We start from the raw sequence: 72,089 nt of genomic DNA on the forward strand, positions 1-72,089 counted from the left end.
TACAGTATTGATCAGCTATTAGGGGGATGAAGGGATGTCTTATACAGTATTGATCAGCTGTTAGGGGGATGAAGGGATGTCTTTATACAGTATTGATCAGCTGTTAGGGGGATGAAGTTGTTTCTTATACAGTATTGATCTGCTGTTAGGGGGATGAAGGGGTGTCTTATACAGTATTGATCAGCTGTTAGGGGGATGAAGGGATGTCTTTATACAGTATTGATCAGCTGTTAGGGGGATGAAGGGGTTTCTTATACAGTATTGATCAGCTGTTAGGGGGATGGAGGGGTGTCTTATACAGTATTGATCAGCTGTTCAAGGGCCCACAGGAGTTCACTGGTGGTGAGCGAAGGATTGAAATGTAAATAAATTACAGTTAAATGAAACATTAAAGATACAAGACTCCAATATCGGACCCTTCTGAGTGAACAGGTCGGGAAAGTTTCCAAGTACCTGAATCACGTTTTTTTTAAAAAACCTCTGTTTCCTCCTGAATTCTGGAAAGTTGAAGTCAGCATTAAATGGAGCGACTGTGAGCCGGTGAGCGGTGACAGAGTGAGCGGGTAACCGGGTAACAGTGAGCGGGCAACCAGGTAACTGTGAGCGGGTAACCAGGTAACTGTGAGCCGGTGAGCGGTGACACAGTGAGCGGGTAACCAGGTAACAGTGAGCGGGTAACCAGGTAACTGTGAGCCGGGGGCGGTGACACAGTGAGCGGGTAACCAGGTAACAGTGAGCCGGGGACGGTGACACAGTGAGCGGATAACCAGGTAACTGTGAGCCGGGGGCGGTGACACTGTGAGCGGGTAACCAGGTAACTGTGAGCCGGTGAGCGGTGACACAGTGGGCGGGTAACCAGGTAACAGTGAGCTGGTAACCAGGTAACTGTGAGCCGGGGGCGGTGACACAGTGAGCGGGTAACCAGGTAACAGTGAGCGGGTAACCAGGTAACTGTGAGCCGGGGGCGGTGACACAGTGAGCGGGTAACCAGGTAACAGTGAGCCGGGGACGGTGACACAGTGAGCGGATAACCAGGTAACAGTGAGCCGGGGGCGGTGACACAGTGGGCGGGTAACCAGGTAACAGTGAGCTGGTAACCAGGTAACTGTGAGCCGGGGGCGGTGACACAGTGAGCGGGTAACCAGGTAACTGTGAGCCGGGGGCGGTGACACAGTGAGCGGGTAACCAGGTAACTGTGAGCCGGTGAGCGGTGACACAGTGGGCGGGTAACCAGGTAACAGTGAGCGGGTAACCAGGTAACTGTGAGCCGGGGGCGGTGACACAGTGAGCGGGTAACCAGGTAACAGTGAGCGGGTAACCAGGTAACTGTGAGCCGGGGGCGGTGACACAGTGAGCGGGTAACCAGGTAACAGTGAGTCGGGGACGGTGACACAGTGAGCGGATAACCAGGTAACAGTGAGCCGGGGGCGGTGACACAGTGAGCGGATAACCAGGTAACAGTGAGCTGGTAACCAGGTAACAGTGAGTCGGGGGCGGTGACACAGTGAGCTGGTAACCAGGTAACAGTGAGCCGGGGGCGGTGACACAGTGGGCGGGTAACCAGGTAACAGTGAGCTGGTAACCAGGTAACTGTGAGCCGGGGGCGGTGACACAGTGAGCGGGTAACCAGGTAACTGTGAGCCGGGGGCGGTGACACAGTGAGCGGGTAACCAGGTAACTGTGAGCCGGGGGCGGTGACACAGTGAGCGGGTAACCAGGTAACTGTGAGCCGGTGAGCGGTGACACAGTGGGCGGGTAACCAGGTAACAGTGAGCCGGTGAGCGGTGACACAGTGAGCGGGTAACCAGGTAACTGTGAGCCGGTGAGCGGTGACACAGTGAGCGGGTAACCAGGTAACTGTGAGCCGGGGGCGGTGACACAGTGAGCGGGTAACCAGGTAACTGTGAGCCGGGGGCGGTGACACAGTGAGCGGGTAACCAGGTAACTGTGAGCCGGTGAGCGGTGACACAGTGAGCGGGTAACCAGGTAACTGTGAGCCGGTGAGCGGTGACACAGTGAGCTGGTAACCAGGTAACAGTGAGCGCTACTTGGTTGCCTAGTAACTGTTGCGCTCTCTGGGGGATACAGTGAGCCGGGGGCGGGCGGCGTTGTGATCCCGGGAGAGAGCCGGGCAGTCCTCGCCGCACACTGATGCAGAACACAAACGTGGCAAACGACAGCAGAGGGGGAAGGGGGAGAGCGCCCATCAAGACCAAATCGATCGGGGAGTTAGTCTTGCCCGGGGGCCCCGTGGGTCAACTGACAAAGGTAAATCAAGCCAAGCACAAAGAGCAGGAGGGGCTCAAGCGGACCAGCGTGGCGGTGCTCAAATATAACCCCGGCTTGGCCAAAGTGCACCACACCGACAAACGCAAGAGCTTCTTCAAGAGAGGCCGCAATAAAGACGTTGAGGAGTCTCGGCTATGGACCAACGTAGCCGGTGGCACAGGTAACAGGGACTGGAGGGGAGGGAGAGAGGGGCAACAGGCACCCATTGTTAAATATATAACCCTTGGGGAGGGGGGGAACCTATGTCTGTGTGTGAGACAGAGAAATATTCACTGTTAAATATTATCCCGAGGGAAAGGACCTCTGAGAAAGGGAAAGAAACATTCACTGTTAAATATAACCCTGAGGGAGGTTCTCTGTGTGTGTGGATTATAGTCTGCTGCATAAACCTACAGGAGAGAGAAAGATCCTTGAATAGAGACAGAGGGAGGAACCACATCGCTCACTGAAAGGTGTGTGCATGAACGTATTTGCACACACACACACACACACTCAGGAGAGACCAGGCTCGTACACTCTCCCAGGAGATTACATGACTGCCGGTGGGTGGGGTGGGTTGTGGCCCAATCGCACCGTGACTGTGTGGGACAAGCTCATGGACCAGCCCATCTTTTCCTATATGTGTCATCTCATAGACCAGGGCTCACAAGGAGTTCTAAATCCTGGTGTTTGTATCTGTTGTAGAGCGTGGTGAGGTCTACTCTTTATTTTTGAAAAGTATGCTCTAGTAACTCACTAGAAGGCCTGAGAAAAGCTAAAGATGTAAGAGGTTTGATTAGAGAATTGGGCATTTGCAGATCAAACCTGAAGAAAGGGAGAATGTTTGAAGGACAGAAAACGGCACCAACAAAAAAGTATAAATTCGTTCAGTTGACATGCATCGCATGGTTCTTATTTTTTGTTCCAATCTTTTCACCCCGGCCCCACGTCCGCGCCCTCCCCCTGAAAGCACTGGTACCATTCCACCGATGTGGGCACCTTCTGGTACCTCGCCCAAGTAGTCAATGATGTGTGAGCATTACCAGTGAGTGCGCACAGGCAATTCAACAATAGCTTCCATTTATATAGTGCCTTTAAGATAAAAAAGAAATCCCAAGGCACCGGATAGATAGGCATATGGAAAACGGACACCAAATCAGGAAAGGAGAAATTAGGAGAGGTGACCAAAAACCTCTGTAACCTCCTCCAGCCCTACAACCCTCCGAGATCACTGCGCTCCTCCAATTCTGGCCTCTTGTGCATCCTTGATTTTCATCGCTCCATCATTGGCGGCTGTTCCTTCAGCTGCCTAGGCCCTAAGCTCTGGAATTTCCTCCCTTCACCTCTCTTCCTCTGCACTGCTCCCACCTTTAATACATTCCTTAAAGCCTACCTCTTTGTCCAAGCTTTAAGTCGCCTGTCCTAATAATCTCCTTATGTGGCTTGGTGTCAAATTTTGTTTGATAACCCTCCTATGAAGCGCCTTGGGATGTTTTACAATGTTAAAGACGCTACGTAAATGCAAGTTGTTGTTGTCAAAGAGATGAGTTCAACTGTAGGATGCATCGCAGCAGTGCCAGATTGGGTCCTCATCTAATACCCACTCGAGCACACTTCCACCATGGATCATTGGATAGCAGTTAGGAATGGGAACCCAAGACAACTCATTTCCCCTCCCTGACCTAGGGCACTGAGGCTAATTGTCAATTGGTGTGGCCCACGCTATTGCTCTGGCTGCGATCAGCTAACATAGCACAGGCCAGGGGTTGAACATGGTATGTTCTGGTCTGTGCGATTCCGCCATTCACTGGATAAACTCACTGAGCCATTGAAGGAGCGTTAATGGAAAAGGTTATGCAGCCCTTGATTCTGTAGCAAGTGCAGGAGCAGCACTGAGTAAAAGTACAAATGAAAAAGTACAGTATCAAAAGTGATAAATGTTGAGATAGAATTAACAAACAGATATACAGCGGTGCACAGTGCAGCTGTTGAACTCGTTGACATTTTTAATGCATGTCTGTTTTATTAATGATGTGGAGATGCCGGTGATGGACTGGGGTTGACAATTGTAAACAATTTTACAACACCAAGTTATAGTCCAACAATTTTTATTTGAAATCTACAAGCTTTCGGAGGCTTCCTCCTTCGTCAGGTAAATGTTTTTACCTGACGAAGGAGGAAGCCTCCGAAAGCTTGTAGATTTCAAATAAAAATTGTTGGACTATAACTTGGTGTTGTAAAATTGTTTACAATTGTTTTATTAATGTCACTAGCTCTTATCCTGTTAGTTGAAGAAATTTATATATTTCCTGTTGCATAAACTTGGCTTGTGTTCCCTTGAGGAGTGATCTGATTGAGGTTTTTAAAATCTTAAAAGGATTCAATAGGGTCGATAAGGAGAAACTATTTCTTTTGGTGGGGGAATCAAGAACGAGGGGGACATAATCTTAAAATTAGAGCTAGGCCATTTAGGGGGGAAATCAGGCAACACTTCTTCACACAAAGGGTAGTGGAAATCTGGAACTCTCTCCCCCCAAAAGGCTGTGGATGCTGGGACAATTGGAGCTTTAGAAGCTGAGAACGATAGATTTTTGTTAGGAATGGGTATCAAGGGATTATGGGGCTAAGGCGTGTAAAAGGAGTTGAGGAAAGATCAGCCATGATCTAACTGAGTGGTGGAACAGGCTCGAGAGGCTGAATGGCCTCCTCCTGTTCCTATGTGTAATTACTGGGACTCAGGTTAGGAAGAAAAGGGAAATGTAATCAGACTGTGACTCAGTGTTATCTCATTCAAATTGTTCAGTGCCATACCATAACCTAGACTCTTGCAATTTCTTTAAAAGTTGTAAAAATATTGATCAGAGATTTTTGATCTTTTTTTCTTCACAGAAAGGATTTTTGGTTTAAGATATGTTTAAGTGTTGTGCTTAAGTGAATTCACACAGGTTTTTTTTAAAAAAGCCACAGGCAGCAGGCATTGTTGGTGAGTCTTGAAGCCAGATGGACCATTTTGTGAAATGTCACAGCTCACAGTCTACTCCAGACTCATTCAATGAGGGCCTGTTGCCTGCTCCCAGCTACTTTAACCAGGATGACTCCAATTTATTTTGAGAACGATGTGATACATTGGATTGGATTTCCACCCCCCCTCCGAATGGACTTTGGGTGGCTGGCCGGCTGCCCCATAGTCCTGACGGGAGGCCTGGTCCATTTTGAGGGACTCCAGGGTCTTGCCAATCTCCATGCCAGAAGAAGGTAGGTCCGTGGTGTGGGGGGGGGGGGGGGGGGGTCCGGACTCGGTGGGGGAGTGGGAGAGCCGGAGTGGCATAACCTATTCGACATAACTCCATTATTTAATTGTAAACAATTTTACAACACCAAGTTATAGTCCAACGATTTTATTTTTAATCCCACAAGCTTTCGGGGGCTTTCCCCTTCCTCAGGCGGTGTGGTTTTTCCACACCGCCTGAGGAAGGGGAAAGCCCCCGAAAGCTTGTGGGATTAAAAATAAAATCGTTGGACTATAACTTGGTGTTGTAAAATTGTTTACAATTGTTAACCCCAGTCCATCACCGGCATCTCCACATCATGGCTTCCATTATTTAAAAGAAGGATCCGGGTCAGCAGACATACATAGAACTTATGGACCAGAAAGTTTAATGTAAGTTGTCGGGAGAACCTTTTGAAGTGACATTGAGAGATCTAGTGGGTGAAACGTAAGAAAGCTATGACTTGTTAAAAAGAGTCAGTATGATCCAGGAAAGGGAGGTCACGTTCAGCTGGCCAGTTGGAGCTTTTCAAACCATTATTGAAATAGTGGATAGGGAAAATATGGTTTATATTATGTACTTGGATTTTCAGACAGCTTTTTGCAAGGCTCCACATTAGGCAATCAATGACTAAGTTAGGAGTCCTAAAATAATCAGGACATGGGATCTGAAACTAGCTTAAAAACAGCTACAAAATGGGAACTTTTCAGGCTTGAAGGAAGTCAGAAGGGGGTACCACAGGGACCGTTCTCGACCCCTTGCTATTATCAACATATAACCAGTGGACCTCTCATGGCATTGCTCGCAGTGAGTAGGATGGACGTTTGTGCAAAATAAGGGGATGGTGGTAAAGTGATTGTTCATTGGCTCAAATTTCCCACAAACCAAGCAGGATCCATGGAGATCAAATGTGTTTTGATCAGCTCCTGGGAAAATTTGAGTCAATCAAAAAGTGAAATATTTTGTGCCCGGACACATTTAACGTGTGATTTGCAGCACGCACAGGACCTTTTAATGTATTATTGATCAATCTCCCAGGACATTGCTGGCGGGAAGCTTGAGAATATGTTGTTTTTTTAGGGATAGGAGGATTAGACGGTATAATAGGGAATGTGTAATGTTAGAGCCAAATAGAAATAATGATCAAACAAATCTAAACAGTTGAAAATTGAGATAAAAATGTATATTGTAAGGTTTTATACAATTGCAACGGTTTGGAAAAAGAGAAATTAACAGTCAAGATGAATTAATGTATAAGATATAAAAGTAAATAGCAAAATGTATTTATATATGAATGTGTATATTTGGTGTGTGTGTATATACACTATTTTTGTACATTGTATATGAAGTATTGAGCATAATTGAATGAAGTATCTTGTATATAAATCATACAATAAAAGTATTTTGAGAATTTTATATTTGTGTGAGTGTCAGTTTCTTTGCTGATCGAAGTGATGATGTGACATTGAAGGAGTAACAGTCAGAGCAGGTGGTGTGAGGAGTCATGTTTCAGGATTGAGGAGGTACGAAATATAAGAGAAGGAAAGAGGAGCAACAAATTGGACTTTGTGGAGGTTGGTGAAGGCGAGTGCAGAAGAGCTTGTAGTGGCAGCGGTGGGGGGGTTGAAGTTGAGTGACGGGAAGTGCTGCAAGGTTCGAGAAGGAAAGTCAGTGGTTCAAGAGAAATTTGGTGGTGAGTGGAGAATAGGATAGTGGGATAAGGTCAGAGCAAGAAAGAGGGACCCAGGGTCTCTCGCTGAAGTTATGGCAGAGGACCAGGAGAATCCTCCCTCCTCCCCTCCCCTCTTCCCTCTTCCCTCCCTCCCCTCTCCTTCCCCCCCTCCCCCCATCCTGCTGGGGAATTTCATGGCCAGTATACCTGTAATCACTGAGGAGGGAGGTTTCACAGCATGGAGACTTTCAAAGACTTGCATTTATATAGTGCCTTTCATGACCTCAGGATATCTCATGTAAGGAATCTTACAACACCAGGTTATAGTCCAACAGTTGTCCAACAACCTGGTGTTGTAAGATTCCTTACATTTGTCCACCCCAGTCCATCACCGGCATCTCCACATCAGGATATCTCAAAGCACTTTACAGCCAAGTGTAGTCACTGTTGTAATGTAGGAAATGCGGCAGCCAATTTGCGCACAGCAAGGTCCCACAAACAGCAATATGATAATGAACAGATAAGCTGTCTTAGGTGTTGGTTGAGGGATGAATATTGGTCAGGACACTGGGGAGAACTCGCCTGCTCTTGTTTAAAATAGTGCCACGGGCACCTCCACATCCATCTGAGAGGGCAGAGGGGGGGCCTCATCCAAAAGACGCACCTCCAACAGTGCAGCACTCACTCAGCGCTGCACTGGAGTGTCACCCTTGATTTTGGGCTCAAGTCTCTCGAGTGGGACTTTGAATCCACGACCTTCTGACTCAGAGGTGAGAGTTCTACCCACTGAGCCACAGCTGACACCTAAAGTCAAATAAAAAGAGAAGCAGAAAACACGGAGAAGGACTAAAAGGGAGAGTGGGAAATACAAACACCTTGAGTGGGAGTTTAAAAAAATACATCAGAGTGGGAGCAGAACTAAAAGGAGAAATATTGGAAACTACTTAAAAGGAAACAGTACAGCTACAGTTAAAAATACAAATAATGGAAACGGCACAAATAACACACACAAATACCTTAATTGACTTTTAAAAAATGACAAATGCTGAGAGTGGGACTGAAAACGAACAGCAGAGCCATATTCTAATCAAGACAGAGGGGAGGTGGGAGTTAAAAGGAAACAGCAAAGTTATACGTAAAAGTAACACTAAAGATAAGATATATAACATTTATGGGGCTTTAAAGAAAATACAAAGATCAGAAATGGGTTGTACAAAAACAGAAATACCAGGAGTAAGACTGAAAAAAATCAGAAATAGTAGGAGTGGGGTTAAAAATAAAATAGAAAGACCAGGAGCAGAAGTTAAAACAAAGCACAAACAGAAGGACCAAGACTAAAGAAAACCCACAAATGTAAGGAGCAGCACTAAAAAAGAACAGAAACATTGGAGTGAGACTTTTTCGTAAAAAAAAGAGAAACACCAGGAACAGCAGTAGAAAAAAAACTAGAAATATGACTCAGAAAAAGTACAAACAGGAACGGGAACTAAAAGTGAAATAAACACAAACAGTCAGAGTGGGCTTGAAAAATGTAATGTGATGTGATGTGGAGTGACCTATTCCTCATCTACATGCTGCCCCTTGAAGACATCATCCAAAAACACGACGTCAGATTCCACATGTACTGACGACACCCAGCTCTATCTCACCACCACCTCTCTCGCTCCCTCCACTGTCTCTGATTTGGCACGCTGCTTGTCCAGTATTGGATGAGCAGAAATTTCCTCCAATTAAATATTGGGACGAGTGTAGCCATTGTGCTCGGTCCCTATCACTAACTCTGTTCCCTAGACACTAACTCCATCCTCCTCCCTGGCCACTGTCTGAGGCTGAACCAGACTGTTCACAACCTTGGCGTCCTATTTGACCCTGAGCTGAGCTTCCGACCCCATATCCTCGCCATCACCAAGACCGCCGACTTCTACCTCCGTAACATTACCCGTCTCCGCCCCTGCCTCAGCCCATCTGCTGCTGAAACCCTTATCCATGCTCCTGTTATCTCCAGACTCAACTATTCCAATGTTCTCCTGGCTGGCCTCTCACCTTCCACCCTCCATAAACTTCAGCTCATCCAAAACTCTGCTGCCCGTATCCCAACTCACACCAAGTCCCGTTCATCCATCCATCTGTGCTCAGTGACCCCCGGTCCGGCAACGCCGGAGGAGGGGACCGAGTGTAACATATCAAAGTTTGCAGATGATACAAAGATGGGAGGGAAAGTGGAGAGTGAGGAGGACATAAAAAACCTACAGGGGGATATAGACAGGCTGGGTGAGTGGGCGGAGATTTGGCAGATGCAATACAATATTGGAAAATGTGAGGTTATGCACTTTGGCAGGAAAAATCGGAGAGCAAGTTATTATCTTAATGGCGAGAAACTGGAAAGTACTGCAGTACAAAGGGATCTGGGGGTCCTAGTGCAAGAAAATCAAAAAGTTAGTATGCAGGTGCAGCAGGTGATCAAGAAGGCCAACGGAATGTTGGCTTTTATTGCTCGGAGGATAGAATATAAAAACAGGGAGGTATTGCTGCAGTTATATAAGGTATTGGTGAGACCATACCTGGAATACTGCATACAGTTTTGGTCTCCATACTTAAGAAAAGACATACTTGCTCTCGAGGCAGTACAAAGAAGGTTCACTCGGTTAATCCCAGGGATGAGGGGGCGGACATATGAGGAGAGGTTGAGTAGATTGGGACTCTACTCATTGGAGTTCAGAAGAATGAGAGGCGATCTTATTGAAACATATAAGATTGTGAAGGGGCTTGATCGGGTGGATGCGGTAAGGATGTTCCCAAGGATGGGTGAAACTAGAACGAGGGGGCATAATCTTAGAATAAGGGGCTGCTCCTTCAAAACTGAGATGAGGAGAAACTTCTTCACTCAGAGGGTAGTAGGTCTGTGGAATTTGCTGCCCCAGGAAGCTGTGGAAGCTACACCATTGAATAAATTTAAAACAGAAATCGACAGTTTCCTAGAAGTAAAGGGAATTAGGGGTTACGGGGAGCGGGCAGGAAATTGGACATGAATTTAGATTTGAGGTTAGGATCAGATCAGCCATGATCTTATTGAATGGCGGAGCAGGCTCAAGGGGCCGATTGGCCTACTCCTGCTCCTATTTCTTATGTTATTATGTTCTTAAATTTAAATTCCTCATTCCTGTGTTCAAAACCCTCCATGGCCTCGCCCTTCCCTATCTCTCTAACCTCCTCCAGCCCTATATCCCTCCAAGAACTCTGCGCTCCTCCAATTCTCACCTCTTATGCATCCCCGATTTTCAACACCCCACAATTGGTGGTCAGCCTTCAGCTGCCTCGGCCCTGAGTTCTGGAATTCCTCCCCCTAAACCTCTCTACCTCTCTCTCCTCCTTTAAGATGCTCCTTAAATCCTAACTCTTTGACCAAGCTTTTGGTCACCTCTTATTATCTCTTCATGTGGCTTGGTGTCAAAATTTGTTTGATAACGTTGCTGTGAAGCGCCTTAGGATGTTAAAGAAGCTATATAAATGCAAGGTGACGTGATGTGGCGTAACATGGCGTGACGGGTGTGTGGCGTGACGGGTGTGTGGCGTGACGAGGTGTGGCGTGACGAGGTGTGTCGTGACGTGGTATGGCATGGTGTGACTTGGTGTGGCGTGACATGGCAGATCCAGACAGGACCAGAGGGCAGAATGTGACTCGTGGATTGGGAGAGGCATCGACCAGTGCTTAAGAGTGGTTTCAGGTCATCGAAGGGGGAGTGTGGTCAGACGGCACTCATCTCCACCATCCCTACAGAATATAGCCACAACCATTCTGAACCATACATTCACATCATAGATCCTAAACATAGCCTCTCGCAGCTACGTTGCTGTTCCTCCCCCAACTCCCCATCTCCTACTTCATGGTTCCTGTGTAGTGCTCCTTCCCTTGCACCCCTCAATCTTTCTCCAGTTTCTATACCATTGCCTCATTCCCATCATCTTCCCATCTCATATCTGTTGTCACTAACTCCTCTTCTTCCCAGCATAGCTTTGTTCTTATCACGTGCCCTTTGTAGTACTCTCTCAGCCCTCTATCCTGCACTCCAACTCATTCCCATCTCCCTCACCCCAGTATCATCCCACTTAACAATAACAACAACAACTTGCATTTATATAGTGCCTTTAACGTAGTAAAATGTCCCAAGGCACTTCATGGGATCGTTATCAAACAAAATTTGACATCAGCCACATAAGGAGATATTAGGACAGGTGACCAAAAGCTTGGTCAAAGAGGTAGGTTTTAAGGAGCATCTTAAAGGAGGAGAGGTAGAAAGGTGGAGAGGTTTAGGGAGGGAATTCAATTTATAAATAACCCATTTATAATCCCTACCTGAGCCCCTATTTCCTCTCCCCCCGTCTGCTTGACAACGCTCACAGGCTTGTGCTTCCTGTTTCCTCTCTTCCCCCTGCTGTAACTGCCCCCATTCCACACTGCGGCTATCCTTGGTTCATATTTTTTAAAATAAAATTAAAACACACTGCTCCTATTGCAGCTACTTACATTCAGGTTTTGGACTAACCTCAGTGTTGGGCAACAGGCCAACCAGGCCAGGAGTTTTCTTAACCCCTGAGCTGACCTGTGCTTTCACTCGCTCCCTGATGGCTCCACTCCACTTCCTGCTATCTGGCTGTGCCTTTTCCTCGATCATCATGGGCCATGCTCAGTACCACTTTCATCCGTTAGATAAAAGGCAGCTCTGTTCAGAATCTTATTGATTTGCAGCTTCACAGTTTGGAGTTTGTTTGAGAAGTGTTTATGGTGCTTAATTCTGTGAATATTTAGTTACGCTTCAAAGCAGCATGTAAACCCGTTCTTGTGAAGGTTATTTTGCTTCTTAAAAAAAAAGTAGAAGTAAGAAAGGGCAGACAACATATGCAGTAAAATTAATTTTATTCTTTCAAACTTTAATATTATCTCTTTGAAAATTGTAGCTCTAACTCTATGCAAATTAACTATAACTTAAGAAAGCCCATCACTTAAACAATGTTTTTTCCTCTGTGTCTCTTTCCCGCGGCTCCCTCTCTAGACCCTTCTCCCTCCGATACGCTCTTCTCTGCTTTTGAAGACACTTGGCCTTGCTCTTTTCTGTTGTGGTCTCCTTGCCCCCTACTCTTCACTGTTGTAGGGTCCCAGCCACAGTCTATACGCTAGTTATTGTCCAGCCTCTGACTGCCAACTCCTGCTTCCTACCCCACTGGTTGGTCATTTCTCCAGGATTACATTTAGATATATATCTTCACATAGAAAGGGGCTGCAGACCTGCCAACCAGTAGGACTGGGAGCCCATGGGCTGGGAAGCAGGAGTGCCAATCAAAGGCAAGATGCCAATGAGTCTGTGGAGTAGGGCTGGCAGCCAACGATAGTGAAGAATGAGCTCAAGAACTGATGATGGTGAAGAGGGGGAGCGGAAGCCAGATTGATACCGAGGCTAAAAGGGTTAAATCATGGGGACAGGTTGCATAAACGTGTGTATAGAAGATTGAGGGGTTGATCTAATTGAGGTGTTTAAAATGAGAAAAGGATTCAATAGAGTAGATAAAGAGAAATTATTTCCTCTGGTGGAGGAATCCAGAACAAGGGGACATCATTTTAAAATTAGAGCCAGGCCATTCAGGAGTGAAATCAGGAAGCACTTTTTCACACAAAGGGTACTAGAAATCTGGAACTCTCTCCAAATGGCTGTGGATGCTGGGACAATTGGAGCTTTCAAGACTGAGATCGCTAGATTTTTGTTAAGTAAGGGTATCAAGGGATACGGAGCAAAGGCAGATAAAAGGAGTTAAGGTACAGATCAGCCATGATCTGATTGAATGGAGGAGCAAGCCCGAGGGGCTGAATGGCCTACTGCTGTTCCTATGTAAACAAAGTTTGAATAAATAAGAGTTTTTTGGGATGAATGTTCGAATTGACCACAAGATTCAGTCATGCTAGCAGTAATTTTTTCTTCAGGTTGCATTATGGCAGTCACACTAAATAAAAAACCTGTAAATGGTTGATTTCTCCTCTAATGGTGTTTCTTGTGTTCTTTTTGTAGAGGTGCATTTCTCCGGCCATGCAGTGAGACATTTGAAACCACAATCTCAGAGGTTAGGCTTGAAATTTGATTCCCTTTTCCTCTTCTATTTAATTTGATTTTTTGCCTATTACACCCCAAGCAGGAAGTTGTTCTTAAAACTTATCAGTTTTAAACTCATTCGATTTCAGTTCTCCTGGGGTTCCAGGTAGAAAACGTATGGAGCCCAAATCCTCAGCAGCAAAGAAATCTTCAGCGACCAAAACGGATCAATTAATGACAACTCCAAAGAAGAAAACATCTGCCAGGCAACCTCTTTCAAAATCCACTCCACAACCTTGGACCCTAAAAAATAAAACAGGTAATATTCCATTAGACCGTGCAGTCAAATTGTTGCCAATTTTTCCCTGGTATCTTATTTAATAAGATTTTTCTTTTAATAGGCCGCAATTCTGATTCAGAGTCAGGTGAGTACATCTTTCCCTTACAGCATATGCTTCTTCAATAATTGTTAGTTACGACATAAAGCTAACACTTTTAAAACTTATAGGACATAATCTTTGTAGACAAGTTACCACTGCAGTGTTGCTCCCTTCGGTCTGCGTATTCCGCATTGAATTTACCCCAGCTGGAATGGATTAGCACGTAATGACTGGAAGGCTGGACTCTAAGGAGCTCTGAGTGGTAACTCCCCTGTGGCTGGAGGAAAATCAGTTTAGTCCTCCCATCCCATTGATGAGGGGAGTCAATCTACTTTGTAACTGTGCACAGCCAACTTGCATACTACGGTGCAGGGCTGTTACTTCACTATGTAGATGATGTAAGGTGAGACTGGACAGCATCTGTGACATTATCTGTACCCTAGGTGTTAGGGCACTCCACATTTACTGTTGTTTCAAAGAGTGGGTAGGGGGGAATTTGAGGAGGCTTATCCTGTGGCTGATGTGTCCCTTCATGTTTTATAGGTGCCTCAACAGATGTCCTCAACCTTCTGTGAGGTGGCCCTGTGAAGGATCCTGGAGAAGGGTGATATCATCCCTCCTTTCTTCTTAGTTAGCTGTACACCCCATAGATGTTGGAGGTCCAATATCAGAAGAGTCTACCTCTTCCTCTTCGTTTATCATCCTCCTCCTCAGATTCAGTGATTGGGGTCTTCAACCAAAGATGCAGCCACGGGCAGTGATGTGAATGAATCTGTATCTATATTAATACGTCTATATCTATAGCAATTATGAACATTTAATTTCAAACTCCACATCTTTTAATGGACTGCTACATAAGATGGCAAATTATGTTTTTACTTGTAAAGTTTCTCTGGAATACAGATTAAAAAAATGATGAATGTTATACATGTTTTTGTCTACTATGCAATGTGATAATGTAATCAATAACGTGTTAGCCAATTATGTGTGGTTGATTTATGTATTCAGTGGATGACATGGTATAATTTAAACCGTTAAAAATAAATTAATCCATGGACTCCAGGTGCGGTTTTTGTTATGGTTTTGGGTTATTTTACCTTTTTTTTACTCTAGATATTTTTGGCTTCAGTGTTTCAGACTACATTTGTAGGTGCTCCCTATATTCTCAACAGTGTCTTCACTTGCCCTGATATCTAGGTAGAATATCATAGTGCACCCAGGATAATGAACAGAAAACCCTTTTTAGAGTACTTTAACTATTAGTTCTGTCCCTTGTCTTCATGAGATCCTCCCTGAAAGACCTTGAAAGTTGGTAGAATGACACTAGAGTTTTAGGCTTTAACTGCCAAACAAATTTATTAAACGGTAATACAACCAGTGAATAATGGCAGTAACAAAACATGTATTATCACTGTCTTGGTTAAGTTTGGCTCATTCCTTGTATAGTAGAAAATAATAGATAGTTTGCAACTCTTTGCTAAACTGTGCTGTAATTTTTCTCTGTTGGCCGGGAAATTCCTCGGAACTGCTCCCACTCAGCCACCGTAACTCCGCTGGAAATGTGGCGGAAACGGGTGAAAATGGAGTTTTCGCCATACTTCCGGCAAGTTACAGTGGCAGAGTGAGATCAGCTCTGAGGAAACTCCGGACCTAGTCATTCATTTCCCCTTTTTTTAAAACCAACTACTGAAGTTATCTGTCTCAACTAACTCTCTTCAAAAGTTGCTTCTAAGGTTGCAGATATAGCTTGGTGATTTGAAAAAGGCAAGCTCATAAATACCTCCAAAATGGTGACCAGAGCCTTGTTAGTTTAAATAACTGTCAGTAAAATTCAAAAGGAGCTGCCAATCAAACACATGTTTGAACAAACCACAGACAGTGTTTGTATTTGAATTGAGTGGCTTGGCCTCTACCACAGACACTGTTTCTTCAGACACACTGACTGATTATTCCAACAAAATGAGCTGGAACATTCTTCTATGAGTGAAGTTGGTTTTGAACCTCGTATGTGCTATAACAAAATTGAAGAAGCCAATACAAAGCTAAGGCTTCATTCTGGCCAGTCTTCTCCTCCCAAACCAGATTAGGACGTACAGTCATTTACATCTCAGCAGCAATCAGTTTTTATTTCAAATGGTGGAACACTCTTGCCTGTACCCATTCTTCTGAGATGTTTATTATGTGACACTATTAAATGTTTGATCCTTTTAGACCATTCATGCATCTCGATCAACTCATAAAAGTAATTGATTTGGCTCTGTTTATGTAAGGGGAATTTTCTGACATCTTGTAACTGGCAGCAGAATGAGGAGGGAGCTGGAATTTAACAGAAACCCAATTTGGGTGGGATGTGCTTTCCAGACGGCAGCTAGGACTCCTCATTCCCTGGCTGCAACAATGGCACAGGATGGTGGGCAGTTCTTTCAGATTTGGGGTAATACCCGGGTGATTCCAATTCTGCTTCACAGCTGCTAATCAGAAATTGCTAAACTGGACTTAAACTTAGAGAAGCTGGGATTGTTCTCCTTAGAGCAAATCAGTTTAAGGGGAGATTTAATCGAGGTGTTCGCAATTATGAGGGGTTTTGGTAGAGTAGAAAGGAAGAAACTTTTTCCACTGGCAAGAGGGTCAGTAACCAGAGGACACAGATTTAAGATAATTGGCAAAAAATCCAGAGGGGAGATGAGGAAACATTTTTTTTACGCAGCGAGTTGTAATGATCTGGATTGCACTGCCCTGAAAGAGTGGTGGAAGCAGATTCAGTAGTAACTTTCAAAAAGGAATTGGGCATATACTTGAAAGGGAGAAATTTGCAGAGCTATGGGGAAAGAGCAAGAGAATGGGATTAATTGGATAGCTCTTTAAAAGAACCAGCACGGGCACGATGGGCCGAATGGCCTCCTTCTGTGCTGTATGATTCTATGGCTTCTGCGATTTGACCCAGCAACTGCCAGTGAGAGCAGCAGCTAAAAGAAGTAGTGGGTGGGTCTTCCAGCGTATGGTCCCACGGGCACCCATAGAACACCACTAATTGGAGGGGGCAGCGCGCTGGGCTTCTGGTTCAAGGTCAACGTCGGGGATGCTGGGGGTGGGGGTTTCAAGCCATGCCTCTGAGCCCAAATAGAGCACTAGCAGGAGGAGAACATTGAATCAATGATGGAGCTCAGTAGAAACGGCCTGGTTCCTAGGAAGGGAGACGGGCAAATCAGAGGACCCAGGGGGGTGGGGAGGTGGAAGAGGCCAGAGAGGAACTACAGCTGAAATAAACAATAGCACGTACAATAATTAGGTAAAATAACTCACTTGGAGGGACTTTGTAACCTAACAGTCAAACAGGTGAAACTATAGATTGAAACAGAAGGAACTGTGGCAGTTTTCCACTGTAAGAATAAGGAAAATAAAGCCCGAAGCAATTGGAGTTCTGTTTAAGACAATGTTTAAAGGAAGAAGGAATAATAGAGTCTTATAAGATACAATTATCAAGAATCTCTTTGTGGAAAAGGTTACAAACTACAGGGTGGAGGGAAGAAAATTATTTTTATTGTTGAATCAAGAAGGTCAAAGAAAGGTTATGTAAAAGGAATCCATTTGAGGATCTCTGAAAAAAAGAAAAGAAAGACTTGAATTTATATAGTGCTTTTCACAATCTCAGGACATCACAAAGCACTTTACAGCCAATGAAGTATTTTTGAAGTGTAGTCACTGTTGTAATGTAGGAATCACAGCAGCCAAATTAAACACAGCAATTTGATAATGGCCAGATAATCTGTTTTAATGATGTTGGTTGAGGGATAAATATTGGCCAGGCCACTGGGGATAACTCCACTTCTATCAAGATAGTGCCATGGGATCTTTTACATCCACTTGAGAGGATAGACAGGGCCTCAGTTTAACATCTCATCTGAAAGACAGTTCCTCCAACAAAGCAGCACTGCCCCAGTACTGCACTGGAGTATCAGCCTAGATTTTGTGCTTGAGCGGGACTTGAAACTACAACCTTCCTTAACTCAGAGGTAAGAGGGCTACCAACTGAGTCACTGCTGACACTGACTTGGAGAAGGCTGAAGGGAAGCAAAATGAGGAAACAATTTAGCTTGGTTGAAACTTTAGGAGTAACTGACTGTATCAAAGTAAACGAGACAGCAAAGAGCAGAGTCATGGAGACGGAGTCTAAAGATATCACTGAACACTCGTGTTGTTTTAAGGCTTTATTACCAATTATTTTGCATTTCCATATGAAGAGTTGCTATTTAATAAAATATTTACTTTATTTTGTAACTCAAATTTCTTAGAGTAACAACTCTGCGATCAAGGGAGGCAGATTGGAATGATTTTGATGTAGGGGGACACAATTTGGGATGGAAACCAGATCCGCTGGATTTCTGCCCCTCATAACTACCCTGAGAAATTGTGCTCAGGGAGAGGGACAAAACTTCTCCTGTCCATTCCAATTGCATAGATCCAGCTCCCTGGGGGACATGTTTGGGGGTGTTCCCGGACTTTCCCAGAAATTGCACCCAAAGTACCCCATAGGTCCAGTGGGACTATGTCTGCTGAGAGCAGGTGGAGATCTCATTCTTGGCCTAGCGAAGGCCCTGACGGGGTGAGGGGGAGGGGGGGTTTGGTGGGGAGGTTAGGGGGAGGGGTGGGGAACGAAAGTATTCGATCAGTTACTAAAGACAAAGTTTCCCCTCTGTTCCCCGAGGGAAATTTTAAAAATGATGTGCTCCATTTTCTTCAGGAGACTTTAGGCAAGGCATTTTTGCAGCCAGTACGTTAATAAATTGTTCAACTAAAATATGGAGCTCCTGTTCTTTGGATCTTAAAGATGATATTGAGACAGCCAAATTGAGTCAGGCTGAGGAGGGAGGGGAAAGTTTGAATGCAGTCACTGTCAGGTATTTAAACAGATGAACGTGTCTAATTTGAATCTGTTGCTGGGTTCATTAGTAACATGGGGCTTAGCAATATCCGAAGGGTCCTATACCCAACAATGCAAGAATACTTGTAATTCTTCCTTGGTACACAAGTCATATTTGAGCATCTATTTGATGTTTGTGACTCCAGATCAGTTATAGGACAGTAGCTTTGTTAGCAGTCCATGCTTTGCTACTGATCACTGTGTCTTTTTTGAAGTGGAGATGCCGGTGATGGACTGGGGTTGACAATTGTAAACAATTTTACAACACCAAGTTATAGTCCAGCAATTTTTATTTTAAATTCACAAGCTTTCGGAGGCTTCCTCCTTCCTCAAGTGAATGTTGTGGAAATGAAATCCTCGAAATGAAATCGCATTGGGTTCATGTCACGCTGTCAAGAAAGCCAACGGAATGTTGGCTTTTATTGCTAGGGGGATAGAATATAAAAACAAGGAGGTATTGCTGCAGTTATATAAGGTATTGGTGAGACCGCACCTGGAATACTGCATACAGTTTTGGTCTCCATACTTAAGAAAAGACATACTTGCTCTCGAGGCAGTACAAAGAAGGTTCACTCGGTTAATCCCGGGGATGAGGGGGCGGACATATGAGGAGAGGTTGAGTAGATTGGGACTCTACTCATTGGAGTTCAGAAGAATGAGAGGCGATCTTATTGAAACATATAAGATTGTGAAGGGTCTTGATCGGGTGGATGCAGTAAGGATGTTCCCAAAGATGGGTGAAACTAGAACTAGGGGGCATAATCTTAGAATAAGGGGCTGCTCTTTCAAAACTGAGATGAGGAGAAACTTCTTCACTCAGAGGGTGGTAGGTCTGTGGAATTTGCTGCCCCAGGAAGCTGTGGAAGCTACATCATTAGATAAATTTAAAACAGAAATAGACAGTTTCCTAGAAGTAAAGGGAATTAGGGGTTATGGGGAGCGGGCAGGAAATTGGACATGAAGCTGAGTTCGGATCGGTCAATGCCCTGTGGGTGGCGGAGAGGGCCCAGGGGCTATGTGGCCGGGTCCTGCTCCGACTTCTTGTGTTCTTTAGATTTGTGGTTGGGATCAGATCAGCCATGATCTTATTGAATGGCGGAGCAGGCTCGAGGGGCCGATTGGCCTACTCCTGCTCCAATTTCTTATGTTCTTATGTTCTTATGTTCTTACACGCTACCCCACCAGCGAACAAATGTTATCTGTTTTTAACATAACGGGTCAGTCTTTTTTGAAGATATCGGAAGGAACAAGAGGCTGAGATTTCATTATGCACGTAAGCTACAAAAAGCCGAGAGTTTGTGCTAGAAAGTCAACTACGCTGTTGGGATCTCAATAAGGAGAGATTCAATTCACTAGTGCAAAACTGGAGTGAGATTTTAGGAAATTAAAGGTTTTTCAGATGGAATACCAGCTCTTTGGAGTAAGATACAGTCACGTGGGAGGCTTTACAGTGCTGGGTAAAATGTTTTTTAAGTTTCAGACTTGAGAAATCAATTGGCTTCTCTCTAATCGGTTAAAGATTGGTGAAATCCCGTGAGGGGGCAGTAATGAAACCTTGGAAGCATCATTGGAAGCTAAATATGAATTCAGTTCATCACGTACCAATGAGCAGAATTTGCAGAATGAAGGAAAATATGATATGGCTGGAAAATTTCTGGTTTTCCACTCTGGGTAGCAGAGGGTGCAAGGGTTCCTCCAGCTGGCCAGGAGGTGGATGGCAACATGGAAACACATCCTCCACAGCTTGTGTACTTATATGGAAACTGTTCATTTTAGAATTAGATCAAGAAGTGATGATTATTTCCCTAATTTTTCAGTATTTTCTCACATCTCGTTGGCACCACATGTGTTGTAATTTCCGGATATTTTAATGAGCTGTTCCCTCTTGTCATTGTTTCGCCATGCTTCCCATAAGCAGATCTTGCACCCCCTATGAACCAGTACCGGCCGCCCTGTGATTTTCTGGCCCTGCACAGACTTCATACCCTCCAGACTCTCACAATCCCAGATTGCTCGTGCCCACTGCACTTTATTTCTCTCCAAGCTACTGCAGAAGATGATTTTACTAACACGCCACACTTGAGCTGGGCTCAGATTCCAAATTAACGAACTATATTTATTTACAGACATTGAACAAGTAGGGCACATACAGAACAGCAGAAGGTCATGTACACTGACAGCAGCAAATGGCCTGATCTGTTATAACTGCACTCTGCTCCTCGCACAGTACAGCGTACCATGTAGATTCACCAGGCTGATGCCAGGGATGGGAAACTGTAATTATGAAGAGAGACTTGAGATACTGGGACTGTTTCTATTGGAAAAGAGAAGGCTAAGAGGAGATTTAGTAGAGGTTTTTCAAATTATGAATAGTTTTAATAGTGACTAGGGAAAGGCTATTTCCTCTGGGTAGCCAGTTATAAGGGGTTATCACTTTAAAATTATCACAGAGTGAGGAGAGAGGTTAGGAAAAAATTCTTTGCGCAAAGGTTTGTTGGAGCATTGCCACAGACAATGGTTCAGGCGGAGACCATTGCATCTTTTAAGGGAAAATTGGATAACTATTTGAAGCAGAGGAACATACAGGGCTACAGTGGGCCAGTAAGACTAGTCCTGGATTGCACTAGCTTGGGACACACAAGATGGGCCAAATGGTCTCCTTCTGTGTTGGAATCTTCTATGGTTCTCATGTTGCTACTGAATATAGATTGTAAGATCATAACAAAGATCCTAGCAGAAAGACTGGAGACGGGACTATCAAATGCAGTTCAAAAAGTTCACGTAGGCTTTGTGAAAGGTACATTAACTCTGGGTAGCATGAGGTACCTCTTGACCCTGATGTCAATGTATTGATCCTCTGTACATTGTGTTATGCTTCAGATAAAAGGCCATTAACTCCTCCAGCTCCATGAAGCAGTCTCATTGACCGTCAGACTTATCAGACATCATGCACAAATTATGTAATTATGTATTTTGACATGATTTTTTAAATCATTGCGTGATCATGAGTTTATGAGCAAACGAGAAAAGGTTTGCCAAACATATTTTTATGAAGATGTCCCTTATCAACTTAATTTAGACCATGATAGCAATTCAAAGACATGGACATCTGACTGGATTTTTTCAAAAAGTAAATTTGACTTTCTGTCAGGTAAATCATGGATATTTGTAACCTTTTGCTTCAATGTATTTTTTTTATTTGTTCATGGAATGTGGGCGTCGCTGGTGAGGTCAGCATTTATTGCCCATCCCTATTGCCCTTGAGAAGGTGGTGTGAGCCGCCTTCGTGAACCGCTGCAGTCCGTGTGGTGATGGTTCTCCCACAGTGCTGTTAGGAAGGGAGTTCTAGGATTTTGACCCAGCGACGATGAAGGAACAGTGATATATTTCCAAGTCGGGATGGTGTGTGACTTGGAGGGGAACGTGCAGGTGGTGTTGTTCCCATGTGCCTGCTGCCCTTGTCCTTCTAGGTGGTAGAGGTCGCGGGTTTGGGAGGTGCTGTCGAAGCAGCATTGGCGAGTTGCTGCAGTGCATCCTGAGGATGGTACACACTGCAGCCACGGTGCGCCGGTGGTAAAGGGAGTGAATGTTTAGGGTGGTGGATGAGATGCCAATCAAGCGGGCTGCTTTGTCCTGGATGGTGTCGAGCTTCTTGAGTGTTGTTGGAGCTGCACTCATCCAGGCAAGTGGAGAGTATTCCATCACACTCCTGACTTGTGCCTTGTAGATGGTGGAAAGGCTTTGGGGAGTCAGGAGGTGAGTCACTCGCTGCAGAATACCCAGCCTCTGACCTGCTCTTGTAGCCACAGTATTTATGTGGCTGGTCCAGATAAGTTTCTGGTCAAAGGTGACCCCCAGGCTGTTGATGGTGGGGGATTCAGAGATGGTAATGCTGTTGAATGTCAAGGGGAGGTGGTTAGACTCTCTCTTGTTGGAGATGGTCATTGCCTGGCACTTGTCTGGCACGAATGTTACTTGCCACTTATGAGCCCAAGCCTGGATGTTGTCCAGGTCTTGCTGCATGCGGGCACAGACAGCTTCATTATCTGAGGGGTTGCGAATGGAACTGAACACTGTACAATCATCAGCGAACATCCCCATTTCTGACCTCCGGATGGAGGGAAGGTCATTGGTGAAGCAGCTGAAGATAGTTGGGCGTAGGATACTGCCCTGAGGAACTCCTGCAGCAATGTCCTGGGACTGAGATGATTGGCCTGCAACAACCACTACCATCTTCCTTTGTGCTAGGTATGACTCCAGCCACTGGAGAGTTTTCCCCCTGATTCCCATTGACTTCAATTTTACTAGGGCTCCTTGGTGCCACACTCGGTCAAATGCTGCCTTGATGTCAAGGGCAGTCACTCTCACCTCACCTCTGGAATTCAGCTCTTTTGTCCATGTTTGGACCAAGGCTGTAATGAGGTCAGGAGCCGAGTGGTCCTGACGGAACTCAAACTGAGCATCGGTGAGCAGGTTATTGGTGAGTAAGTGCCGCTTGATAGCACTGTCGACGACACCTTCCATCACTTTGCTGATGATTGAGAGTAGACTTATGGGGCGGTAGATTGGCCAGATTGGATTTGTCCTGCTTTTTGTGGACAGGACATACTTGGGCAATTTTCCACATTGTCGGGTAGATGCCAGTGTTGTAACTGTACTGGAACAGTTTGGCTAGAGGCATGGCTAGTTCTGGAGCACAAGTCTTCAGCACTACAGCCGGGATGTTGTCGGAGCCCATAGTCTTGGCTGTAGCCAGTGCACTCAGCTGTTTCTTGATATCAAATGGAGTGAATCGGATTGGCTGAAGACTGGCTTCTGTGATGGTGGGGATATCGGGAGGAGGCCGAGATGGATCATCCACTCGGCACTTCTGGCTGAAGATGGTTGCAAATGCTTCAGCCTTGTCTTTTGCACTCACATGCTGGACTCTGCCATCATTTTTTTTATTCATTCATTGGATGTGGGCGTCGCTGGCAAGGCCAGCATTTATTGCCCATCCCTAATTGCCCTTGAGAAGGTGGTGGTGAGCTGCCTTCTTGAACCGCTACTTCCTTGTTCTCCCACAGTGCTGCTATGTAGGGAGTTCCAGGATTTTGACCCAGCGACAATGAAGGAACGACGATATATTTCCAAGTCAAGGATGGGGATGTTCACAGAGCCTCCTCCTCCCGTTAGTTGTTTAATTGTCCACCACCATTCACGACTGGATGTGGCAGGACTGCAGAGCTTTGATCTGATCTGTTGGTTGTGGAATCGCTTAGCTCTGTCTATAGCATGTTGCTTCTGCTGTTCAGCATGCATGTAGTTCTATGTTGCAGCTTCACCAATTTGGCACCTCATTTTTAGGTATGCCTGGTGCTGCTCCTGGGATGCTCTTCTACACTCCTAATTGAACTAGGGTTGATCCGCTGGCTTGTTGGTAATGGTAGAGTGAGGAATATGCCGGGCCATGAGGTTACAGATTGTGCTGGAATACAATTCTGCTGCTGCCCCACAGCACCTCATGGATGCCCAGTTTTGAACGCTAGATCTGTTCTGAATCTATCCCATGTAGCACGTGGTAGTGCCACACAACTAGTTGGGTGGTGTCCTCAGTGTAAAGACGGGACTTTGTCTCCACAAGGACTGTGCAGTGGTCGCTCCTACCAATACTGTCATGGACAGATGCAATTGCAACAGGTAGATTGGCGAGGACAAGTCGGTTTTTCCCCCTTGTTTTGGTTTGCTCACCACCTGCCACAGGCCCAGTCTGGCAGCTATGTCCTTCAGGGCTCGGCCAGTAGTAGTGCTACTGAGCCACATTTGGTGGGACAGGACATACCCAGGGATGGTTGGCTGAAAGGTATGATTCTGTGAGTATGGCTATGTCAGGCGTACAAGTGAGTGGCTTGCTAGGCCATTTCAGACAGCAGGTTTCCTTCCCTGAAGGGCATTAGTGAACCAGATGGGATTTTACAACAATCAGGTAGCTTCATGCCACCATTACTTATGCTCGTTTTTTTTATTCCAGATTTTTTTTATTTAATTGAATTTAAATTCCCCAGTTGTCATGGTGGATTGGAACTCATGACTTTGGATTATTAGTCCAGGCTTTCTGGATTACTAGTCCAGTAACATAACCACTATGTTACCGTACCCGATAGGGGGGTCATAGTTTCTATTTATTCCAATGAACTGCCGTAGTAAATATGGGATCCTATTTTGAAATAGGAGGTCATGAAAACAAGTAATTAGGTGTTAAATGAGTTCAGTTACCATTGAGAACAAATGCACAATTATCTAACGCATTGCTTCTTAACTTACTGTCAGTGGCAAGTTCATAGGAACATAGGAACAGGAGTGGGCCATTCAGTCCCTCGAGCCTGTTCCGCCATTCAGTGAGATCATGGCTGACCTGTATCCTAACTCCATCCACCTGCCTTGGCTCCATATCTCTTAATACCCTTGGCTAGCAAAAATCTATTGATCTCAGATTTAAAATTAATAATTGAGCTAACATCTACTGCTTTCTGTGGGAGAGAGTGCCACACTTCTACCATCAATTGCATGAAGAAGTGTTTCCTAACTTCTCTCCTGCATGGCCTGGCTCTGATTTTAAGGTTATGTCCCCTTGTCCTAGACCCCCCCCACCAACGGAGAAAGTCTCTCTCTATCTACTCTATCAATTCCTTTCAAAATCCTAAAAACTTCAATCAAATCACCCCTTAACCTTCTATATTAAAGGGAATACAAGCCTAGTTTATGTAAGCTCTCATAATCTAACCCTTACAGCTCTGGTATCATTCTGGTGAATCTGCGCTGTACTCCTTCTAAGGCCATATATCCTTTTGAAGGTGCGGTTCCCAGAACTGTTCACAGTTCTCCAGATATGGTCTAACCAGGGCTTTGTATAGCTGTAGCAAAACTTCCTCCCCTTGTATTCTAGCCCGTTAGATATAAAGGCTAACATTCCATTAGCCTTTTTGATTATCCATCCAATGGGAAATTAATTAAAAATATTCAAAGTTACAAGCTAATAAGTGTGGTCTACAATAGTCTGGCCATAAAAGTGGAAAATTATGGCTAAGCACAAGATACACCTCAGACCATGTATTACTGAGACGAACGGTGTCATCTCGTCAAGGAGTACATAGAATTCAAAGATGAATATTTTTTGGTACCAAAACAAAATTGCATACAAAGAACGTCTGGCCTGTTGAAGTCAACAAAGTTTTGAAAATATCTTTAGAACTACTCATTGTGGTAGTGAGTTCCACATTCTGACCATTCTCTGGGTAAAGGAGTTCCATCTGAATTCTCCATTGGGTTTATTAGTGACTATCTTATATTTATGACCCCTAGTTTTGGACTGCCCCACAAGTGGAAACATTTTCTCCACGTCTACTCTATCAAACCCTATCATTATCTCAAAGACCTCTATGAAGATGTCCCCTATATAAGTCAAGGAGTACATAGAATTCATAGGTGAATATTACAGTTACGTAAATATATTTTTTACAGTTCCTAAAAACCTAAGCACTTATCAACAACAATGGTTTAAAACAGAAGGGCAATACCTCCCAAACAGAAACACTGACTACACAGAAAGAAGCCAAAGAATTGTCAGAACATCCTACTTCACATCATATGTGAATGCTGGTCCCCAAAGGCCACACAAGTAACCCCAAAAACTGAAAATCATCATCCAAGATCTTGACTTCAATCTCTCTACTTTAGAAGTACATCCTTTCCTTCCTTATGAAAATTAGAAATCAGTCTACCCTCCCACATCCTGAGCCACAGGGAACCAGGTTCTAAAATCCATGAACAAAATCCCAATTTCACAAATTCACAAATTCTAGTTTCAATGTCCTCCTTACCCATAACATTGAGGGTAAGCGCCAACAACATTTTTGTATCTCTGCATTCAAATGGATATTCTTCCAGCCTCAACTTTCCGGAAGGTACCCAATATTGGGGCCCGACAGGCACTAGCTATAATCCAAGGAAGGGACAAGGCATAAATGAGCTTTCCTTGCTTTAGGTATGGGGAATACAGTCGGACCGCGCTATACTGCAGAACATCTAAATCCAGGCAGACCTAAAAGGTAATTCTTCCTGTTGGTAGATATTCTGTCAAGTGTTGGAAAGTAGTAGATCAATTAAAAGGCCCCTGCTGGGATCCAGTGGGATCTCCACTGTATGACCCACAATACACTGTAATGAGTCTAATTGTGATCCCAGCAATATGTCAGACTCACTGCATGATAGATGCCCAATAAATCTGAATAGGAAATATGGAGAAGGTTATCAACTCTGCATGACCCCTCTAGCATACACCTGTAACAGCAGGATTCCACCGTTGAAGCCATACCATAAAATACTACACTTTAATTCAGGTTTCTCAACTAGTAACCCTGCTGACTTTAGTACACTAAGGACCCTATTTGTCCACAAATAGCCTCTCACGGCCCATTCAAAATGATTAATCCAAGGTCATTTCCCCAAGCCTCTTTAATGTAGTTCTACCGTCAACATCTGGCTTTGGCCATCACCATCTTATTGGAATGAAAGTTATGTGTTTACACCTATGGATAAAAGTCTACATGTTCAGGCTATACTGAGTCCACAAAACATCAAATGAGTTGACAGCATGCTCTCCCAAATCTCAGCCCCTTGTTGCACCAACTGTTGAAAACAAAACACTGAAATTCCTCTTTTAACGAAAAAAATAATTTCTGTTTTTCTCCAAATTAATGACTCACAAAGAAAATCTCAGAAATTGAACATTTTAAAGCCGTGCATTCCTGCTAATTCATCAGAGGATCAGAAAAAAATAGGGATTATTCCATTGTTCATTAACATAGGGATTTCAATCACAATGGTTTGAATGATGAGGAATGTCTGGGTCAAGCCTCAAGGGAGAGTTGGGAGACAAACCATGTGGGTTATGGAAGAAACCGCTAAAATCTCTCCTTATGTGAACTGTAGTCCAGACCATGATTACAAGGAGCCCAAAAGTGAGGATTTGCAACAAAAGGGATTTTTAAAAATCTGTTCGTGGAATGTGGGTGGCGAGGCAGTATTATTGTCCATCTCTAGTTATCCTGAGGGCATTAAGAGTCAACGTTGTAGTGTGGGTCTGGAATCACATGTAGGGGTGGTAGGTCTCTTCCATAAACAAAATTGGTGAACCCATTGGGGCTTTACAAGAATCCAGCAGCTTTCATAGTCATTCTTATCTAATGCCAACCGACAAATTATCACATTTATAGAATTACAATATCACAATACGCCATGGTGGGGTTTGAACTCATAACCTCTGGGTTGCTAGTCCAGTACAATAACCACGAGACAACCATACGCTTGTTAAAAATGGGATATGGGATGGCTGCACTCCTGTTTAATTGGTGATCTGTTTGTAGAAGTTCACTTCTGTATGGATGTGGCTTGAGCAGCTCGGAAATGGAAGCAACTGTAGGGCACAGGTAAAATCTGCATACATTCCGGCAGTCGAGGAAGATGAACTGTGGCACCTGAATCAGGCGCAAATGGAACAAATGCAATAGCATAGGAATCAGATTCACCTTAAATGAACTAACTGTCTCCAACGGGAATAGGAAGGAGTCTCGATTCTATTTCACAACATTTGGAGAAACCTTTTCTTTATTCGTTCATGGGATGTGGGTGTCGCTGGCGAGGCCAGCATTTATTGCCCATCCTTAATTGAACTTGAGAAGGTGGTGGTGAGCCGCCTTCTTGAACCGCTGCAGTCCGCGTGGTGAAGGTTCTCCCACAGTGCTGTTAGGAAGGGAGTTCCAGGATTTTGAAGGAACGGCGATATATTTCCAAGTCAGGATGGTGTGTGACTTGGAGGGGAACGTGCAGGTGGTGTTGTTCCCATGTGCCTGCTGCCCTTGTCCTTCTAGGTGGTAGAAGTCGCGGGTTTGGGAGGTGCTGTCGAAGAAGCCTTGGCGAGTTGCTGCAGTGCATCCTGTGGATGGTACACATGCAGCCACAGTGCGCCGGTGGTGAAAGGAGTGAATGTTTAGGGTGGTGGATGGGGTGCCAATCAAGCGGGCTGCTTTGTCCTGGATGGTGTCGAGCTTCTTGAGTGTTGTTGGAGCTGCACTCATCCAGGCAAGTGGAGAGTATTCCATCACACTCCTAACTTGTGCCTTGCAGATGGTGGAAAGGCTTTGGGGAGTCAGGAGGTGAGTCACTTGCCTCAGAATACCCAGCCTCTGACCTGCTGTTGTAGCCACAGTATTTATATGGCTGGTCCAGTTGAGTTTCTGGTCAATGGTGACCCCCAGGAGGTTGATGGTGGGGTATTCGTCGATGGTAATGCCGTTGAATGTCAAGGGGAGTTGGTTAGACTCTCTCGTTGGAGATGGTCATTGCCTGGCACTTGTCTGGCGTGAGTGTTACTTGCCACTTATGAGCCCAAGCCAGGATGTTGTCCAGGTCTTGCTGCATGCGGGCTCGGACTGCTTCATTATTTGAGGGGTTGTGAATGGAACTTAACACTGTGCAATCATTAGCGAACATCCCCATTTCTGACCTTATGATGGAGGGAAGGTCATTGATGAAGCAGCTGAAGATGGTTGGGCCAAGGACACTGCCTTGAGGAATTCCTGCAGCAATGTCCTGGGACTGAGATGATTGGCCTGCAACAACCACTACCATCTTCCTTTGTGCTAGGTATGACTCCAGCCACTGGAGAGTTTTCCCCCTGATTCCCATTGACTTCAATTTCACTAGGGCTCCTTAGTGCCATACTCGGTCAAATGCTACCTTGATGTCAAGGGCAGTAACTCTCACCTCACCTCTGGAATTCAGCTCTTTTGTCCATGTTTGGACCAAGGCTGTAATGAGGTCTGGAGCCGAGTGGTCCTGGCGGAACTCAAACTGAGCATCGGTGAGCAGGTTATTGGTGAGTAAGTGCCGCTTGATAGCACTGCCGACGACACCTTCCATCACTTTGCTGATGATTGAGAGTAGACTGATGGGGCGGTAATTGGCCGGATTGGATTTGTCCTGCTTTTTGTGGACAGGACATACCTGGGCAATTTTCCACATTGTCGGGTGGATGCCAGTGTTGTAGCTGTACTGGAATAGCTTGGCTAGAGGCACAGCTAGTTCTGGAGCACAAGTCTTCAGCACTACAGCCGGGATGTTTTCGGGGCCCATAGCCTTTGCTGTATCCAGTGCACTCAGCCGTTTCTTGATATCACGTGGCGTGAATCGAATTGGCCGAAGACTGGCTTCTGTGATGGTGTGGATATCGGGAGGAGGCCGAGATGGATCATCCACTCGGCACTTCTGGCTGAAGATGGTTGCAAACGCTTCAGCCTTGTCTTTTGCACTCACGTGCTGGACTCCACCATCATTGAGGATGGGGATGTTTACAGAGACTCCTCCTCCCGTTAGTTGTTTAATTGTCCACCACCATTCACGACTGGATGTGGCAGGACTGCAGAGCTTTGATCTGATCCATTGTTTGTGGAATCGCTTAGCTCTGTCTATAGCACGTTGCTTCCGCTGTTTCGCATGCATGTAGCCCTAAGTTGTAGCTTCACTGGGTACACCTGGTGCTGCTCCTGGCATGCTCTTCTACACTCCTCATTGAACCAGGGTTGATCCCCTCGCTTGTTGGTAATGGTAGAGTGAGGAATATGCCGGGCCATGAGGTTACAGATTGTGCTGGAATACAATTCTGCTGCTGCTGATGGCCCACAGCACCTCATGGATGCTCAGTTTTGAACTGCTAGATCTGTTCTGAATCTATCCCATTTAGCACGGTGGTAGTGCCACACAACACGTTGGATGGTATCCTCACTGCGAAGACGGGACTCCGTCTCCACGAGGACTGTGCAGTGGACACTCCTTCCAATACTGTCATGGACAGATGCATTTGCGACAGTTATATTGGTGAGGACGAGGTCAAGTAAGTTTTTCTCTCGAGTTGGCTCGCTCACCACCTGCCGCAGGCCCAGTCCAGCAGCTATGTCCTTCAGGACTCGGCCAGCTCAGTCAGTAGTGGTGCTACCGAGCCACTCTTGGTGATGGACATTGAAGTCCCCCACCCAGAGTACATTCTTTATTGTTGTATTGTTTACATAGAATCATAGAATCATAGAAGTTACAACATGGAAACAGGCCCTTCGGCCCAACATGTCCATGTCGCCCAGTTTATACCACTAAGCTAGTCCCAATTTCCTGCACTTGGCCCATATCCCTCTATACCCATCTTACCCATGTAACTGTCCAAATGCTTTTTAAAAGACAAAATTGTACCCGCCTCTACTACTGCCTCTGGCAGCTCGTTCCAGACACTCACCACCCTTTGAGTGAAAAAATTGCCCCTCTGGACCCTTTTGTATCTCTCCCTTCTCACCTTAAATCTATGCCCCCTCGTTATAGACTCCCCTACCTTTGGGAAAAGATTTTGACTATCTACCTTATCTATGCCCCTCATTATTTTATAGACTTCTATAAGATCACCCCTTAACCTCCTACTCTCCAGGGAAAAAAGTCCCAGTCTGTCTAACCTCTCCCTATAAGTCAAACCATCAAGTAGCATCCTAGCAAATCTTTTCTGCACTCTTTCTAGTTTAATAATATCTTTTCTATAATAGGGTGACCAGAACTGTACACAGTACTCCAAGTGTGGCCTCACCAATGCCCTGTACAACTTCAACAAGACATCCCAACTCCTGCATTCAATGTTCTGACCAATGAAACCAAGCATGCCGAATGCCTTCTTCACCACCCTATCCACCTGTGACTCCACTTTCAAGGAGCTATGAACCTGTACTCCTAGATCTCTTTGTTCTATAACTCTCCCCAACGCCCTACCATTAACGGAGTAGGTCCTGGCCCGATTCGATCTACCAAAATGCATCACCTCACATTTATCTAAATTAAACTCCATCTGCCATTCATCGGCCCACTGGCCCAATTTATCAAGATCCCGTTGCAATCCTAGATAACCTTCTTCACTGTCCACAGTGCCACCAATCTTGGTGTCATCTGCAAACTTACTAACCATGCCTCCTAAATTCTCATCCAAATCATTAATATAAATAACAAATAACAGCGGACCCAGCACCGATCCCTGAGGCACACCGCTGGACACAGGCATCCAGTTTGAAAAACAACCCTCTACAACCACCCTCTGTCTTCTGTCGTCAATCCAATTTTGTATCCAATTGGCTACCTCACCTTGGATCCCATGAGATTTAACCTTATGTAACAACCTACCATAAGGTACCTTGTCAAATGCTTTGCTGAAGTCCATGTAGACCACGTCTACTGCACAGCCCTCATCTATCTTCTTGGTTACCCCTTCAAAAAACTCAATCAAATTCGTGAGACATGATTTTCCTCTCACAAAACCATGCTGACTGTTCCTAATTAGTCCCTGCCTCTCCAAATGCCTGTAGATCCTGTCCCTCAGAATACCCTCTAACAACTTACCCACTACAGATGTCAGGCTCACCGGTCTGTAGTTCCCAGGCTTTTCCCTGCCGCCCTTCTTAAACAAAGGCACAACATTTGCTACCCTCCAATCTTCAGGCACCTCACCTGTAGCGGTGGATGATTCAAATATCTCTGCTAGGGGACCCGCAATTTCCTCCCTAACCTCCCATAACGTCCTGGGATACATTTCATCAGGTCCTGGAGATTTATCTACCTTGATACGCGTTAAGACTTCCAGCACCTCCCTCTCTGTAATATGTACACTCCTCAAGACATCACTATTTATTTCCCCAAGTTCCCGAACATCCATGCCTTTCTCAACCGTAAATACCGATGTGAAATATTCATTCAGGATCTCACCCATCTCTTGTGGTTCCGCACATAGATGACCTTGTTGATCCTTAAGAGGCCCTACTCTCTCCCTAGTTACTCTTTTGCCCTTTATGTATTTGTAGAAGCTCTTTGGATTCTCCTTTGCCTTATCTGCCAAAGCAATCTCATGTCCCCTTTTTGCCCTCCTGATTTCTCTCTTAACTCTACTCCGGCAACCTCTATACTCTTCAAGGGATCCACTTGATCCCAGCTGCCTATGCATGTCATATGCCTCCTTCTTCTTTTTGACTAGGGCCTCAATCTCCCGAGTCATCCAAGGTTCCCTACTTCTACCAGCCTTGCCCTTCACTTTATAAGGAATGTGCTTACCCTGAACCCTGGTTAACACACTTTTGAAAGCCTCCCACTTACCAGACGTCCCTTTGCCTGCCAACAGACTCTCCCAATCAACTTCTGAAAGTTCCTGTCTAATACCATCAAAATTGGCCTTTCCCCAATTTAGAATTTTAACTTTTGGGCCAGACCTATCCTTCTCCATAGCTATCTTAAAACTAATGGAATTATGATCACTGGTCCCAAAGTGATCCCTCCCTAACACTTCTGTCACCTGCCCTTCCTTATTTCCCAAGAGGAGGTCAAGTTTTGCCCCCTCTCTCGTCGGGCCATCCACATACATGTGAAATCTTATACAGTTATTGGACTAAACATTTATTCTAGCCACTTGTAATTTAGCTGTTTATTGGTTTCCTGTTGTCCATTCACATTACATATATACAGATTTTAAAACCTACACGTGTCAAGTCACCTCCCAATTGCAGCATTAATTGTTTCTGGAATGTGCTGCACCATTAACCATTTGAAACATGTCTTTGCTCCACAAAATGACAGCAATTGAAAACTTTTTGACTGTCCATTCAAAAGAATGCAATTATACGATATACAGCTGACAGGTCTGTAATATGTATTGGACCACATATTGGATCAGATTTGTTTTGCTTAATGCATAAACAACGCATTGAACGAAATATAGAGCTCTTCTACAGACTTGGGAAGACCCAGTACAGAATGACGAATCCACCGGATGAGTTGAAGATTCTGATCCCATTGATGTCTCTGAATTTGGTTGAAGAGAAGTTGTCTATGTATAGATTCTGGATACCTGTCCTTTGATCCATGAAGGCAAAACCGACTGGAGCCTTGTAATCAATGTTGAAGATCCTGTGACCAATAACCAACCAAATTCCTGCAAGGTTTCTCTCCACTTTTATTAACATCAGGTTAGCATGTCCTGTTACATTTCAACCACATATTCCATGCAAATTCTACCACAAATTTAATAAAGAAAATATTTTCAGAAAATCAGGTTGGATTATGACTTATAGCATTGGTGGCATAACGAGTTCAAAATACTGGAAAATGGCAAGCAAAGTAAATGAAATCAACAATGATATAGCTCAATTATTGTTTATAGTCCACCAGTGGTAAGCGTGCAGAGAAATGCAAAGTAGTGGAAATAATACTAAAGTATCCTTACTGCCAACTGTGCTGTGTTCAATGGGTGGGAAATGGATGTGAAAATTTTGAACAGTTCAGATAGAGGGTTGTATTTTCTTTGGCAGAGGAAAAATGTATTTGGTGTCAGCAAGGAGCCAAATAAAGGAACTGCAGCCATATATTACATCTCTTCATATAGAAGAACTTTCTCTATCTTTTCTCTCACCTTCTCTAGTTCTCCTCCTCTTCCCTACCCTGTCTCTCACCATTCCCTTCTCCCCCACCCCTTTGTTCCCTTCACCCTTTCACTCCACTTTCTTGGTCTCTTTCCTCCTCTTCCTCTCCCCTTCCCTTTGCTCTCTTTCTCTTTTCTCCCTCCTTTTTTCCTTACTGCAGTAGTGAGTCGGGGCAATTTGAGTGCCTTATTCTCACTATGGTTTCTTTTGAGGTTGTTTATCTTGCTCTGCAATCAAAAATACAATAAACATAAATGATAAAATTGAGGTGCTCATTATGATATCATGCTTTATACAATGTTGCTCGCGTTCTCCATATTTCTAGCAAAGCCTCTTGCCCTCTTCGACCCTCCTGTTGCCTTTACATCTGTACTTTCTAAGCTTAGGGGAGCTGCTGTTAATTCTCGAATTATCCAGCACCCAGAAAATTCTGACCCGATTTATGATCACCAATGTGATTTTCAGCATGACTGTCCTGCTAGTAATCTTACACATCCCTGGAACTCTGCTCTTCAACACTTTGATGATGCACCATGGTCCAGCCCCTGTCAAAGTCTTTATCATCACCTTGGATTAAGTCTTCGAAAGGGGCTGGCACCGTGCCCTTCTAAACAAATTACCATTAATTGGTCTTCCACTAAAGTTATGTTCATGGCTATCTAGTTTCCTCTCAAATCACCTCTTTTTGCACAAATGTAGGGATTCCCCAAGGTTCTGTTCTCTTTCCTACTCTCTTCCTTTTCCATATCAATTACTTCCTCAACTCATCCAACCTTACCTACTCTTTTTTTGATGATTCCAATGTATCTTCATCAATTTACTACAGATTGCCTGACTTCAGTGCACAGCAGTGATTGAATCATTAAATCTTGATATTTTCCATGCCCTTCAGTTGGGCAATGGAAATAGTTTTATTCATTGTTAAAGGATGCAATTTCTTCATGTCTCAAAAACACAACCAAAAACTACCAGCTCTTACCTTTGATGGCTCCACCTTTAGTCCTCCTTTCATCTGTTGACAATCTTGCCCTCGCTATCTCTTCTGCTGATATCAAATGGAACTCCCATATCTTCTCCATTGCCAAGGCTACCTCCATGAAGCTCAGTTCTCTTTTTTGTGACAAAGATTTCTTTTCTCACCAATGCTGAAATGACTACTACAGAAGACAAAGTAACAACAAACTTGTGTTTAAAAAGTGTAAGTTGTAAGTGGAAGAGAACACTGAGGAGCTCCACAGTTATGAGATCCTAGTAAAGAATTAGCCCCATCAACAACTATTATCTTTTAAGCCAGTGGAAGATTTGAAGGTTGCTCCCATAGCTGAGGATGCTCTTCTAGCATTACATTAACAATCCTGATGGGGAATGCTTGTCTCTCAACACTAACCTCCAACCTCTCTCTCTCCATTGCAGACTTTCTTATCTCTGTCCATTTTATAGTACTCTATGGTGAGTGCTCCTCTGAACTTTCCTCTCCTGTTCCTCCACATATGCTGTGCTACATGTCCCAATTCCCCTCCCTACTGTGTTCAAATCAAGACTCAACACACTGTCTCCTGCCCAACTCATTCTTTACTCGGATCGCAAAACTGTGGAGTCATGTCCCTCAATCTCTTCTATCTCCAGATACATCTAGGTGTCTTCAACTTATTTGAACTGTTTGCTTCAATGCCATTCCCTGGCAATTTATTGCAAACGTCTATTACCTTTTCTGTGAAATAGTTCTTACCGAATTCCATATTTACTCCGAATCTCCTGAACTTTAAGGAAAAATTAACATTCTTTTGTTTACATCTGACTTTCTTTTTAAAAAGTATGAGAGGGCCACAGTGTTAGGCACTATAGTTGGCCTCAGCATCTCCGGATTAGGCAGAGAAAATACATCAGCCAAAGTTCCTCTTCCTGACTGAAATCTAGTGTCTCTTACTGGGACTGCATGTGTGAATGCCAGGACAAGGTCTCCGTCAGCTGTGATAGCCCCATAGTCAAATAGTCCATTGACATTCACAGCTCAGGGGCACCTAAATAAAGTATAGCTCCTTGGGCAAGGCATCGTAGGCCCGTGAAAACCTGCAGAACCATATATAAAACATATATATTTTATATATATTCATTTAAGTAATTACATCATCGGGTATAGTGGATAGGAGCGGTTACTGAATCCCACAGTGTGATAAAGTTGCATTGATACATACAGTTGAAAATGAGGTGCTAGCTTGGATGACCACATTGCTACCTGTATTATTTCAGCTCTTTCATGTTATAAGGCAAGTTGTATGTGTTTATGCCACCTGTTTGGTGCCTATATGTGTACATACAGTGTGAGTTTCTGGACATGCTGGGGTGGATTTTCAACTTGCCGCCTGAGTATAAAACTGGCATTGTGGATCAGCCGCCCGTTGTAGAAACCGCCTGGTTTTTTCATTTCCAATGAAAATCGGGCAGCTTCTACAACAACAACTTGCATTTATAGAGCATCTTTAACGTCCCAAGGCGCTTTATAGGTTCAAAATCAGACAAATAAATTGCTACCGAGCAAAAGAAGGAGACATCAGCGCAGGTGACCAAAAGGTTGGTCAAAGAGGTAGGTTTTAAGGAGCGTCTTAAAGGAGGAGAGAGAGGCAGAGAGATTTAGGGAGGGCAGTCCAGAGTTAGGGCCTAGGCAGCTGAAGGCGGGGATGCACAAGAGACCAGAATTCAGGCGGCTGATCTGCAAGGAGTCACGTTGAAAATCTACCCCGCTGTGTGTAGAGGTGTACATGTACATAGATGCATGCGCAAATGCCAAGTGTGCAGTTTTGAGTACGTGTCCGTGTGCGCATCCTATGTGTGCAGAATTATGTATGCACGTATATATACAGGTTTCTGTTTATGTGCATGTTTGTGTGCATGATGTGGTTGGTGGCTCTGTACATTTTTGTGGGCACATGTATATGTAAGTTTGCATATTTGTGCACACACTAAATGCAGGGGCATGTACACACATGCATAGTGCAAGTGTACATTTCATTAGTAAATTATTTTATAAATTTGCAATGGAATGGATTGTATAATTTCCATATTTTCAGGAAAATAATTTGAGTTGTGAGGAATAGGGATCCTGAATGTTCCAAATATCTGGCCTTTATTACTCCTGATTTCTTTCAGTCAGTCAATCAGTATAGCTCAGTCTACGGTTCTTGTATTCTATTCTGATTTTCAGACGTCTCTGAATTGCTGGTTAACAGTAGAACTCTCTCTTACAAATGCAGATAGCATCTCAACTACTGTGCTGCACCCAGTTAAAGTTTATCGTGGACCTTGGAGCTGTTTTCATTACCTCTGTGACCAGATGTGCTGCAAGGCCCGGACGAAATCGACTGTTTTCTATGAGTGAACAATTCCAATTCAGTATCAAGAGTGTGTAACTTATCGCCAAGTAAAGATTGTAATGGAAATTATTTCTGGTTGTGCTTTTCCTTTAGTGACCACTAATTCAATATTTAAACTGGCATCTCACACTGTGATCTGGTAGCCGCAGCACTAGTGCTTTGGCCCCCTGCCTTCGATCCTTCATTGTGAATTCCAATCTGAAGATGGCTGATGGCTGCATTAGTGTGTTAGATTCTCAACGAAGAGTCCAACACTGCTTTGTCTGGGCCAGTGGGAGGGGAGTCGGCATTGACCCACCATGCCAGTGCTGCATACATTTCTTTACCATGTGCACCCTGACAGAGGAGATTGACAAAGGAGCAGCACAGAAGTGTCCATAGGCTGAACTTTCCCATCCTACTGAGTGGAGGAGAATAATGCGGATCTAGTGGTATAAAGAGGGAAATCCGACCAATCCTGTGCTATTTGACTGGATGAGGCTTTGCAATGAGTAACACCAGGATTGGAAACACAGAAATTCAGGTATATAGTTTAAGAGGAAATGCAGCATCAAGGATAGAAAATTGGTTGAGAAACAGGTGATAGGGTAAATAAGTATTGCTCGGATTGGTGGAGGTTTGGAAGTGGTGAACCCCAGTGGTTAATGCTCGGTCCAGTTTGGTTCTCAGTATATTTAGATGATTTGGACTTTGTTAGAGGAACGCAATCTCAAAATTTACTGATGACATAAATGTAGGAAGCTTGTGCAGCAAAGAGGAAGACATAGACCGATTAGTAGAATGGGCAGACAGGCGACATTTAATTTGGTTAAGTGTGAGGTATTGCATTTTGGGGGGAACACAAGGAATGGGAGTGTACACTCAAAGGAAAGGATGTGGATGAACAGAGAGATCGAGTGGTTCAAATCCATAATTCCTTGAAAGTGCAACTGCAGATAGATAAAGCCAAAAGAAAGGCTAATCCTGGAACTCCCTTCCTAACAGCACTGTGGGAGAACCGTCACCACACGGACTGCAGCGGTTCAAGAAGGCGGCTCACCACCACCTTCTCAAGGGCAATTAGGGATGGGCGATAAATGCCAGCCTTGCCAGTGACGCCCACATCCCATGAAGTAATAAAAAAAATATTGTATTTTATAAATAAGGACGTAATGTATAAGAGTAGAGATTTAATTATGAATTAATGGAAAACATTGGTTAGACCACAGTTAGAGCTATGTGTGTAGTTTTGCCCACCCAATTACAGAAAAAGTATTAAAGCCATGGAGGGTGTACACTCACCAGGTTGATGCCAGGGATGGGAATCTATGGTTATGAGGAGAGACTTGAGATACTGGGATTATTTCTATTGGAGAAGAGAATGCTAAGAGGAGATTTAGTAGTGTTTTTTAAAATTATGAATAGTTTTAATAGTGAATAGGGAAAGACTGGTTCCTCTGAGGACTCAGCTATAAGAGGTTATCACTTTAAAATTATGACTAAGAGTGAGGAGAGGGGTTAGGAAAAATGTCTTTACACAGTGAGTTGTTGGAGCATGGAATGCTTTCCACAGACAGAGACCATTGCATTTTTTTAGGGAAAATTGCATAATTATTTGAAATAGAGGAAGCTAGAGAGCCAAGGATGAAGACTGGGCTAGTGGGAATAGTCCAGAATTGCTCTAGCAAATAGCCAGCGCAGACAAGATGGGCCAAACGGTCTCCTTCTGTGCTGTAAATTTCCATGGTTCTTATGTTGCTACTGAGAGTATAAGATCAAAGCAGTAAGACTGAAGACAGGACTATCAAAAGTAGTTCAAGAAGGTCATGTAGGCTTTGTGAAAGGTAAATTAACTTTGGGTTATATGAGGTACCATTTTCAACTTACATTGGGCCCGATATTTATGTGGAGGCAGTTAGGGAGCAGTAGCGGCAGGGAAACTCGGAAATGCGGCTAATGCGGGGGTCCTGACGAATATAACGGCAGGGCCTCATTTGAATTTTTTTCTCCGTTCCTTGCCCGGCAGCCAGCCAGATTAAGACGGCGGGGGGGGGGTGGTTTGAAGAGATCGCGGGATGGGGAGGCTTTGGATCAGGGTCGGGGGGGGTTTGGATCTCAGGTCGGGGGGGTTTCAGATCGTGGGTCGGGTGGGTTTTGGATCGTGGGTCGGGTGGGTTTTGGATCGTGGGTCGGGTGGGTTTTGGATCGTGGGTCGGGTGGGTTTAGGATCGTGGGTCGGGGGGGTTTCGGATCGTGGGTCGGGTGGGTTTTGGATCGTGGGTCGGGGGGTTTCGGATCGTGGGTCGGGGGGGTTTCGGATCGTGGGTCGGGTGGGTTTTGGATCGTGGGTCGGGTGGGTTTCGGATCGTGGGTCGGGTGGGTTTTGGATCGTGGGTCGGGTGGGTTTCGGATCGTGGGTCGGGTGGGTTTCGGATCGTGGGTCGGGGGGGTTTCGGATCGTGGGTTGGGTGGGTTTTGGATCGTGGGTCGGGTGGGTTTCGGATCGTGGGTCGGGGGGTTTTGGATCGTGGGTCGGGGGGGGTTTTGGATCGTGGGTCGGGGGGGGGTTTGGATCGTGGGTCGGGGGGGTTTTGGATCGTGGGTCGGGGGAGGTTTCGGATCGTGGGTCGGGGGGGTTTTGGATCGTGGGTCGGGTGGGTTTTGGATCGTGGGTCGGGGGAGGTTTTGGATCGTGGGTCGGAGGGGTTTCGGATCGTGGGTCGGGGGGTTTTGGATCGTGGGTCGGGGGGTTTTGGATCGTGGGTCGGGGGGTTTCGGATCGTGGGTCAGGGGGTTTCGGATCGTGGGTTGGTGGGGGTTTCGGATCGAGGGTCGGGGGGGGTTTTGGATCGTGGGTCGGGGAGGTTTTGGATCGTGGGTCGGGGGGGTTTTGGATCGTGGGTCGGGGGGGTTTTGGATCGTGGGTCGGGGGGGTTTGGATAGAGGGTTGGGGGGGTTTCGGATCGTGGGTCGGGGGGGGTTTCAGATTGTGGGTCGGGGGGGTTTCGGATCGTGGGTTGGGGGGGCTTCGGATCGTGGGTTGGTGGGGGTTTTGGATCGTGGGTCGGGGGGTTTCGGATCGTGGGTCGGGGGGTTTCGGATCGTGGGTCGGTGGGGGTTTCGGATCGAGGGTCGGGGGGGGTTTCAGATCGAGGGTCGGGGGGGGTTTTGGATCGTGGGTCGGGGAGGTTTTGGATCGTGGGTCGGGGGGGGTTTGGATCGTGGGTCGGTGGGGGTTTCGGATCATGGGTCGGGGGGGCTTCGGATCGTGGGTCGGGGGGGCTTCGGATCGTGGGTCGGGGGGGCTTCGGATCGTGGGTCGGTGGGGGTTTCGGATTGCGGGTCGGGGTGTTTCGGATCATGGGTCGGGGGGGCTTCGGATCGTGGGTCGGGGGGGTTCGGATCGTGGGTTGGTGGGGGTTTCGGATTGCGGGTCGGGGGGGGTTCGGATCGTGGGTTGGTGGGGGTTTTGGATTGCGGGTCGGGGTGTTTCGGATCGTGGGTCGGGGGGGCTTCGGATCGTGGGTCGGGGGGGCTTCGGATCGTGGGTCGGGGGGGCTTCGGATCGTGGGTCGGGGGCTTCGGATCGTGGGTCGGTGGGGTTTTCGGATCATGGGTCGGGGGGGCTTCGGATCGTGGGTCGGTGGGGGTTTCGGATTGTGGGTCGGGGGGGCTTCGGATCGTGGGTCGGGGGGGCTTCGGATCGTGGGTCGGGGGGGCTTCGGATCGTGGGTCGGGGGGCTTCGGATCGTGGGTCGGTGGGGTTTTCGGATCATGGGTCGGGGGGGCTTCGGATCGTGGGTCGGGGGGGCTTCGGATCGTGGGTCGGGGGGTTTCAGATTGTGGGTCGAGGGTGTTTCGGATCGCGGGTCGGGGGGGCTTCGGATCGTGGGTCGGGGGGGGTTTCGGATTGTGGATCGAGGGTGTTTCGGATCGCGGGTCGGGGGGGCTTCGGATCGTGGGTCGGTTGGGTTTTCGGATCGTGGGTCGGTTGGGTTTTCGAATCGTGGGTCGAGGGTGTTTCGGATCGCGGGTCGGGGGGGCTTCGGATCGTGGGTCGGGGGGGCTTCGGATCATGGGTCGGTTGGGTTTTCGAATCGTGGGTCGAGGGTGTTTCGGATCGCGGGTCGGGGGGGCTTCGGATCGTGGGTCGGGGGGGCTTCGGATTGTGGGTCGGTTGGGTTTTCGAATCGTGGGTCGAGGGTGTTTCGGATCGCGGGTCGGGGGGGCTTCGGATCGTGGGTCGGTTGGGTTTTCGGATCGTGGGTCGGGGGGGCTTCAGATCGTGGGTCGGGGGGGCTTCGGATCGTGGGTCGGGGGGGGTTTCGGATTGTGGGGAGAGAGGATGAACACAGAAGGGGGCAATCCAAACGTGGCAAGTTAGTTGGGGGCCGGGGGGGAATCACTCTTTCTGCTCCTGGCCCCGAGCCTTGGGAAATCCGGCTGACAATCCAAATGGATGCTAAAATCTGAAACATGCAGCCTTATGTATTTAAATAACTGACCTGCCCCTCGAGAGCGAGTTAGTCGCCTGCCCCCCAACCCGCCCCGGTTAAACCTCGAGGTGGGTTGGTGTCAGGATAAAACTCCCCCCAATGACCCTGATGTCAATCTATTGATTCTCTGTACATTGTGCTGACTATACTTCAGAATTTAGAGGCTATAAGCTTGCTCCAGCTCCATGAGGCAGTCTCATTGACTGTCAGACTTATCAGACATCGTGCACAAGCGATGTAATGATGTATTTTTATATGATTTTTTAATCGTTGCATTATGGGTTGATGAGCAAATGAGGAAAGGTTTGTCGAACGTGCTATTATTACATAGAATTACATAGATTTTACAGCACAGAAACAGGCCATTCGGCCCAACTGGTTTATGCTCCACGAGCCTCCTCCCACCCTCTTCATCTAACTCTATCGCATAGCCTTTTATTCCTTTTCCCTCAAGTGTTTATCTAGCTTCCCCTTAAATGCATCAATTTGTCTCAGCTACGCCTTGTGGTAGTGAGTTCCACATTCTAACTATTCCCTAGGTAAAGAAGGAGGAGAGAGAGAGATTATGGAGGGAGTTGTGGAGAATAGGGCCTAGGTGGCTGAAACCTCTGCCAACAATTGTGGGCTGGAGTGAGGGAGGAATGCACTGGAGTCCAGAGTCAGAAAAGAACAAATAATGTAAAATGTGTTGCTGGAATCAAAATAGCGCACGACCTAAGAACAATGGCTACAGATTGTGATATGTTTCCGTCTCTCGCACCAAAAAGAAAAAAGCTGACAGAAGAGTCAATTTAAATCTGTACAATGTCTGGAAAATGATGTCAACATCTCCTCTGACTTTTAGATTCTGATCAATGATGTCCGTTGTTCTTTAAAATATACCAATAAAGTAAATAATAGTGATGGGAATTTTCATAATTGTTCCATAATGCACTTGTCAATAATAATAATTAGTAAAGTCTAAGATGTACGATAGTCGTTATCATAATTATTTTTCATTAATGAAACATGCATATTAATTACCAGTTCTTTTCTTTCAGAAAAGTCTCATTATAAAACCATCTTCAGTTCATGGACCGTTCAAAATTAATTAATAAAAATCTCATATCTCATATAATTTCATATCTCCACAGAAGGTTCTTTCACATCTACATCTTTACAGTCTTCATTACAAGAGATCTTGGGAGGGAAATTGGACAGTGCCAGTAGTGCTTCTGCACTGGAAGGCACATTAGCCACAGTGCAACTGGAGGCTGTGATGATACCCCATACACTGGACTTCAGCCAACTTGATGGCCACATCCTGGCACTGTGAGAAGGCGACTTGGTGAGCAGATTAACCAGAGGGCCAACACAAGACGAAAATCAGGCAGGGTGTAAAACGGCCTGCCGATTCGCCACGAGCCTGTTTTTCGCTAGTGGCACATTCTCATGATTCATTTATCCCTCCTTATCATTTAGGGAGGCTATGATGACCAAGACAGTCTACCAAAAGAGATCATATCTCAGGCCCCAAAACAAGGGTGTGCTGTTGAGATGCTGAAAGGCTCCATATATTTTGGCAGGTTCCTGCACAGTGCCCTTTCTGGAATTTGACATTCCAGCCAGACGCTGCTAAAGTTGATACAGGACACATCGGTCACAGCAGACAATTGCTGACCCTTCATTACCACACAAACCCAGAGACCACAAGAAGAAAGCAATATTCCCGTACCTCAGGCCATACAATATTTCCATGATACTGTGCAGTCAGGTTTCACACTGATGAAAACTGACAGTACAATATTGAATCACTTGATGCCAATTGGCTGAGTGCAGTTAGCGAGCAAGTTGGTCCTCTAGTTAATCTGCTCACCACTTTTATTGGAAACCAAGTCTCCTTCTCACAGTGCCAGGAAGTTGCCATTCAGGGTTCCATCAAGTGGGCTGAAGTCCAGTGTATGGAGTGTTAGCACAGCATCTAGTTGCACTGTGGCTGATGTGCCTTCCAGAGCAGAAACCTTTGGACATACCTGCAAGTGATGGTCCTCTCAAATCTAAATGGAGACTTCTTTATAGCTTCTGTATGTTTACAGTTATGTGAATACACTCTTTACAGTTCATAAAAAACCTGAGCACTTATCAACAACAATGGTCTAAAACAGAAGGACAATACCTCCCATACAACATCAGAATAGTGTAATATGGAACTAACCACACAGAAAGAAGCCAAAGAAATGACAGAACATCCTACTTCACATCACATGTGAATGCTGGTCCCCAAAGGCCACACAAGTAACCCCAAAAACTGAAAATCATCATCCAAGATCTTGACTCCAATCTCTCTAATTTAGAAGTACATCCTTTCCTTCCTTATGAAAATTAGAAATCAGTCAACCCTCCCCCATCCTGAGCCACAGGGAACCAGGTTCTAATATCCAGGAACAAAATCCCAATTCCACAAATATGCAGTCAAGTTTCTATGCAATCCTTGCTCATAACATTGAGGGTAAGCCCCAACAACATTTTTGTACCTCTGCATCAAATGGACATTTTTCCAACCTCAACTTCCCAGAAGGCACAAAATAATGGAGTCCAACTGGCACTAGCTAAATTCCAATGAAGGGACCAAGCATGAACGAGCATTTCTTGCTTTAGACATGGGGAATAAAATTCAAAAGCAGAGAAGTCATGTTAAACTTATAGAGAACCTTGGTTGGAACACACCGAGAATACTGTGCACTTTTCTCGTATAGAAGCAATGGAACAAGTGCAAAAATGATTTGCAAGAATGATACCACAACAATCAGGAAAGACTGAATAGGCTCGGGCTCTTTTCTCTAGAAAAGAGAAGGCTGGGGGTTGACCTGATGGAGGTCTTTAAAAATATGAAGGGATTTGATAGGGTAGATGTAGAGAAGATGTTTCCACTTGTGGGGGAGTCCAAAATTAGGGACCATAAATATAAGATAGTTACTAATAAATCCAATAAGAAATTCAGGAGATACTTCTTTACTCAGAGTGGTGACAATGTAGAACTCGCTACCACATGGAGTGGTTGAGGTAGATGCATTTAAGGGGAAGCTAGATAAGTACATGAGGGAGAAAGGAATAGAAGGATCTGTTGATAGGGTGAGATGAAGTAAGGTGGGAGGAGGCTCGTGTGGAGCATAAACACCATTTGGACTGGAAGGCCCGTTTCTGTGCTGTAAATTCCATGTAATTCTATGAATACGTGATACATACAGGCTGCGCTATACTGCAGAACATCGAAATCCAGGCAGACCTAAAAGGTCATTTTACCTCTTACTAGATATACTGTCAATAGGTGGAAAGTAGTAGATCAATTAATATGCCCCTGTTGGGATCCAGTGGGATCTCCTCTGTAAGACTCAGAATGCATTGTTATAGGTCAAAGAATGATCCCAGCAATATGTCAGACTCACTGCATGATAGATGCCCAATATATCTGAATAGGAAATATGAAGAAAGTTATCAACTCTGCATGACCCCTCTAGCATATACCTGTAACAGCAGGATTCCACCATTGAAGCCATACCATAATATACTACATTTTAATTCAGGCTTCTCAACTAGTAACCCTGCTGACTTTAGAACACTAAGGACCCTATTTGTCCACAAATAGCCTCTCATGGCCCATTCAAAATGATTAATCCAAGGTCATTTCCCCAAGCCTCTTTAATGTAGTTCTACCGTCAACATCTGGCTTTGGCCATCACCATCCTATTGGAAAGAAAGTTATGTGTTTACACCTAGGATAAAAGTCTACATGTTCAGACTATACTGAGTCCACAAAACATCAAATGAGTTGACAGCATGCTCTCCCAAATCTCAGCCCCTTGTCGTCCCAACTGTTGAAAGCAAAAGATTGAAATTCCTCTTCTAACGAAAAAAAACCTGTTTTTCTCCAAATTAATGACTCACAAAGAAAATCTGAGAAATTGAACATTTTAAAGCCCTGCTTTCCTCCTAATCATTACTTGCAGAGAAAAACGAGCATTATTCTGTTTTTTGTTAAAAGAGGAATTTCAACCCCAATGGTCTGTATGGTGAGGAAGATTGTGTTAACAACAACTTGCATTTATATAGTGCCTTTAATATAGTAAAAAGTCCCAAGGTGCTTCACAGGAGCATTATCGATAAAATTGGACACCGAGCCACAAAAGGAGATATTAGGATAGGTGACCAAAAGCTTTATTAAAGAGGTAGGTTTTAAGAAGCATCTTAAAGGAGAAGAGAGAGGTGGAATTGAGGCGTTTCTGGACCAGGAGCCAATGTAGGTCAGTGAGCACAAGGGTGATGGGTGAACAGGACTTGGTGCGAGTCAGAATACAGGCAGCAGAGTTTTGGATGAGCTAAAGTTTACTAGAGGTGGAAGATAGGAGGCCAGCCAGGAGAGCATCGGAATAGTCAAGTCTGGAGATAGCAAAAGCATGGATGAGGGTTTCAACAACAGATGGGCTGAGGCGGGGGTGGAGACAAGTGATATTATGAAGGTGGAAGTTGGTGGTGTTGGTGATGGAGAGGATATGGGGTCGGAAGCTCAGCTCATGGTCAAATAGGATACCGAGGTTGCGAATTGTATGAAATAAAAACAGAAAACGCTGGAAAAGCTCAGCAAGTCAGACAGTATCTGTGGAGAAAGATACAGAGTTAACGTGTCAGTCGAAGACCTCTCGTCAGAACTGGAAGAAAGTTCTGATGAAGAGTCTTCGACCTGAAACGTTAACTCTGTTTCTTTCTCCACAGATGCTGCCTGACTTGCTGAGCTTCTCCAGCGTTTTCTGTTTTTATTTCAGATTTCCAGCATCCGCAGTATTTTGCTTTTGTGAATGGTCTGGATCAGCCTCAGACAGTGGCCAGGGAGAGGGATGGAATCAGTGGCTAGGGAGAGGGATGGAATCAGTGGCTAGGGAGAGGGATGGAATCAGTGGCTAGGGAGTGGGATGGAATCAGTGGCTAGGGAGAGGGATGGAATCAGTGGCTAGGGAGAGGGATGGAATCAGTGGCTAGGGAGAGGGATGGAATCAGTGGCTAGGCAACGGAGTTTGTGGCGGGGGCTGAAGATAATGGCTTCGGTCTTCCCAATATTTAATTGGAGGAAATTTCTGCTCATCAGACAAGCAGCGTGACAAATCAGAGGCAGTGGAGGGATAGAGAGAGGTGGTGGTGAGGTAGAGCTGGGTGTCGTCAGTGTGGAATCTGACGTGTTTTCGGATGATGTCACTGAGGGGCAGCATGTAGATGAGAAATAGGAGAAGGCAAAGGATAGATTACTGAGGGACTCCAGAGGTAACGATGCAGGAACAGGAAGAGACGCTATTGCAGGAGATTCTCTGGCTATGACTGGATAGATAAGAATGGAACCAGGCGAGGGCAGTCTCACTCAGCTCGGCAACGGACGAGAGGCTCTCGAGGAGGATGACGTGGTCAACCATGTCAAAGGCTTCAGACAGGTCGAGAAGGATGAGGAGGATAAGTGCACCACGGTCACAGTCACATAGGATATAATTTGTGACTTTGATAAGGGCCGCTTCAGTGCTGTGGCAGGGGTGGATACCTGATTGGAAAGGTTTAAACATGGAGTTGCAGGAGAGATGGGCACCAATTTGGTAGGCGACATGTTCAAGGATTTTGGAGAGGAAAGGGAGATAGGAGATGGGACTGAAGTTTGAAAGGACAGAGGGATCAAGGATGGGTCTTTTGAGCAAGAGGCGATGATGGCGGATTTGAAAGGGGTGAGGATAGTAGCTTCAAAAGCGAGTTGGAAGACAAACCATGTGGGTTATGGAAGATACTGCTTATGCTTCTTATGTGAACTGTAGTCCAGACCAGAAGACATGATCACAATGAGCCCAAAAACTAGAATTTGCAATAGAGTGAATTTTTTAAAAATCTATTCTTGGAATGTGGGCAACACTGGTGAGACAGCATTAATTGTCCATTCCTAGTTATCCTGAGAGCATTAATAGCTCACATAGCAACATCAGATGTGGATTGATTCATGAATAAAGCAACTCATTGAACGATATATGGAGTTCTTCTACAGACTCGGGAAGACTCAGTGCAGAATGACGAATCCACTTGATGAGTTGAAGATAATGATCCCATTGATGTCTCTGAATTTGGTTGAAGAGAAGTTGTCTATGTATAGATTCTGGATACCTGTCCTTTGATCCATGAAGGCAAAACCGACTGGAGCCTTGTAATCAATGTTGAGGATCCTGTGGCCAAACACCAATCAATTCATGCAAGTTATTTCTGCAAGGTTTCTCCCTATTTTTATTAACATCAGGTTAGCATGTCTTGTTACATTTCAACCACATATTCCATGCAAATTCTACCACAAATTTAACAAATAAATTAAGTGTTAACAGAAAATCTGTTGGATTGTGACTTACGGCATTGGTGTCATAATGGGTTAAATATACTGGAAAATGGCAGGCTAAGTGAATGCAATCTACCACGATGTGGCTCAATTGGTGTTTATAGTCCACTAGTGATAATCATAGAATCATAATAATTTATAGTATGTGTACAGAATAATGAAAAGTAGCAGAAATAATACTAAAGTATCCTTACTGCCAACTGTGCTGTGTTCAATGGGTGGTAAATGGATGTGAAAATTTTGAACAGTTCAGATAGAGAGCTGTATTTTATTTGGCGGGGAAAAATTTTATTTGGTGTCAGCAAGGAGACAAATAAAGGAACTGCAGCCATATATTACATCTCTGCATATAGAAGAACCTCTCGCTCCATCCTTTCTCTCAACTTTCTATTTGCCTTCTCTGTCTCTCTCCTCATTTTCCCTACCCTGTCTCTCACCATTCCGTTCTCTTCCACCTCTTTGTCCCCTTCATGCCCTCACCCTCTTTCCTCAGTTGCCTTTCTCCTCTTACTCTCTCCTACCCTGTGCTCTCTTTCTCCTTACTCTCTCCTTTTTTCCTTACTGCGGTAGTAAGTCGGGGCAATTTGGGTGCCTTATTCTCACTTTCATTTCTTTTGAGGTTGTTTGTCCTGTTCTGCAATCAAAAATACAATAAATATAAATGATAAAATTGAGGAGCCCATGCTTTATACAATGTTGATGAAATTCTCCATATTTCTAGCAAAACCTCATGCCCTCAACGACCCTCTTGTTGCCCTTACATCTGTACTTTCTAAGTTTATGGGAGCTGCTGTTAATTCTCAAATTATCCATCACCTTGAAAATTCTGACCCCATTCATGATCACCAATGTGATTTTCAGCATGACTGTCCTGCTAGTAATCTTACACATCTCTGCAACTCTGCTCTTCAACACTTTGATGATGCACCATGGTCCAGCCCCTGTCAAAGTTTGTGTCATCGCCTTCGATAAAGTCTTTGACAGGGGCTGGCATTATACCCTTCTAAATGATTACCAATAAATGGTCTTCCAGTAAAGTTATATTCATGGCTATCTAGTTTCCTCTTAAATCACACTGTATTGTAGTTGATGGCTGATCCTTTGACACTTTCTGCATGAATGTAGGGATTCCCCAAGGTTCCATTCTTTCCTACTCTGTTCCTTTTGCACATCAAAAACCTCATGAACTCATCCAATCTTACCTACTATTTTGTTGATGATTCCATAATACTTTCATAATTTTCCTTCAGATTGCCTGACATCAGTGCACACAACAATGGTTGAATCACTAAATCTTGATATTCTCCATGCACTTCAATGGGCCAATTAAAATAGTTTTATTCAACCTTCAAGGATACAATTTCTTCATGTCTCTTGAAAATCCAACCAATAGCTACCAGCTCTTACCTTTGATGTCTCCACCTTTAGTACTTCTTTCACAATCTTGCCCTTGCTATCTCCTCCTCGAATATCAAATAGAATTCCCATATCTCTTCCATTGCCAAGGCTGCCTCCAAGAAACTCAGTTCCCTTTTTTGTTACAAACAATTCTTTTCTTATCAACATCTATTAACTTTTAAGCCAGTTGAAGATTTGAACGTTGCTCCTGTATCTGAGGATGCTTTTCTAGCACTAACGTTCCTGAAAGGAAAAGCTGATAGATGATCCTTCTCTCACTACTAACCCCCAACTTCTCTCTCCATTAGACTTTCTCATTTCTGTCCATTTTATAGTACTCTACGGTGAGTGCTCCTCTGAACTTTCCTCTCCTGTTCCTCCACATATGCTGTGCTACATGTCCCATTTCCCCTCCCTGCTGTGTTCAAATCAAGACTCAAGGCACTGTCTCCTGCCCAACTCATTCTTTACTAGGATCTCAAAACTGTGGAGCTCCTCAGTCTTCTCTTCCACTTACAATCTACACTTTTAAAACACAAGCTTGGTGTTATCTTCTTGATCTACTTTGTCTTCTGTCGTACTCTTTTCAGCCTTGGTGGTGTCCTGCACTATGGGCCTTGGCCCTTCGCCTATATATATATATTATATACATATCTCAATTAAAAGTGGGGGGAGTGAACTCCTGAGACCACAGATGTGATATGGCAATTGTGCTCATCAAGCTACAACACAGGGCTATCAAATTACTGCTCTTCCTCTTTGGCAGTGAGTAGAGCATAGGGGCAGCATCAAACTGTACCAACTGGCTGCCAGATACCATTCAGCCTCCGCAGGAAGGAGCGATAATGCGAATCAGATCACATGGTCGGGCTGTGTAAAGTCAAAAGAAAACAATGGTAAAACAATGATCATGGTCACATTTATTAGTGCTTTCACACTGGAAACAATCATGCAGCATGGACCAATATAACACACTCAAAGATTTTGTATGATGTGTGTCCAAGTTACTGATTGTAACGACACCTGGTACCTGTCTACCATCTTATGTCTCTGACCTATGCTGCTAGTATGCAGGATGCAGTTTACAGAAACAGGAGCAAGAATCAAGTCTCTAACTCCTGAAGTGCCTCACGCCCAGAAAAAGCATGGAGCATTACAGGCTCTCAACCCTATTTTTTTTCTTTGTAGTTGGGAAACAAGGTGGGTGCACAAGGAACAGCCCATAGTTTATAAAAAGCAGCCTATTACAAAGAATTAGCAAGTGTTAGGAACAGCAAGACCATTTGGCCCAGCAGTCCCCCCACCTCCCCCACTCCCATTTAGGGTCAATCTTGTTCTCTACTTTCGTCCTTCTCGCCATGTCCCTCAATCCCTTCTAACTCCAGATACATCTAGTTGTCTTCAACTCATTTGTACTGTTTGTTACAATGCCATTCCCTGGCAATTTATTGCAAATGTCTATTACCTTTTCTGTGAAGTAGTTCTGACCGAATTCCATATTTACTCCTAATCTCCTGAATTTTAATGGAACATTAACGTTTTTTGTTTATATCTGACTTTCTGTTTAAAAAGTATGTGAGGGCCACAGCGGGAAGCACTACAGTTAGCCTTAGCATGCCTGGATTTGGCAGGAAAATACATCAGCCAGAGTTCCTCTTCCTAATTGGTATCTGGTCCCTTTTGCTGGGACTACATGTGTGAATGCCAGGTGAGGACAGGGTCTGGGTCAGCTGTGAATGCCTCGTTGTCAAATAGTCCTATGACACTCACAGCTCACGGGCTCCTATATGAACAGTACCTCCTTGGGCAAGGCATTGGAGGCCTGCAGAACCGTATCACCTTTAGGAGAGCAGAGGTAAGAGAAGCGATGTAAAGGAGAGAAAAATATATATTTTATATGTATTTGTTTAAATAATTACATCATCGGGGATAGTAGATTGGAGAAGTTGCTGAATCCCACAGTGTGATAAAGTTGCGTTGATAACATACAGTTGAAACTGAGGCACTTGTGTGGATGATTATATTTCTATCAGTGTTATTTCAGCTCTTTCATGTTGTAAGGTAAGTTTAGTGTGTTTACGCTACCTATTTGGTGCCTATGTGTGTACATATGTGTCAGTTTCTGGACAAGCTGGAGCAGATTTTCAACTTGCCGCTCGGAAGTAAAACTGGCTTTGTAGATATAGAAACCGCCTCATTTTCATTTCCACTGATTTCAACTGAAACGAAAATCGGACGGTTTCCACAACAACTTGCATTTATACAGCATCTTTAACATAGTAAAATGTCCCAAGATGCTTCACAGGAGCGTTATCAGACAAATAAATTGAGACCGAGCCAAAGAGACATTAGCACAGATGACCAGAAGCTTGATCAAAGAGGTAGGTCTTAAGGAGTGTCTTAAAGGAAGAGAGAGAGATGGAGAGGCGGAGAGGTTTAGGGAGGGAATTCCAGACCTTGGGCCTAGACAGCTGTAGGTGTGCTCGCCAAAGGTGGAACGAAGGAAGTTGGGGAGCACAAGAGGCCAGAATTCAGGCAGCTAATCCACAACACGTCAAGTTGAAAATCTACCCCACTGTGTGTAGAGGTGTGCATGTACGTAGATGCATGTGCAAATGCTATGTGTGCAGTTTTGTGTACGTGTATGTGTGCACATGCTATGGATGCAGGATTATGTATGCATGTGTATATGCAGATTTCTCTTTATGTGTATGTTTGTGCCCCTGCTGTGGTTGGTGGTTGTGTGCACGTTTTGTGAACACATGTATATGTATGTTTGCATATTTGTGTGCATGCACTGTGAATGCATGTGTATGCACGCACACCTATTGTGCAAGTGTACATTTCATTAGTAAATGACCCAATGCATCAACTGCTTTTATAAATTTCCAACGGAATGGATTGTATATTTTTGCACATTTTAATGAAAATAATTTGATTTGTGAGGAATATGGATCCTGAATGTTCTAAATCTATGGCCCTTATTACTCTCGATGCCTTTCAGCCAGTCAGTCAATCAGTATAGCTCATTCTATGGTTCATGTGTTTTTACACTGATTCTCAGATGTCTCAGAATTGCTGGTTAACAATAGAACTCTCTCTTACAAATGCAGATACTTCGCTGGAAGACGTTAGAGTGTATCGTGGACCTTGGAGCTGTTTTCATTATCTCTGTGACCAGATGTGCTGCAGGACCCAGACGAAAACGACTATTTTGTATGAGTGAATAATTCCAATTCAGTATTAAAAGTGCGTAACTTATCGCCAAATAAAGATTGTAATGGAAATTATCTCTGGTTGTGCTTTTCCTTTAGTGACCACTAATTCAATATTTAAACTGGCATCTCACACTGTGATCTGGTAGCCGCAGCACTAGTGCTTTGTCCCCCTGCCTTTGATCCTTCATTGTGAATTCCAATCTGAAGATGGCTGATGGCTGCATTAGTGTGTTAGACTCTCAACCAAGAGTCCAACACTGCTTTGTCTGGGCCAGTGGGAGGGGAGACGGCATTGACCCACCATGCCAGTACTCCCTACATTTCTTTACCATGTGCACCCTGACAGAGGAGATTGACAAAGGAGCAGCACAGAAGTGTCCATGGAGGTGACCTTAGGCTGAACTTTCCCACCCACCTGAATGGAGGACGATAATGTGGATCTAGTGGATAAAAGGGGGAAATCTGTCCAATCCTGTGCTATTTGACTGGATGAGGCTTTGCAATGAGTGACACCAGGATTGGAAACAGAAATTCAGGTATATAGTTTAAGAGGAAATGCAGCATCAAGGATAGAAAATTGGTTGACAAACAGGTGATAGGGTAAATAAGTATTGCTCGGATTGGTGGAGGTTTGGAAGTGGTGAACCCCAGCTGTTAATGCTAGGTCCAGTTTGGTTCTCAATATATATAGATGATTTGGACTTTGTTAAAGGAACGCAATCTCAAAATTTAGTGATGATACAAATGTAGGAAGTTTGGCAAACAGCAAAGAGGTCTGTAAAAGACTCAGGAAGACATAGACCAATTAGTAGAATGGGCAGACAGGTGGCAGATTTAATCTGGTTAAGTGTGAGGTATTGCATTTTGGGGGGAAAAGCAAGGAATGGGAGTATACACTCCAGGGGAAGGGTGTTGATTAACAGAGAGATCTAGGGGTTCGAATACAAGTACAATTGGTAACCTGATCTAAAGTTCACTGCTGCTGCGCATGTATCCCAGGGGTCAGGAAACCCGGCAGTGAAAGGGAGGCTGGAGCTGCCGGCTTTACAATGTAAGTGCCTTATCCAGCACTCCTTGTGGCCAGGAGAAGCAGCAGTGCTCCCTCCGGCCCCTCAGGGAAGCCTTCGGACCCCCCCCTCTGCCGATCGTGGCCTCTCTCTCCCCAGCCATCCCGATCGTCGACCTCCCCCCCTCCAGCCCCAATGTCCTCTCTTCTCCCCACTGCCGCGATGTCCTCTCTTCACATCCCCAAGGCCCAATCGCCGACTTCCTTCCCTCCCGATTGCCAGGAACCGTCCCCAATGGTCCCCGGCTGCAGCCTCCTGCCGCTGGACATCCCTCCTGGCTGCCGGCCAGGCTGTCAATTTGGCTGGCTGCCAGACGGGAAACACATCCCAAAAAATGATAACGAGGTCCTGCCATTAAGTTCGTGTCCCCGTTTTCGGCCTCACCCGCACCCTCCCCGCCTCCCTGTAAATATCGTGAGCGAGGTGTCTGTCTGGATTTTTTCAAAAGGTAAGTTTGTTTTTCTGTCAGATAAGTCATGGATTTTGTAACTTTTGTTTCAATGTATTCTCAATTTATTTCAATGAACTGTGGTAGTAAATATGGGATCCTATTTTTGAAATACGTGGGCATGAAAGCAATTTTTCTAGTAATTAGGTGTTCAAATGAATTCAGTAACCATTGAGCACAAATGCACAATTATCTAACACATTGCTTCTTAACTTACCGTCAGTAGCGAGTTAATCCTTCCACTGGGAAATTAATTCAAAAGTTACAACTCTAATTACCAGAACTGAGCTTCTTGACCTATGCTAGTAAGTGTGATCTATAAAAATCCACAAACAAAAGTGGAAAATGGTGGCTGAGCACAAGGTACAACTCAGACCATGAACTTCTAAGAATGGTATTGTCTAGTCAAGGAGTACGTAGAATTCAAAGATGAATATATTTTGGTACCAAAATAAGAATGCATACAAAGAATGTCTGGCCTGTTGGAGTCAAAGTTTTGAACATATCTTGAAAAAGGCAGCAACAACAAATTGTATTTATAAAAAACTTTTAACATACAGAACATCCCAAGCCACTTTACAGAGTGATAGTAAGAGAATGAAACAATCAACCAGGAGAGAGTGCTTAGGAGGGGTAATTGAAAGTTTGCAAGAAAAGTCGTGTTTTGAGAAGGTTTTTGAAGGAGGAAAGAGAGGGTGTTATGGAGGGAGTTGTGGAGAATAGGGCCGAGGTGGCTGAAACCTCTGCCAACAATTGTAGGCTGGAGTGAGGGAGGAATGCACTGGAGTCCAGAGTCAGAAAAGAACAAATAATGTAAAATGTGTTGCTGGAATCAAAATAGCGCACGACCTAACAAAAGCAGATACAGCTTGGGATATGTTTCCCTCTCTCCCACCAAAAAGAAAAAAGCTGACATGGACAGAAGAACCAAATTAAATCTGTACAATGGCTGGAAAATGAAGCCAACATCTCCTCTGACTTTTAGATTCTGATCAATGATGTCCATTGTTCTTTAAAATATACCAATAAAGTAAATAATAGTCATGGCAATTTTCATAATTGTTCCATAATGCAATTATCAATAATAATAATTAGTGAAGTCTGGGATGTACAATGTTTGTTATCCATAATAATTTGCCATTAATGAAACGAACAAATTAATTACCAGTTCTGTTTTTTCTGGAAAAGTCTTATTGTAAAACCATCTTCAGTTTATGGAGAGTTCAAAATTAATTAATAAAAATCATTGTTTCATATCTCCACAGAAGGTTCTTTCACATCTACATCTTTACAGTCTTCATTACAAGAGATCTTGGGAGAGAAATTGGATGGTGCCAGTTGTACTTCTGCTCTGGAAGGCACATTAGCCACAGTGCAACTGAAAGCAATATCCCGATACTTGCAGCTATTCAATATTCCCGTGATACTGTGCAGTCAGGTTACACACAGACGAAAAGTGATGGTACAATATTGAATCACTTGATATCAACAGACTGAGTGCAGTTAGCGAGCAAGTTGGTCCTCTAGTTAATCTGCTCACCAAATTTATTGGAAACCAAGTCTCCTTCTCACAGTGCCAGGATGTTGCCAGTCAGGGTTGCATCAAGTCAGCTGAAGTCCAGTGTATGGAGTGTCAGCACAGCATCTAGTTGCACTGTGGCTGATGTGCCATCCAGAGCAGAAGCCTGTGGACATACCTTCGAGAGATGGTCCTCTCAAATCTCAATAGAGACTTCTTTATAGCTTCTGTACATTTACAGTTATGTAAATATATTTACAAAGGGTAGTCCAGGCCTGAAGATATAATTACAAGGAGCCTGAAGATATAATTACAAGGAGCCCAAAAGCTAGGATTTGCAATAATGGGGATTTAAAAAAAATGTTTTCTTGGAATGTGGGCAACACTAACGAGGCAGTACTATTGTCCATCCCTAGTTATCCTGACGGTATTAAGAGTCAATCATGTAGTATGGGACTGGAACTAGTAGGGATGGTAGGTCTCTTCTGTGAAGGAAATTGGTGAACCCGTTGGGCTTTTACAAGAATCCAGCAGTTTTCACACTCATTCTTATCTGATGCCAGCCCACCAATTATCACATTTATTGAATTCAATGTCACAATTTGCCATGGTAGAATTTGAACTCATAACCTCTGGGTTGCTTGTCCAGTACAATAATCACTAAGCTACTCTACCCTTGCTAAAAATGTGTATGTGATGACAACACTCTTGTTCCTTTGTCACCCATTGATGATCTGATTGTGTAGAACAGAGCTATCAAACTCATTTTCTGTGGTGGGTATGTGGCACTTGGCATGGGCAACATACAGTGAAAGTTATTCAAATAGAAACAAATGAAGATAAACATTATTGGGAGTCACTAATATTTAGATTTTATTTACTGCTACAGAACTTTGTGCCCTAACCAGTAACCCTGGAAGTGAATTCCACAGCCTCACAACTTTCTGTGTAAAGAAGTTTCTCTTGATACAGCAAAGGCTATGGGCCCCGACAACATCCCGGCTGTAGTGCTGAAGACTTGTGCTCCAGAACTAGCCGCACCTCTAGCCAAACTGTTCCAGTACAGCTACAACACTGGCATCTACCCAACAATGTGGAAAATTGCTCAGGTATGTCTTGTCCACAAAAAGCACGATAAATCCAATCCAGCCAATTATCGCCCCATCAATCTACTCTCAATCATCAGCAAAGTGATGGAAGGTGTCGACAGTGCTATCAAGCGGCACTTACTCACCAATAATCTGCTCACCGATGCTCAGTTTAGGTTCTGCCAGGACCACTAGGCTCCAGACATCATTACAGCCTTGGTCCAAACATGGATAAAAGAGCTGAATTCCAGAGGTGAGGTGAGGGTGAGTGCCCTTAACATCAAGGCAGCATTTGACCGAGTGTGGCACCAAGAAGCCCTCGTAAAATTGAAGTTAATGGGAATCAGGGGGAAAACTCTCCAGTGGCTGGAGTCATATCTAGCACAAAGGAAGATGGTAGTGGTTGTTGGAGGCCAATCATCTCAGCCCCAGGACATTACTGCAGGAGCTCCTCAGGGCAGTGTCCTGGGCCCAACCATCTTCATCACTGACCTTCCCTCCATCATAAGGTCAGAAATGGGGATGTTCGCTGATGATTGCACAGTGTTCAGTTCCATTTGCAGCCCCTCAGATAATGAAGCAGTCCAGGCTTGGGCTGATAAGTGGCAAGTAACATTCGTGCCACACAAGGGCCAGGCAATGACCATCTCCAACAAGAGAGAGTCTAACCACCTCCCCATGACTTTCAACGGCATTACCATCGCCGAATCTCCCACCATCAACATCCTGGGGGTCACCATTGACCAGAAACTTAACTGGACCAGCCACATAAATACTGTGGCTACAACAGCAGGTCAGAGGCTAGATATTCTGCGGCGAGTGACTCATCTCCAGACTCCCCAAAGCCTTTCCACCATCTACAAGGCACAAGTCAGGAGTGTGATGGAATACTCTCCACATGCCTGGATGAGTGCAGCTCCAACAACACTCAAGAAGCTTGACATCATCCAGGACAAAGCAGTCCGCTTGATTGGCACCCCATCCACTACCCTAAACATTCACTCCCTTCACCACCGGCGCACTGTGGCTGCAGTGTGTACCATCCACAGGATGCACTGCAGCAACTTGCCAAGATTTCTTCGACAGCACTTCCCAAAACCGCGACCCCTACCACCTAGAAGGACAAGAGCAGCAGGCACATGGGAACAACACCACCTGCACATTACCCTCCAAGTCACACACCATCCCAACTTGGAAATATATCGTCGTTCCTTCATATTCTCTGGGTCACAATCCTGGAACTCCCTTCCTAACAGCACTGTGGGAGAACCTTCACCACAAGGATTGCAGCGGTTCAAGAAGGCGGTGTCGAAAACTTAATTACCTATTATATACAATGCATTAACTCCAAACACTTATTTTCAGACAAGTAAGAATTTTAATTAAAAGAAACTTGTATACAAGGGAAGCTGTGTACTAAATGGTCAGAACAACCTCTTCACTGAACAAAGGAAACAGTTCACATTTATACAGTTTAATTAGTAATGTCTGCCCATCATAGAATATGGGCGTACATGTACATTCTTTATTAGTTCAAGTGGTTAGTCAATCAAAATAGGGAACCCACCCTCTGGTTCCTCATGACTGCCTCGTGATGTTTGGACACAGGTCTGGGAAAGTGCCTTTCTCCTAAGAAACTGTCTTTATTATCAGTTCTGTACTCAGTCTCAAGGCTATATGGTCATTCATTTCTGTTAGTCAGACAATTATCACATAAGCAAACAATAGCTCTTCTGTGTGTCTTTGGTGAGAACTAAAACATAAGCTTTCTATTATATTCAGCTGGTCAGTTAACATGGTCAACTTATCCATCATGCATTTCTTCTTTTTTTGGTTTTAAGCGTATTAGGAAATTAATATGGTCAAGTCCACATTTATGGTTTAGATGTATTAGAAAGTTAATATGGTCAGGCATCTCTTTATGGTTTTCCACAGCGGCTCACCACCACCTTCTCAAGGGCAATTAGGGATAGGCAATAAATGCTGGCCTTGCCAGTGCCGTCCGCATCCCATGAACGAATAAAAAAAAACTGTTCTATATCTCCTTCATTTAATCTTGTATCTATGGTTCCTCATCTTGACCCCTCAACCACTGGAAACAGCCTGCTTCTATTAGTGGTTATTAGCTAAAAACCATAAGCACATGACATTTCTTGTAAGCAGTATCTCCGGGTCCTCCACAATGGGGAGCAAAACTGCCAAAAGAGGGGGAAGGAGGAGCGCTTCCTTCCCATGGAAATCTGCGCGCTTTCCTCTGTAACCTTTACTGTTCAAATAAAGTAACTCCCTTTCGGCTTTTTTCAAGGTTTCTTTGGATGACCTTCCACCACCACCACTCCCCTCCGTTTCCCCCCCCAGCCCCAGTTCGGAGTGACTATTGACAATGCCTTGCATTGCCGGTGACATCACAATGACCATTGACGTGAGGACCCAGCCCTGCATCGCTCTATTGACACGGCACAGTTTAGGGTTAGTGGTTAGGGTTAGGGGCTGGGGTTAGGGTTTAGGGGTTACCAGTTAGGATTAAGGTTAGTAGTCAGGGTTAGAAACTACCATTGACAACGCCATTGTCACTAGACGCGTCCTTTTTCATTTCATGCTTTTTTTAACCTCACGTCAATGAGTCACAAAACAATCTCGTGAATTGTTCATTCATGGAACCTGGTTTCTGACCCAAGCCAGATTTACTCCCTTCTTTCACAACTCTACATTTCTCACATAAAAACACAAAGTGGACATTAGACTTTGGGATTGTGGCACAAGACGAGGCGGATCCAGGTGTCATAGAGTCATAGAGTCATAGAGTTATACAGCACGGATAGAGGCCCTTCGGCCCATCGTGTCCGCGCCGGCCATCAAGCCCTGTCTACTCTAATCCCATATTCCAGCATTTGGTCCGTAGCCTTGTATGCTATGGCATTTCAAGTGCTCATCCAAATGCTTCTTGAATGTTGTGAGGGTTCCTGCCTCCACAACCCTTTCAGGCAGTGAGTTCCAGACTCCAACCACCCTCTGGGTGAAAAAGTTCTTTCTCAAAGGTGCTGGGCTGGTTACATCCAATCATCAGCCTGCCTACAAAGGGCTTCTGACAATAATCGGTCACCAGGCCCCATCTGATTCCACCGTGCTGTTTGCACCCATTATCCACCTTTCACCTTCACTAGAGCTGGTTTTGCCACCTTGACCAATCCCCATGCTGAGGCACTCTGATTCCCATTTTATAACGAGTGTAGGTGGTCCCTGTTTTGGTCGCAGAGAGCAAGTTCGCTGTCACCGCCTCCTCATCCCAGGCCGCTTCACCTAACCAGCTTTTGACTTTCTTTTCAGCTCTTTCTTTTTCAGGCTTTGTGTTTTTGCTCCTTTTAACGCGGGGCAAAGCTGAACACCTCTCCCCGTGCAACCCCCCTCCGCTTTTCCATTTCCCTGCTCCACCTTTTATTGTAAACAATTTTACAACACCAAGTTATAGTCCAGCAATTTTATTTTAAATTCACAAGCTTTCGGAGATTTTCTCCTTCCTCAGGCAAATGTTTCAAGAGCTCCTTGAAGCCTACGCATTTATACATATAGAACAATACATGGTGTTTACAGACTGCCCCTGCAACTGCCCGTTGCCAAGGCAATCACCGTGTTCAGACAGAGAGGTGTCACCTGCAGAACCCCCGAATACACATTCAACAAAAAAACAAACAGGGAAAAAAAACAGAGAAAAAAAACACAGAGAGAGGCAGAAACATCCGGAAGGCAGAGAGAGCCAGCAAATGACCCATTATATTAAAAACAGATAACATTTGTTCGATGGTGGGGTAACGTGTAGCGTGACATGAACCCAAGATCCCGGTTGAGGCCGTCCTCATGGGTGCGGAACTTGGCTATCAATTTCTGCTCGACGATTTTGCGTTGTCGTGTGTCTCGAAGGCCGCCTTGGAGTACGCTTACCCGAAGGTCGGTGGATGAATGTCCATGACTGCTGAAGTGTTCCCCGACTGGGAGGGAACCCTCCTGTTTGGCGATTGTTGCGCGGTGTCCGTTCATCCGTTGTCGCAGCGTCTGCATGGTCTCGCCAATGTACCATGCTCTGGGGCATCCTTTCCTGCAACGTATGAGGTAGACAACGTTGGCCGAGTCACAGGAGTGTATGTGGAGCTCCTCAGTCTTTTCTTCCACTTACAAGCTTCTGTGTTATCTTTTAATGTTATCTTCGCCTTCTGCCATACTCTTTTCAGTCGGGGTCCTCGGCAATGGGCCTTGGCCCTTCACCTATGTGTGCATGTATATAAAATGTATGTATGGATACACATAGATTTATAACTATAAAAAAGGGCGGGGGCAAGTGATCGCCTGAGACTACAGATATGTTAAAGCAATTGTGCTCATCAAGCTACAACACGGAACCATCATAACTGCTCTTCCTCTATAGCAGTGAGTAGAGCGTAGGGACAGCATCAAACTGTACCAACTGGCTGCCGGATACCATTCAGCCTCTGCAGGAAGCAGCAATAATGCGAATCAGACCACATGGCCGGGCTGTGTAATGTTTAAAAAAAACTGTTAAACAATGATCATGGTCACATATATTAGTTCTTTCACACAGGAAACAATCATGGAGCACTGAACAATAGAACACACTCAAAGATTTTGTATATGTGTTCAACTTAACTGGTACCTGGTACCTGTCCGCTATCTAAAATCTCTGACCTATGCTGCTAGTATGCAGGACACAGTGTAGAGAAACAGGAGCAAGAATCGGGTCTCTAACTCCTGAAGTGCCTCACGCCCAGAAAAAGCATGGAGCATTACAGGCTCTCAACCCTATTTTTTTTCTTTGTAGTTGGGAAACAAGGTGGGTGCACGAGGAACAGCCCATAATTTATAAAAAGCAGCCTATTACAAAGAATTAGCAAGTGTTAGGAACAGCAATTGGCCCAGCATTATCTCCACCTCCCCCACTCCCATTTAAGGTCGATCTTATCCTCAACTTCCATCCTTCTCACCATATGACTCAATCCTTTTTATCTCCAGATACAAATCTAGGTGTCTTCAACTTATTTGAACTGTTTGCTTCAATGCAATTGAATTGGCAATTTATTGCAAATGTCTATTACCTTTTCTGTAATAGTTCTGACCGAATTTCATATTTACTCCTAATCTCCTGAATTTTAATGGAAAATTAAGGTTCTTTTGTTTATGTCTGACTTTCTGTTTAATAAGTATGTGACGGCCACTGAGGAAGGACTACAGTCAGCCTTAGCACGCCTGGATTTGGCAGGAAAATATATCAGCTAAGGTTCTTCTTACTGATTGGTATCTGGTGCCTTTTGCTGGGATTTCATGTGTGACTGTCAGGTGAGAAAAGGGTCTGAGTCAGCTGTAATGGACACCTAGTCGCATAGTCCTTTGACATTCACTGCTCAGGAGCTTCTAAATAAAGCATAGCTCCTTGGGCAAGGCATTGGAGGCCCATTATCATCTACAGATCACCTTTAGCAGAGCTGAAGTAAGAGAACAGAAGGAAAGGAGAGAAAGGTGTGTATTATATATATATATATTGGAGCGGTTACTGAATCCCACAGTATGATAGAGTTGCATTGATACATACAGTTGAAACTGAGACACTTGTTGGATGACTACATTATTACCAGTGTTAATTGATTGAGTTTTTTGATGAGGTAACAGAGAGGGTTGATGAGGGTGTTGCAGTTGATCTGGTGTATATGGACTTCCAAAAGGCGTTTGATAAAGTGCCACCTAATAGGCTTGTCAGCAAAGTTGAAGCCCATGGAATAAAAGGGGCAGTGGCAGCATGGATACAGAATTGGCTAAGTGGCAGGAAACAAAGTAGTGGTGAACGGTTGTTTTTCGGACTGGAGGAAGTTATACAGTGGTGTTCTCCAGGGGTCGGTACTGGGATCACTGCTTTTCTTGATATATATTAATGACTTGGACTTGGGTGTACAGGGCACAATTTCAAAATTTGCAGATGACACAAAACTTGGAAGTGTAGTGAACAGTGAGGAGTCTAGTGATAGACTTCAAGAGGACATAGACAGGTTGGTGGAATGGCCGGACACATGGCAGATGAAATTTAACGCAGAAAAGTGCGAAGTGATACATTTTGGTAGGAAGAATGAGGAGAGGCAATATAAACTAAAGGGTACAATTCTAAAAGAGGTGCAGGAACAGCGAGACCTGGGGGTATATGTGCACAAGTCGTTGAAGGTGGCAGGGCAGGTGAGAAAGTGGTTAAAAAAGCATACGGGATCCTGGGCTTTATAAATAGAGGCATGGAGTACAAAAGCAAGGAGGTTATGATGAACCTTTATAAAATACTGGTTTGTCCACAACTGGAGTATTGTGTTCAATTCTGGGCACCACACTTTAGGAAGGATGAGCAGCCTTGGAGATGGTGCAGAAGAGATTTACTTGAATGGTTTTAGGGATGAGGGACTTCAGTTACATGGATAGATTGGAGAAGCTGGGGTTGTTCTCCTTAGAGCAGAGAAGGTTGAGAGGAGATTTGATAGAGATATTCAAAATCATGAGGGGTCTAGACAGAGTAGCTAGAGAGAAACTGTTCCCATTGGCAGAAGGGTCGAGAACCAGAGGACACAGATTTAAGGTGATTGACAAAAGAACCAAAGGTGACATGAGGAAAAACTTTTTTACGAATTCCAATTTGAAAGTGGCTGGTAGCTGTATTAGTGTGTTAGACTCTCAACCAAGAGTCCAACACTGCTTTGTCTGGGCCAGTGGAAGGGGAGTCGGCATTGACCCACCATGCCAGTGCTCCATACATTTCTTTATTATGTGCACCCTGACAGATTGACAAAGGAGCAGCACAGAAGTGTCCATGGCGGTGACCTTAGGCTGAGCTTTCCCACCCACCCGAATGGAGGAGTATAATGTGGATCTAGTGGGCTAAAGAGGGGAATCATGCCAACCCTGTGCTATTTGACTGGATGAGGTTTTGCAATGAGTGGCAACAGGGTTGGAAACGCACAAACTCACTTTCTGGGGTATTTCTGCTCCACTTGGTTGTGCGTTATCTCTCCATGTTGTTCCCCACAGTTCATAATTAATGCTGAGCCTAAGTTATAAATAAATGAGCCAGAATATTCATTAATACTTCAGTATGCTGGTATCTGGTTAGGCCACAGTGACTGTTAAAAGGACCTTTTTTGCATTATAATAACTTGCTTTTATTTTTATTCACACAGCTTAATTCATGTTCCTTAACCTTCCCCTTCACTTAGGATGGAGATTGGCTTCAACCGCAGTCCTGGTATCAATCCAACAATGTTTGGTGCAATGTTTAATATGAGTACCACCTCACAAGCCAGGTGATACAAGCAGAATAATAGTGAACAACATTAATAGGGAGTTTATTCCATTTGTGATCAGGGTCAGTTGTATCTCTAGCACTGGTGACTTGTTTGACCCTCTCACTTGTGGTTTACATTCTATATTCACCGGCTTGATGCTGAGTACTCGTTACTTCATATGCTCCAATTAATCTGCTACTTTTCTTCTGTTCCCTATTTCAGCCAACAGTAGGCAACACGACTACTCAGAAAAGTGAGAATACGAGCTGGCTCCCATTTTTACTCCCTCCATTTTGTGTTTTTTTTTATTCATTCTCAGGATGTGGCTTCGCTGGCTTGGTTGGCATTTATTGCCCATCCCTAGTCGCTCTGAGAAGGTGGTGGTGGGCCCTCTTCTTGTACTGCTGGGTGGTGGTTTTTATACAATTGAGTTGCTTCAGAAGCCCGTTAAGAGTCAACCACGTTGGTCTGGGATTGGAGTCACAGACCAGGTAAGGATGGCAGGTTTCCTTCCATAAAGGTGGGTGAACCAGTTGGGTGTTTACGACATACCGGCAGCTTCATGGTCACTTTTACTGATACCAGCTTTTTATTTCCTGATTTTTTTTTTAACTGAATTCAAATTCTCAAACTCCCATAGCGGGATTTGAACTCATGTTCTCTGGATTATCAGTCCAGGCCTCTGGATTAATAGTGCAGTAACATAACCACTACAGTACAATACCCATTATGGTAGTGTAGTGGTTATGGTTTCCCCCGACCCAGCAAGAGCAGCCCCTCTGGGTGCCAGTGTGCAGGTGAGATTTCGGGGTTGATTTTCAACTCGCCGCCTGGGCATAAAATTTAAATCAATGGAAATTAAAATTGGGCGGCTTATATAATGGGCTGTCGATTCGTAACGTCAGTCTAACGCCCAGATGGCATGGTGAAAATCTATCCCTTCATGTCGACAGTATTCCCTCAGAGTACCAAGGTCGACCTTATTATTGAACACGTGCTGGATTTAAACTAAAAGCTTCTAATGCTAGAACTATTATCGGTTATTGGCCCAGAAATTGATCAAGAAATAACAGCGAGGCTAACAGGGCAAATGGAAGAGCAAGTTCCAGCGAGCATGCATGTGCAGTCAAACGTGGAAATCTGGAACTTGCTCTTCCTGATTCCCTGCTGATCTGACAGCTTTGTGTTAAAGAGATATCGCAAGCTAGAATCAATGGACAAGTAAACTTGCCCTCCTGCTGGAAACTAACTAATCTCGCCAGAAAAAAAGGTGCGCTGAGTTATATCAGGTCTAAACTAACTTTTAACGGCATGGTAAGTATTAATGACTACCAAATAACCTCTCTGGCACTTTTAAAAAGGTGGAGTCTCATTACTCCCGATTTTAATAGTTTTTGGACATTAATTAAAAAATATATTTTTTAATTAAAAAGTTTAAAATTTATATTTTTTTACTTTTCTGTTTCTTTTATCTCAGTCTTTTAATTTTGCCCTCTGTTTATTTCGCTTTCTCTATCTGATTTTATTGTACATTTACTAATCTTATCTGACACTTCCTTGTTCTTAGTCTGCGCAGTTTGTGAATGAGCTTCACTTCCTGGTTCTCACAGCATGACTTGCTTCAAGCTGATTGGTAGAGGGGACACAAAGCTCCTTTCCTCCTCTCACAGCTCAGCGAAGCCCGGGAATGACCGCTGCACTTCTTGTAGGTCTCAATTAAAGCAAGTTGGCGCCCAGAAGCCCGCGAAAAGTTGGTGGGTGGGTGAGTTAGTTACTTACGAGCGGCGGACGACATCCGTTCGCCGCTCAGCACAATTTCCGGCCTATTAACTCAAGTAATCCGCATGCAAGGTAATGCAGCATTCTTTGAGAATAAATAACATTTTGACAAACTGGAAGATGTAATGATTTTTGACCTGACCCTGTAATAAATCACCATGAAGCAGGGCTAGAAAAATTAGGCCCTAGATAATGAAATCCTCCCCATTGCATGATTGGAGGGGGACCGGGACGTGTGATTCGGCTTAAAAGCAGAAGCATAAATAGATGGAGGATAAAAGACGCCTATCTCAACTTTTGCATCCCCTGAAACTGGTCTTTCTATATAGGACTCTTTCAGAACACTGGGTAGCTCTGTCAGGCAGAAGAGGAGCTTAGAGAATCTAAGGCTTTTCAGCTGTTAGACTTTCCTCAATGGCAGAGGTACTCGTGTGCTACTTGTCAAAACTTCAAAGAGGCTGCAAACCATCAGCGCCAAATGCTTTTCTTGTGCTGCATGACTGAATGCCTTTCTGTGTATCCGTCTTTCTATGATTCTATGACTCTATGTCTGTCTATGTGAATTCGGGTCTGTTCCAAGCTGTCTGTGTGCATGTCTGTCTGTATTTGTGTGTCTTTCTGTCAGTGTGTCTCTTTGTTTGTCTGTGCTAAGGTAGAGCTAAGAAATAACAAGGGGCAGAAACAGGCCCCCTAACAGTAGTTACAGTTGTAAACAATTTTACAACACCAAGTTATAGTCCAGCAATTTTATTTTAAATTCACAAGCTTTCGGAGGCTTCCTCCTTCGTCAGGTGAACGATGTGAAAATGATGTGAAAATTTTCACATCGTTCACCTGACGAAGGAGGAAGCCTCCGAAAGCTTGTGAATTTAAAATAAAATTGCTGGACTATAACTTGGTGTTGTAAAATTGTTTACAATTGTCAACCCCAGTCCATCACCGGCATCTCCACACCAGTAGTTACAGTGTTGGACAGAGTATAAATCAGGAATTTAGAGGAGCATGTAACAAGGGTAATGCAATAATCGTGGGGGACTTCAATCTTCATATAGACTGGGCAAACCAAATTGGAAAAAGTAGTTTGGAGGATGAGTTCATGTAATGCATACGCGACAGTTTTCTAGAATAATATGTTGAGAAACCAACTAGGGAACAGGCTATTTTAGATCTAGTATTGTATAATGAGGCAGGGTTAATTAGTAATCATATAGTTAAGGATCCTTTGGGCCAAAGTGAGCATAATAGGATAGAATTTCATATTGAGTTTGAGAGTGATGTAGTTAAGTCTGAAACTAGGGTCTTAAATTTAAACAAAGCCAATTATGTAGGTATGAGGGGCACGCTGGCGAAGATAGATTGGGAAATTAGATTAAAAGATATGATGGTAGATAAGCAATGGCGAACATTTGAAGAAATAATTCATAATTCTCAATGAATATACATTTCCTTGAGGAATAAAAATTTCACAGGAAAAGTGACCTAACTGTGGCTAACTAGAGAAGTTGAGGATAGTATTAGATTAAAAGAACAGGCTTATAATGTTGCCAAAAAGAGAAGTAAGCTTGAGGATTGGAAGGGTTTTAGAAATCAGAAAAGGATGAAAATAGAATATGAGAGTAAACTAGCAAGAAATGTAAAAACAAATTGTAAGAGCTTCTACAAGTATGTAAAAAAGAAGAGAGTAGCGAAGGTAAATGTGGGTCCCTTACAGGCAGAGACAGGAGAAATTATAATGGGGAATAAGGAAATGGCAGGGACATTAAACAAATATTTTGTATCTGTCTTCACAGAAGAAGACACAAAAAATAGTGGGGAACCAAGGGTCTAATGAGAGTGAACTTAAAGTAATTAAGCTTAGTAAAGAAAAAGTACTGGAGAAATTAATGGGACTAAAAGCCGACAAATCCCCTGGACCTGATGGCCTACGTCCTATAGTTTTAAAAGAGGTGGCTGCAGAGATAGTAGATGCATTGGTTTTGATCTTCTCGGGTTCCCTAGATTCTAGAACGGGGGATCCCCGTGGATTGGAAGATAGCAAATGTAACCCCACTATTCAAGAAACGAGGGAGAGAGAAAGCAGGGAACTATAGTCCACCCTGACATCAGTAGTAGGGGAAATGCTAGAATCTATTATTAAGGACATAGTAACAGGGCGTTTAGAAAATCGTAATATGATTAGGCAGAGTCAATATGGTTTTAAGGGAAATCATGTTTGATAAATCTATTAGAGTTTTTTGAGGGTGTAACTAACAGGGTAGATAAGGGGGAACCAGTGAATGTAGTATATTTGGATTTTCAAATGGCATTTAATAAGGTGCGACACAAGAGGTTGTTACACAAGATTAGAGCTCATGGGATTGAGGATTGGTTAATGGACAGAAAACAGAGTAGGAATAAACGGGTCATTTTCGGGTTGGCAGGTTGTAACTATTAGGGTGCCACAAGGATCAGTGCTTGGGCCTCAGTTATTTACAATCTATGTCAATGACTTAGATGAGGAGACCGAGTGTAATCTATCCAAGTTGCTGACGATGCAAGGCTAGGTGGGAAAGTAAACTGTGAGGAGGACACAAAGAATCTGCAAAGGGAGATAGACAGGTTAAGTGAGTGGGCGAGAAGGTGTCAGATGGAGTATAATGTGGGGAAATGTGAAATTATCCACTTTGGTAGGAAGAATAGAAAAGCAGAATATTTTTTAAAAGGTGAGAGACTAAAAATGTTGGTAGTCAGTAGGATTTGGGTGTCCTTGTACACGAATCACAGAAAGTTAACACGCAGGTACAGCAAGCAATTAGGAAGGCAAATGGTATGTTAGCCTTTATTGCAAGAGGGTTGGATTATAAGAGTAAGGAGGTCTTGCTGCAATTATATAGGGCTCTGGTAAGACCGCACCTGGAGTGCTGTGTACAGTTTTGTTCTCCATATCGAAGGAATGATATACTTGCCTTAGAGGGGGTGCAACGAAGGTTCACTAGATTGATTCCTGAGATGAGAGAGTTGTCCTACGAGGAATGATTGAGTGGAATGGGCCTATATTCTTTGGAGTTTAGAAGAATGAGAAGTGATCTCATTGAAATGTATAAAATTCTTAGAGGGCTAGACAGGGTAGATGCTAAGAGGCTGTTTCCCCTGGCTGGAGTGTCTAGAATCAGGGATCATAGTCTCAGGATAAGGGGTCGGCCATTTAGGACCGAGATAAGGAAAAATTTCTTCACTCAGAGGGTTGTGAATCTTTGGAATTCTCTACCACAGAAGGTAGTGGATGCTCAGTCGTTAAGTATATTCAAGACTAAGATCGATAGATTTTTGAACACTAAGGGAATCAAGGGATATGAGGATCGGGCAGGAAAGTGGAGTAGAGATAGAAGATCAGCCATGAACGGATTGAATGGCGGAGCAGGCTCGCAGGGCCTGTGGCCTACTCCTGCTTCTATTTTTTATGTTTTGTGTCTCTGTGTTTTCTTTTGTTAGTGTGTTTTTATTGCGTGTGTCTGTCTACGTAACTGAGACTGTGTCTGTCTCTAACTGAATGCATGTTTGTCTGTGTGTGCGTACTTCTGTTTGTGTGTCTGTGCGTACTTCTGTTTGTGTGCCTGTCTGTGTGCACGTTGGTCTGCCTCTGTGAGTACTTATGTCTGTATCTGTCTGTGTCTTTCAGTCTGTGTATGTCTGTCTCCTCTGTGACTGTTTGATGGGTGAAATCTAAAATAAAATGAAAAAAAATTGTCCCCTAATTGAAACACTTAGATATTTAGAATTGAGAAATTAAGATTAAAGGCAGTCACATAGGTGTGAGCTGGCTGTTGAATGATAGGATAACAGTGTCACTAACTAGGTAACAGTGCGCGCAACTCGGTTGCTAAGTAACTCCTTGGATACAGATCGCTGTGGAGGATGAACGAGTTGGTGAGAGGCAGGCAGGCTGAGACTCCGGACAGAGTCGTGAAGCCGGATGCAAAACAAAGCGGGACATGACTGCCAGGGGCCTGGAGCGCCGCAGGTGCCCTGGCGGGTCAGTCTGGCCTCGCGGAAAACATCCCTTTACCGCCCGGACTTGCCCACCCTGCGTCGCATTAATATGGACGATGAATGCGGCAAACTACCGGAGGAACACGTCCGGAACACCACCACAATCAGCGCAGGTAACAGAGTCGGTGCGGGGGATACATGGTCAAAGGGAGGGGACAGAGGGGCGAGGAGAGGGAGAAACCTCCAGGAGGGGTAGGGACTGGAGAAAGAGGGAAGGCAGAATCCTCCGGAGGAGAAGGAAAGGGAGAGTTTGGCGAATGACGGGAAGAAGGGGGGGGGGGGGTGGGAGCACAATGGAGGGATGAATCTCAAGAGGGAGGGGTGGGGGGAAGGGGTGAGAGAAGGAGAGGGAGGAACTGAAGGACCCAGGAGAGGGGCAGGGAAGAGAGGGCAAGAGGGTCTGAGCAGGGTGGGGTGGGGGGTGGAGAGATAGAGAGAGAGAGAGGCAGAAGTCCAAAAAAGACTGAGGGAGGGAGCAAGCCAGGAACATTTATGGAAGTGTCTGAGGAGGTAAAGGAAAAGAGAATGCCTGCATTGAAAAGGAACAGTTTTGATGTCTCCGCCAAGCAAATCCATTTCTGAATGAGGATAAACAATGATTATCAGGGCTAAATTGTGAGGTATCAGACATCCTATGAGGCACCATGTTATAGTAAAGTACCAGTTATAAAACCAACAATTTGCATTTATATCGCCCCTTTTAACGTGGAGAAATGTCCCAAGCGCTTAACAGAAGCGTACTGAGAAAAATTGATACCAAGAAGTTTCGACATCCGAGTGCACTCACGTAGCCTGAAACTGTTAGGAAGTATCAATAGAGGAACACTGGGTTGTATAGTGGTTTGGAACATAATCCGTTAACTCAGATTTAGACACAAGTAGAACCCAGACAAAGGGGATTAACATCACCTCTCACTGCTGGTTCTGAAGGGTGCTGTGTGTGAGATGTATCTCAAACCTATTGCCACTGGGCCTGGGTCCTCAGCACAAAGTGGCTGAAATTCTACAGAACTTGGTGCCCCTGTGATCGGCCTCAAGGATGGTTGGTGTAGCAAACAGAAAACTTGTGTCCAATCTCTGCTGTACTTGCCACGGAAGTGCTTGGTACTGGCAACAAGTGCCAGAAGTGGAAAGGAATTAACATCCCTCGCAAAATGAGCACAAAAAACGGCCAGAAATACAGTTCTGTTTTTCAAAGGTCCAAAAGACGCAAACTAGCCTGTTGAAAGTAATGTGACCAAATATGAAGGTTGCCAGAAATTTAAGGGCCAATCTTACGCGTCTGCACTCCTGGTCAGAGCCTTGCCCCTGGGCAGATGATGTGAGTCCTTAGCTGTTGAGAGTTTAAGATGTCAGCTGGGCACTATGTGCCAGTTACCAATGCACAAAGTAAACTGGCTGAAAATATTATACATGTTAAAACTCAAAATATAGAAAACAGCAGCAAACTTACTAATTTTTCTAGCCTTTCATTGCCTTCAGATGATTTCACAAGTTCAACCTTTACCCTATTTGACCATCCCAAGGCAACCCATGCAGCACTGGTGAGTGATTTGCATTTGAGTCTATGTTGAGTATAAGTGACATTGTAACAATTAACCATGAAGAATGAACACTGTACAGATCAGTCACAGACCAAGCCCAAGTGGAACAGATTGGACACGGAGACCCACATGAGATAAGTAACACCCAGTGCCACAGCAAACAGTTGAAACGTTTTGGCACAAACAGATTGTCGCTTACTTTTTCATACACAAGTCAAGACTGCAAATGTACAACTACTAAACCACCCAAAGGGCTGTAGTTATTCCCATCACAATCCATTCAACTTCCCAAAAGATCCCTCATGACAATCCATTCATCTTCCCAA

At 44.5% G+C, this 72,089-nt stretch overlaps 2 protein-coding genes across 4 annotated transcripts in view; both read left to right on the plus strand.

Moving 5' to 3' along the window:
* The first annotated feature begins 2,094 nt into the window (after positions 1-2,094).
* On the plus strand, positions 2,095-52,985 carry LOC137333263 (uncharacterized). 3 transcript variants are annotated; one of them, XM_067997422.1, is made up of 5 exons: positions 2,095-2,449; positions 13,269-13,320; positions 13,439-13,608; positions 13,691-13,714; positions 52,863-52,985. In XM_067997422.1, exons 1-5 carry the CDS (start codon positions 2,152-2,154, stop codon positions 52,973-52,975), a joined length of 657 nt encoding a protein of 218 aa, XP_067853523.1. In that variant the 5' UTR covers positions 2,095-2,151; the 3' UTR covers positions 52,976-52,985. The 3 variants fall into 3 exon arrangements, with proteins under 3 accessions (XP_067853523.1, XP_067853524.1, XP_067853525.1); XM_067997423.1 differs by lacking the exon at positions 52,863-52,985 and adding an exon at positions 14,213-14,657; XM_067997424.1 differs by lacking the exons at positions 13,691-13,714; positions 52,863-52,985 and adding an exon at positions 14,213-14,657.
* Positions 52,986-70,085: 17,100 nt separating this feature from the next.
* The window catches only part of LOC137333266 (sperm microtubule inner protein 8-like), a 12,891-nt gene continuing 10,887 nt past the window's right edge, over positions 70,086-72,089 (plus strand). Inside the window, exons 1-2 of the mRNA XM_067997425.1 lie at positions 70,086-70,332; positions 71,702-71,763. Of these exons, the coding sequence (XP_067853526.1) occupies positions 70,143-70,332; positions 71,702-71,763 (252 nt within the window). The 5' untranslated portion in view covers positions 70,086-70,142. The remainder of the gene's footprint in view (positions 70,333-71,701; positions 71,764-72,089) is intronic.

Source organism: Heptranchias perlo, chromosome 16 (genome assembly GCF_035084215.1).
Source record: "Heptranchias perlo isolate sHepPer1 chromosome 16, sHepPer1.hap1, whole genome shotgun sequence".
Classification (NCBI taxonomy): domain Eukaryota; kingdom Metazoa; phylum Chordata; class Chondrichthyes; order Hexanchiformes; family Hexanchidae; genus Heptranchias; species Heptranchias perlo.

What these genes read in the sequence shown, in the direction of transcription:
- LOC137333263 (XM_067997422.1), top strand. Translation starts at nt 2,152, where the DNA reads ATGCAGAACACAAACGTGGCAAACGACAGCAGAGGGGGAAGGGGGAGA. An exon ending in TTGAAACCACAATCTCAGAG is followed by an intron (nt 13,321 to 13,438) that starts GTTAGGCTTGAA and finishes ATTCGATTTCAG; the next exon opens with TTCTCCTGGGGTTCCAGGTA. An exon ending in CAATTCTGATTCAGAGTCAG is followed by an intron (nt 13,715 to 52,862) that starts GTGAGTACATCT and finishes TTACAAATGCAG; the next exon opens with ATACTTCGCTGGAAGACGTT.